This window comes from Micropterus salmoides, unplaced genomic scaffold (genome assembly GCF_014851395.1).
Source record: "Micropterus salmoides isolate LMB-PRFRI ecotype aquatic unplaced genomic scaffold, ASM1485139v1 Ms_hic_scaffold_3, whole genome shotgun sequence".
Classification (NCBI taxonomy): domain Eukaryota; kingdom Metazoa; phylum Chordata; class Actinopteri; order Centrarchiformes; family Centrarchidae; genus Micropterus; species Micropterus salmoides.
In genome coordinates this window covers 23,184,999-23,239,673 of record NW_024042261.1, presented here as the reverse complement: position 1 = coordinate 23,239,673, position 54,675 = coordinate 23,184,999, and the positions used below count along the sequence as shown (strand labels likewise).

The 54,675-nt window shown below is 38.5% G+C and overlaps 1 protein-coding gene across 1 annotated transcript; it reads right to left on the bottom strand.

Moving 5' to 3' along the window:
• Positions 1–1,826: 1,826 nt before the first annotated feature.
• On the bottom strand, positions 1,827–47,950 carry drd2a (dopamine receptor D2a). The gene is made up of 8 exons (XM_038692297.1): positions 47,552–47,950; positions 22,934–23,244; positions 12,323–12,432; positions 7,533–7,669; positions 5,541–5,749; positions 3,612–3,698; positions 2,939–3,326; positions 1,827–2,385 (listed from the first exon to the last, which is right to left on the bottom strand). The coding sequence occupies exons 2-8, from the start codon at positions 23,210–23,212 to the stop codon at positions 2,189–2,191; spliced, it is 1,407 nt and encodes a 468-aa protein (XP_038548225.1). The 5' UTR covers positions 23,213–23,244; positions 47,552–47,950; the 3' UTR covers positions 1,827–2,188.
• Between the last annotated feature and the right edge of the window lie 6,725 nt (positions 47,951–54,675).

Genomic DNA, 54,675 nt, shown 5'->3' with positions numbered 1-54,675 from the left:
TTAAGAAAACACTATGTACAGCTAATAATAATAATGCATGATTTTTCAATTTATAAAATTGCAAATATGTGGACATTGGCATAGCCACATTATACAGCAAGTAAATCATCTCTTTTCTTTAATACACATTCCAATCAGTGATAGGTTTTAAGATTAAGAGCTCACGTATCAGTTTTAACACTGCAATGAACACTGACTTGATATCAACAATTTATATAATTATATAAAGTACACAATAAATAGCAGTTTGCAACTTGAATGTGTGTGGTATACATACAGTGAGGAAAATAAGTATTTGAACACCCTGCTATTTTGCAAGTTCTCCCACTTAGAAATCATGGAGGGGTCTGAAATTGTCATAGGTGCATGTCCACTGTGAGAGACATAATCTAAAAAAATCCAGAAATCACAATGTATGATTTTTTAACTATTTATTTGTATGATACAGTTGCAAATAAGTATTTGAACACCTGAGAAAAATCAATGTTAATATTTGGTACAGTAGCCTTTGTTTGCAATTACAGAGGTCAAACGTTTCTTGTAGTTTTTCACCAGGTTTGCACACACTGCAGGAGGGATTTTGGCCCACTCCTCCACACAGATCTTCTCTAGATCAGTCAGGTTTCTGGGCTGTCGCTGAGAAACACGGAGTTTGAGCTCCCTCCAAAGATTCTCTATTGGGTTTAGGTCTGGAGACTGGCTAGGCCACGCCAGAACCTTGATATGCTTCTTACAGAGCCACTCCTTGGTTATCCTGGATGTGTGCTTCGGGTCATTGTCATGTTGGAAGACCCGGCCTCGACCCATCTTCAATGCTCTAACTGAGGGAAGGAGGTTGTTCCCCAAAATCTCGCAATACATGGCCCCGGTCATCCTCTCCTTAATACAGTACAGTCGCCCTGTCCCATGTGCAGAAAAACACCCCCAAAGCATGATGCTACCCTCCCATGCTTCACAGTAGGGATGGTGTTCTTGGGATGGTACTCATCATCCTTCTTCCTCCAAACACGGTTAGTGGAATTATGACCAAAAAGTTCTATTTTGGTCTCATCTGACCACATGACTTTCTACCATGACTCCTCTGGATCATCCAAATGGTCATTGGCAAACTTAAGACGGGCCTTGACATGTGCTGGTTTAAGCAGGGGAACCTTCCGTGCCATGCGTGATTTCAAACCATGACGTCTTAGTGTATTACCAACAGTAATCTTGGAAACGGTGGTCCCAGCTCTTTTCAGGTCATTGACCAGCTCCTCCCGTGTAGTTCTGGGCTGATTTCTCACCTTTCTTATGATCATTGAGACCCCACGAGGTGAGATCTTGCATGGAGCCCCAGTCCGAGGGAGACTGACAGTCATGTTTAGCTTCTTCCATTTTCTAATGATTGCTCCAACAGTGGACCTTTTTTCACCAAGCTGCTTGGCAATTTCCCCATAGCCCTTTCCAGCCTTGTGGAGGTGTACAATTTTGTCTCTAGTGTCTTTGGACAGCTCTTTGGTCTTGACCATGTTAGTAGTTGGATTCTTACTGATTGTATGGGGTGGACAGGTGTCTTTATGCAGCTAACGACCTCAAACAGGTGCATCTAATTTAGGATAATAAATGGAGTGGAGGTGGACATTTTGAAGGCAGACTAACAGGTCTAGCTGATATACAGGTGTTCAAATACTTATTTGCAGCTGTATCATACAAATAAATAGTTAAAAAATCATACATTGTGATTTCTGGATTTTTTTTTTAGATTATGTCTCTCACAGTGGACATGCACCTACGATGACAATTTCAGACCCCTCCATGATTTCTAAGTGGGAGAACTTGCAAAATAGCAGGGTGTTCAAATACTTATTTTCCTCACTGTAGATGGCTTGTTACGTGACAAGCACAATGATTTTAGAGAACAATGGTACATCTTTTCTTTTTTCATGAAACAGGTCGTTGTTACAGACATTTCTTGCTTTACATTCAGTGATCTGGGGAACGGGACTCCACAAACAATTCACATATAGAACCAATATGCCTTTCAATAAGACACTGTCAGTTTTCTAGTCACTCTGCTCCATAACTTTAAAGAGCAGATCGCAGTTTCCCCCCGTGGTTTGTTTCCCTTAACAGGATGAGGTATATGCCAGAAGAGATGCTTTCATTCATTACTCCTCCCTCAGTCTGGTCAGGTGAGTGATGCTGCAGTTTAGCAGTGCAAGATCTTAATGAATGCCTTTCTGAACTCGACATTAAAGGTGGTGTATATGATGGGATTTACGGCGCTATTCACGTAGCCCAGCCAAGTGAAAGCATTATACATCTCAGCAGGAACCTTGCATTTTGTGCAGTGGGTGTTCAAGATATGCGTGATGAAAAACGGCAGCCAGCATATGATGAATACACCTGAGGAGATGTGAGAAAAAATGGTAAAAAGAGACAGTCAGAAAAATGACGAAGGAAGAGGTTTATATTAGAAGCCTAAATGTGGGTGACGTACCGCATGGAAGAGTTGGACTCCAAAATACAGACATAAGTATCAGAACTGTTTCCATTTGTTGCATCACTGCCTGTCTTGTTTTCAAGCTCTGTTTTAGGTCTTACCAAAAAATTTGAGATGGAAATAAAAAACATGCAGAGGCAGCCGAAGAACTAAGATGGCTGGCAGCTTGTGAAAAGAAAAACTGTTTTCTAAATGGTACAGTGCAGGATTGGCTTGTGATAAATAAGAACAGAAACAAATATTTAGTCCTGATGAGTTTGAACAGTGTCCCCTGCTGGTTTGTTGTTGTGATCACCACATGTTGTTTTGCACATGCCAAGTTGATAATAGAAACATCCTTTGGTTGCAGAAATGCTTAATTTCACACAGTGTCAGCTCCACTTTAATAATAACTTTAATGTCACTGATGGTAAATTATTTATACAAAATGGGGAAATTTAAAGTGAACCAACTTACCAAGGACAATGGCTAACATCTGAGTAGCCTTCTTCTCCTTCTGCTGGGAGATCTTCCTCTTGCTCATGGTTTTCACAGAGGTCTGAGTCTTGCCATTAGGTAAGGCCTGTGTCTGGAAGGCTTTTAACACAACCGGTGCTGGATTCCCCAGGGCCTCATTGGTCGGATCTCCGTTCTTTTCTGCTTTCTGGCCCGCCTCAGGTGGTGTGGGGGGTGAGGAGGTGGGGCTAGTGTTGGCCTTGTTGGGCATCAATAGCTGGTGGCTGGTGGCCGGAGTATCTCCAAGAGCACACTGCGGCTGCTGCTTCTGTTTCTGGCTGCTGCCACTGTTGTTCAGTTCGTCCAGCTCCAGATCTTCCCCCTCATTGACTGCATCTTTGATGAATATCTGAGGATGAGCAGAAAAACATAGATTTAGATGGTAATTTTTCATTAGGTTATTATACAGTGGGTGACATTTAAAATTATAGGTAATAAACTGAGAACAAATTATTTCACTTTCAGTTAATTTAGGAACGCTGTGCTCACAGAAGCAGGAAGGAGCCTTTTCAAGTTATATTTTATAAGAGAAATGGAGGAAAACTTCAAGGTGACGCTTTGCTAAATCTTTTATGGGCAAAACAAAAATATTTCTAAAAAGCCATAAACAATAGAACAAATAAAGAACACACACCACTTTCTTCTTGTTGACAGGAAAACTCCCATTAGATTTAACAATCATGGTGCACAACCTCACATCCTCTGGATGAGTGCACTTATCCTGAAATGAAAACAGCTGTGTCAGGCAAGGAGAGGGTACAATGTCAAAGCACAACTGACAAAAGGGCTGTCTAAGCACAGGTCCCACTGCCTACCGGGTCAAATGAGGCTAGATCGAGCTCTGGCACAGAGAGGCTGTTTAGTAAGAATCTGATCTGCAGCATCAACAGCAGCTGCAAGTCCATTAACCTGACAGTGTAAGAAATTGTCAGCTGAGATTATTTCACCAAGATGACACTAACTCATCCAACAATTAACAGCATGAGTGAAGCTTTATTTAAATTATGTTGTTTTTTTTTACTCATAAAGATTATGTACGTAATCTGTCAATATGCTGCAATACAATAACTTCACAGGCTATTAAATAGTAATGTGTAGTCTATACTAACTGTGAACTCCCATGTCCGCTAAAACTGAATGTTTTCCCTGACCTCATTCTATAACACACACACACACACACACACACACACACACACACACACACACACACACACACACACACACACACAGAAAACACTTGGTGTGCAAATGCCTTTACTCGGCTTCCTGTGCAGAGTTTCACCATCACCATTACCGTCAGTAAAATTAATAACCAGAAAAGCTAAAGGTAATTTGAGGGCCGTAATAGTTAAAGTTGTGTGACGGCTTGTGATGTGAAACGCGCCAATGTAGTGTACAGTGCTTGTGCATTTGACTCATAACAGTTTAAAACAGCACTGTAGCAGCAGGGCAGAGGGTCAGTGACCTCCTAAGGGGAGAGCAGTGATTGGTGGTTATGTAGGGACTGAACCCTTCTATAGAATTTGACCTCTAACCCCTTGTTTTGTGCCCTCAGAATAGTACTGTACCCTTCTATGGGTTGGAGCTTTATTTTGCAGACTCAAACCCTTCTATGGTTCCTAACAGATACCTACACATATCCTATATAAGCTATGTTTGATGTACAGAAAGACAGAGTGGTCATCGGGCTGGGTCACTCTCCAAGCTGCTGCAGAGCTTGTAATTGATGCTGAACTCCTTGATGTAATAAACTTTTATGATCAAGAACAGTGTCAAGCGGATTTCTTCTCAACACATCATCGCAGCATTATTGTTCGGACACCACACCAGTAAACATAATAATTATATTAAAAATGTTCTCCTGGAGGGAACCACTTATAGAGTATATGATATACATATGGGGATTGTCCATCGTTCTTTTCAGAGGAAACCAAATCTATTCTTGTCTGGGTTTTCCCCTTTATGGTATGTTGTAACATAATCAAGTATAATCAGTTTGAGAAAATGTTTGCAGTTTCATAAAGAAATAAATGATCTCAAAGGGCAAAATGTGTTTTTTTTCACACTGCTTGAACAAGTAATAATTTTACAATGCATCGACAGCATGCAACACTATTCTGTCCATTTTTAAATTATAATTGAGCCTGTTCTTCTTCCCGCAATGAGGAAAACATGCACACACAGCCCTTCTGATCTCTTAGATAACATGTGCATACACCCTAACGTTAAGTTTAGTCTCATTCACTTTTATACAGATCTTTCATTAAAGGTACCCCGTGAAGTTAGTTATTAGTAGCGCTGTGGAGCAATGTTTTCAAGGCTGGTTCCTCATTTTCTTTGTATCATGCATGCGTACACACACACACACACACACACACACACACACACACACACACACACACACACACACACACACACATACAAGCAATCATTTTAAAATGTTCAGAAAGTACAGAAAGATAAAGTGCTCAGGTATAATAAAGGTTTAAAACAATCTCAGTGTTGTATTAAAGCCATAAAAGTGTTAGTTGTAAACAGCAGCCATATTGTTATAGCAGCTCACCTTCAGAGAAGTGGCCCCATCAGGGTCGTCAGCCTGACAGACACGGTGCTTTGGCTTTGTGTTTACACGTTTTCTGCGCTTCCTCAGGACCACATAAATTTGCACATAAACCAGCAGAGTGATGATGAAGGGAACATAGAAGGACACGATGGAAGAGTATACCACAAACGCCGGATTGGCGATCACACAGAGAGACTCGTCACGAGTGGCTGTGGAGATAAGCACAGGGTGAATGAAAGCTTCAGACTTCATGTCATGTTTATTCCAAAATAGTTTTTTGTGTGTAGTTTTGTTATATTTTTGTCTCTTTCAACACATGAAAAACATTCTACAATGAAATGGGGAACTTAGTTTGGCTTGAACCTGCAGCTACAAACCAGGGGTGCTCTTTGATTTCAGTCTCTTGGAAATTTAACCACTCCTACTACTCCTCATGGGTCAGTTACACAATTTTCTTTTCCCCTCTTTGCTCAGGCCATTGCAATCCTTTTTATTCCAACCTCCATCACTCAGAACTGCCTTATAGCTGATCCAGGATGCTGCCACAGGGCTTCAATCTGGTGCCAAATGTAGAGATCATATCATCCCAATTTTAGATTCCCTGCACTGGTTGCTTGTTAATTTTAGATTTCACTGATTTACTTTTAAAAGCAGCCAAATCTATCTAGACCCCATCACTGACTTTTTTAACTTCCTTCACACCAGAACACACACTGAGGTGACACTCTTTATACTATAGGCCAAGTAAAATTATGTAACAATTGTTACATAACAACAGGCACAGATTCAACAACAACTGAGTCGTCATGGATTGTGCAGATGTCACAGTAATTGTGAAGTGAATGAGAGGCGCACTGTAAAGCGATTTGAGTAAAAGCACTATATGCAATGCAGTCCATAATCTGTGTTTGAAATAATCAATGGACACCTCTGGAAAACCTGTTCTCCCTCCGCATTTAGACAAGCTTTCAATCCATTGCTAAAAAATAATAGAAATGTTTTACACTAAATAATAATATGCCTTTCAATAAGACACTGATATCTTGAGTGCTTCAGTTTCAGTGGTCCATTTCATTGAGGCCCTTGCTTTCATGTTTCTTGCAGCTTACGGTGGCTAGATCTGCAGCTACTGCTCACTTGAAAGCAGTTGTGGGGCTCGCAAATCTAAACTTCTGAGGCAGAATCGACATTACACCTAGGCACTCAAAGGGATGAGTGGAGCTTCAAAGTGACAGGATACAAGCCACAGGAGCTGGTCACCAACAAGCCAAATACTGTACAGTATTGTAGCTGTTAATGGGCGCTAATAGTATCCATTTCCATCTAATTGTCATGCTAATTGTAATTTTTAAGAGGACTTAATATGGGCATTTCCATCACTTGGTTCGGAGCGAATAAACTAGTAGTTGACGTTACACATGGCTGTAATAAACAAGATGAATGGCTTCCTAACCACAGACAAAATGAGTCGCATGGACCTGATGGCCATTGATGGAGAGAGGTCCTCAGGAATGTGTTTCAAGAATATCCAGCAAGACACCGACAGCGGCAACAGCTGATCAGACGTGAGTTGCAAGTTTGCTATGTCAGAACTTATTCGGCCAAAGTGTGTCCTTCTCCCATTTGGCGCATTTACTCTTTTCGACACAGGCAAAAACCACCTCAAGTGAGCGTAAAAACTTTTTTTTCCCATCAATCTTTTCTAATGCGATGCTTCAAAATGTACATTAAAAAACGTTGATGGAAAAACGGCTAGTTACATTCTGTTTTAGTGCAATATTAATGCAAATATGGGCAAGCATTTAAAAGTTTCATCAGCCAACTATTCACAGTGTTTATGTGTCTACAATGAACATAGTGTACTGTGCAGTGGATATATCTATGAATAATACAGTACCACCATTATTGCCCTAGCAGTTTTGTCACACACCACTGAAACACATTTCTGTTTCAAAGACTGTGGAGCAGATTGTATATCATACTCTTTCTTACCTGTGTTATTCAGGCCAAACAACAGGGGGCATGATATGGCGAAAGACAGCACCCACACCACAGAGATCATTACTGTGACCCGTCTCCTGGAACTGTAGCGAGTGTTGTACAGCATTGGCATTGCAACTGCTGTGTAACTGTAAGGGGGTAAGAAAAAACTAGAATCTTTAGTTTGAATGCATGAAAACATGACACCTTTCTACATGACAACAGGGAAAGCAAAGACCAAAGTTTAACAAAAATGTTTGTCTTAAACTTTGTATGGTATTAAATCATTCATCTTGGATTCAATGACCTTGGGCTAAATTAAATATCTTACTGTTACTAGCTCTCCTTCATCAACGGGAATTTTAGCTCAAAGGAGGACAGAGAACATACAAGTGGTAAAACCAAGAAAAGTTGCCTGTCATCTTTGACAAGATCCTTTTTGATGGTGGACTGGCCCTTTGGAAAACAGCTACATGCTGTGGGCTACAGTTTCCATGAAGAAGAGGAACTGTGAGGTCGGTGTGTTTTCACCAGTGTCACATAGGAAAGACCTTGCTACATTGACCTTATTAGTGAGCTTGTTGAAATCACCAGGACATGTACAGTGCTTTACAGTGTCTCATGCATTGATTTTTGTGTCATTTGGTGCAATAGACATAAAGCCAAGTGGGTAAGGCTTTTAAAAGACTATTTTGATTGGGTTTCTTTATGAAAACACATAAGGGAAATCAGGATAAAGGTAATATTAGGTATATAAGGTATATATAAGGTGTTAATCACCTATGTTGCCATGGATTGTGCAACACATTGTATCAACGTCTTGGGTAAAACAAGCCTTCGGTATGGAAAAACATCTTCAATCGGCCTAAAAGTGATAATGCACAGTGCTGGTGCAATGCCAAAAGATATGCGTATTTCTAGAATCTGAGTTTTTTTATTGTAAGTAAGAAACTTTTTTTGTCCACCTGCTCCTGTATCATAATTTTAGGGCTGGATATACTCTTGGCTGCACCAAGATGGTGCAGCTAAGGCACAGAAAAAATACAATATTTTACATTTTGAAATGAAATTCATACGCATCTGCCTGCAAAGCGAAAACCATAAAAGTTTTCTGTTACTGTCATGGCTTTAGTTGGTAAGGAAGCACACACAGTCCTCTCAAATGTCACATAGACCCCATTGGTGAACGTTGATAAAATAATATTATTAATAATAATGCATTACATTTATATAGCACTTTATCTGAGATACTCAATGGGTACTCATTTTAGTTCTTTTCATGTTTTTAACTACTGGCTTCCTATTTTGTTTGTATCACGCATATACGCAAGGATACATTCTTGTGAGCACACACGATCCAGCCGCTGGTTTTAGAGAATTCAGCTGATTGATAGTTAGTGGTGGTCATTCCCAAAGAATTGTAGCAATGTGCCAACAAAGGCAGTGAAGACGAAAGCTGCAGGTTAGAAGGATATAAACAATAAAATGTCTAAGCTTTGTGAATGTTTGTATGATGATGGACATGCATGCAACAAATTTTTTTAGGCCTCAAGGAAAACACATTGTTTTTTAAGAGAAAACTTCACAGGGTATCTACACACAGTACACATAGCTAGCACGTGTTTTCAGCTGTACATGTCACAATGTCTGAGAGTTTTCTCCTTTTAGGACTTAAGATACTTCAAAATATAATTTTAACGTGATTATAGGAAGAATCTGCACTGTGTTAGATTATTTATTGATTTGAATCAATAGTGTAAAAATGTGTATATGTCTCAGATAGTTAAATCTTGCATACCACATTGTGTTTTGGTACCTTAAAGGCAAAATTAATTTGTATTATCATAAAAATGACATATTGGGTTTGTTGTTAAATCTTGTGACATGCTAATGAGCTTTAGTAAAATAAATCCACATACACGTCTATACTTTTCTGCACACACAAATGTGAAGGATAATTTTTCTTAAACCAAAACTCCAAAATCTTTTTTTTTCATTATTATTTTAATGACACATTAATGGGATTATTTTGAAGAGTTATGAGACATTGTAATTTTGTAAATAGTTTAAACAGTTATCCTCACAGCACACAACACACAAAAATTACACAAAATATTTTGCCAACGTGTCATTAAAGTTGAAGGTTAACAGCTCTGACATCATTGTCTAATATTTTAGTGCACATTATGACTCACTGAGAGCATTATGATAGGGAAGTGTCTTGTGATTCAACTTAAAACAGTTCCTTTTGGCAGCATAATTGGAGTCCTGTTAAATCACATTTGGCATGCTTATATTCATATCAACTCCTACACAAAAGTAGTTTTGTCTTAGGCCTATTAGTCCGCATACACACATAGATTCACAAAAATAGAGCCCATAATGTGATCACCTCCCAATTTGCTCCACAGTGGTAAATAAGAACAGCGTTAGTAGAGAAAGAAAGAATCTTTTGATGTATAAATTACGAAGCTGCCTAGGGCAGCTGAATTGATAAAAGGAAACACATTAGTCTGTGACTCTTATCTGAACTTTTACAAATCAGCATCACACCGGTGGACCCTGAAATGTACTCAGACTCATCATTTCACAAGTCATATAAATAATCTAAATGTTCATTTTGATGCTATTTTACTGTGCTTGCAACATTCATTTCAAATACACACAAACAATGATCCACCAAGGGATTATTTAAACTAATAATCCTTTTCTCCACATATGCAAAACATTTGCATTCTAATTAAATAATGTCAATAAGAGTTAAAATTCTGTCTGTGTGTAACCATAGAAAGTATTTATTTTGTGCATGGATTTAAGATGAAAATGTAAAACTAAATTTGACAGAATTCCTCGCTATTCTTCAGACTAGTCCATAAGCGCTTAATTTAGAGTAAATGAGCTCTCACGTTTTCAATCAAAAAACGTGATTACTTCCTGTAGTTCTTTATTGAAAGCTTGAGCTTAATAACAGCTTTCCAGATTAACTCTGCTTCCTACAGCAGTGTGTAAGACTTTAATAGAGGCAGTGCCATAAATCACAGTCATCAAGCCAATTAAGCAACTAAATAAGAGAATTTATTTTTAGACATTATGAATCCAGGACGAGGTGGTTTTGTGACAAAACAGGTGCTATCATGAACTGGTGTTTTAAATAGAACTTCATTTGTTTCTGTATTTATTTATAGCAGCTGTAATCAACATTTTTATATTAACAATCAAGTGTAGATGCAAGAGGTCGCTTGTAGTAACAAACTCACAGAGAATGATTACTCAACTTTGCAGTTTAGTGCATCTTTCAGCATGCAACATTATTGTTTAGATTCACTTTTACAGCATCGTCTTCTTCAGAACAGCAGGCAGACAAATTAGCAACTAGCTGGTAAACATAATCGAGCGTTTGGCAGCTGAAGAGCCAGATACGTTCTTTGGAATGTATATTTGTCAGGTAGAATACTAACATATCTCCATATCTGCTCAATGTTGAAATTAGCTGCTATTTGCTAATATATTTGAAATATCATCTTAAAAGATGATAATTTGTCAGAGTATGCATTTACAACTTGTTTCCGTAGCCTCCAAATTACCCCCCAAAAATCAGTAAATGTAGGTTTACATAAAAATATTGTTTCAAAGGATGTGGGTGTTAATTAACTCGTTAAATATGTTTCTGTCACTGTGAACTTTTACCACACTCGTGTTGTTTCTACAGATGTGGTGCTGTTTCTATTTTCAAATGTAACTCAAAAAAATAATTGTATTTACTTAAAATTTATTTATTTACAAAAATGTAATGAAATTGTAATGAAACTTTTGTAAAGAATGTTTTTCTCTTTTTATCAATTTTTTTAAATTTTATAAGTATATGCTCTTATTACTGCATTGTTTGTACCCCACACTGTGTAACCATGGAGTTGATTAATTTTAAATCTGAGGAAAAGAACCACTTTGGATTTTGCTAGTCTTCATCTTCTGTTAGCCCAATGTAATATTTGATATTAGGCTATTTATTCATTTTGTTAATATTTTCCGCAGTGGTACTTAACGGATTAGTTTTACATCTCTTTCCAGATCACCTTTGACATTTTGATATTCTTTAACCCTTTTATTAGAGCTTTATATATTATTGTATATTTTCTTGAAAATAGTAGAAGACCCAAACTGAATACAATCATCTCTTCCCACCTTTAAGTTTGTTTGTTGATAAATATTTTTTGTAGCTATTTCCTGTTGCCTTTCCCTGATGTTTCCTCATCAGTGTTGAATGGTCTTTTTAAGTATGAATTTTTGATTAATGTATGCATTTAAATTTATTACTGAACGTGTAATACTTTTAGGTGTTCCTGTGATTTGTCCACTTTTTTTATTATTTAAAGTCTGTAGCTAAAGATACTGCTTTATTGCATTGTTTGTGTTATACCTGACAGTGGTCGATGCTTGCAACATAGCTGCTTCATTAATAATGTTTGCCCTGCCAGTCCACAAGTCCATTAGATTTTATTCTCCTACAAGTATGCACCTGTCTTACAGGTGTTCATGAGATTACACCTATTAGTTCTGAAATTGAAATATTTACATTTATGACCCTGGAACAACTGGTGGCCAGTGATTAGGATGGGTGTACACATATAAATATACATAAAATAAAGACGTGTATGTTGTTAAATCCATGTCTGGAATAGACATTTAGTCTTTAATTAGGCTTTTATGGTCATCCACTTGAAAGTTCTTCTTTATTATCCAGAAAGCAAAGGTTTCCATTGAAAATCAGCTTGACTTAACAATTTGTGCAGCGGCAAACTCACCGATCAATGCTTATGGCACAGAGATTGAGGATGCTGGCTGTACACATCATCACATCCAGAGTGACAAAGATGTCACAGTGGATCTTGCTAAAGCGCCACTCTCCCACTACCTAGAAGAGAAAAACATCAACAAATGGCAGTTTACAGCAACAGTCAAAAGAACAAAGACACTGCGCTTGCCCAGCAAAAGCAACACCTAAGCAGAAAAATGCGTTTTCCTTCTGCAACAAAAAGCAACCCTGACAGTCAAGCCTCCTTGTATATTTTTTCATATTGTTTCCACACCGGTAACAGAAAGAGAAAGGGTATGAAATGCAGAAGTGAACCGTGCGAGGAAAGAATGAATGAGATTATGAATAGGCATAAAAGAAAATCTCAGAGTACAATAAGAGTGCTCTATGTTGTGAGTGATAGATAGATAGAAAACAGATTGATCCAGTGTGACTCATCTGAAGTGATAAATTGCAGGTGAAAACCCCACATTTTACTGTATACACAAAATCCACATAGTCTATTATAATATATATATATATGTCAATTTCTACCTGGCATGGTAGAAATTGACAGACGACCTGATTAGATTGTTCACTGTCTTCATGACTCTTTACATCTTTTCACTGAGAAAAGTAGGAATTAAACACTATAGATTTTTGTAAAATTATAGACACCCTCAGTGTTAGTGAGATAATTATCCTTTAACATGCATGTTGGTCTGCAGCCCCAGGTGGCAATCACGACATGACATGACATGACATGACATGACATGATCAAAACCTATTTGTATTCATACCTCTTTTTCTCTCTATAATATGGCCGAAATCCATGCTGAAACTAACATCATCACTGATGCTTTGACAGGTCTGAGTGATCCAATGCCACCCAAATTGCCTGACACTACATCCTACATGCTTCCTCCCACGACTCTGAAAAAGGTACGAGAGATGCATGTAAGGGGAGGAAACGCCTACCTCTCTGTGGCTGATTAAACTTTGTCCCCAGGACGTGTCTTCATAAAATTTAGCACCAGCTTAAAGAGCCGTATGTTGTTGCTGGTGCCTACAACACTAGCACTGATTGCAGAATGATCTGACAGCCTAATGAGTGCCCTTCTCCCTGTTGCAACCTCTCCTCTTTTTTTGCATTTTCCAACCTTTTGTTCCTGACATTTGTCTTCTCAGTACACTGTCCTCTTGTTCTCTGCATTCAGTTTGTCTGTTTCTCTCCTTTGCTACCATCACTCAGTTACACCACCAACACAACCATACTTCTTTTTACATCCTCATCAGTGCTGCAGCCCATGACAAATTAAAGAGCCTCACAAGAGCTGATGGTTAAGCCAGTACAGGGCTTCATGGCTGCAACACAGATCTATGTGGGGAAACAGATTCAGTGGATACTGAACAGCTTATTACCGCATCATGTCTCAGGGAATGGAATCAGGCATAGATAAGGTGTTGGAAATCACAGTTCAGGTGGACAACTCACATGAAATGTTTATCACAGCAGAGCATGGTTACAGTTTGGAGTCTAGGCTCCGACCTCTTTACTCCCTGCAGATATGTCCCCCTGCCCCCCTTCCCCCCACCCTGCATGCAGGTGGATGCTGGGGTGATGGTGGGGCCGAAAGAACAGCAGCAATAGTGAAGCAGTGGTATGACAAAGCAGAGGGAGAGATGGGAAATATTTGCAGCTTAAATAGACTGCCAAATTGAGAGGGTGTGATTGTTGGATGATGGGGAATGTGCGGCATGTTATGTGTGTTGTCAGTGCAGCTCCACCTGAACCAGCTCACAAGCGTTAATGGTGCGCATTAATGGGGGCTGGGGAACTGAGAAAGTACAATTTGAGACGTCACTTAAAATCAGGGTAAACACACTTTGCTCTGTCATCTTAAAGTCAGCGGTCTTTTAGCATTCATAATAGCAATAATAAAGCATACACAAAAAAATTACGTAAATATAACAAGATAAAGTATACAACTCAAACAGCTGTTAAAAAGTACATAGCATACAATATTTGCACATATTACTCATAATGGTAAATGACAGATACTAGTCATCATTTATCTCTGTATCACAATGTTGGATGGACTGTCTTACTGACAAGAAGGACTAATCATATCAAGACATTCTTCTACAGACCTAACATTACCCATATGGGTATGCACTAATCTTGGCCGAAATGGTTTCATGTATTATGCACCTTTTAATTACAAGGAACTGTAAACTGCACTTAAGATAATTTTTTTGTTTTACTATATGACATATTAATGACTCTTGTAATTGCTTTTATTAATCTTGTTTTGTGTCCTGATTGTTGGTTGTCTTATATGTTGTTCTTGCATGCAGGTTTTGTGGTTGCTTCTTCTTGATCTAAATGAGACTACCTAAATTATTTATAATTCCTGTATGGGCATAATGCATTTATAAATACAATATCTTAAAATAGTTCTTCATGTTATTTGGACTGCATCTTTGTTAGTCTTGGAAAGCCAGTTCTGAAGCCTGTCCCAAGATGAATGACCACCATTCCCTCTCTTCTACTGGATTGTAAACAAACTCTGGACTGCAAGTGATGCATAATATTCTCTCCATATGCTCTAAATCAGTCACGTTGGGCAGAAAGCGAAAACTGTGGTAATTAATGTTAATTCAGCATTTAATAATAAAGGGCAAGTTGAATGCCCTGCCCACACTCTGTGACTAAGCTCTCGCTGTAGTTCATGCTGATGCATTATCATCATGAGAAACTCAGTTACGGTCACCGTCTGTGACACTAAAATAAAAAAAACAAAATGTCTGCACATAGATAAAGATAGAATAAGAATCCATGTATGGTCTGTTCTTTCATTATTCTGTTTCAAAATCAAATTGGAAATACACAACATTGACATGACGAACAAGACATGAGAAAGGGGGACAAAAAAATAAAACAAAGTACATGACATCAATAACAACAGCAGCTAAAACAATTACTTAATCTTATGTGTGTGTGTGTGCTCATGTATGTGCGTGTATGTACATGCGTCCCATATCATCAGGGAAGGGAATGTGTTTATATATATATATATATATATACACAAACACATAACACGCACATACATGCACAGGGTCACATATATCTAAGTAGTTACACATATTTAATACTAACAATAATATTATTACTCTCATTACCATCCACAACATCATCCTTACTAACAACACCAACCATAATAATAATAATAATAATACAGGTATAAATAACAATAACATCACATCGTAATTTTGTCTAGATAATAATGTCTGAGATAACAGAAATAGTAGTCATAACATTATTCATAAAATCAGGTTTGATGTAATGATATTGATAGTAGCAGCAATAGCAAGAAAATGGAGTCTAAACAAATAACATAAATAAATGAGCATAATCTGAGTCAAAGAAAAGCAGTTCGATACAGCAATAAAGAAACTTCTTCCCCACTTATTTTTCCTTTTCCTCCCTTCTTCCTACGGTTTCCCCTTTCCCTGATTATATAGGCCTCTAGAAGATATTGTTAAAACCCATACTTCATGTCTATTATAGTTGGTTGATCAGGCAAAAACAATGGAATCAGGACTGAATGAATTTAATGACGGGGTCAGGTAAGTTTTCCATAGATACGTACTCTATCATTAAGTTTTTCCAATGTGTTATATGTATGGCGGTCCTTGATTTCCAGTTCATGAGGATGGTTGTTTTCCTTGTTTTCCATATTGATTGTTGATATGTCTCCTAGTAAGCAGAGGGAAGGTGATTTGGCAACCCAAGAAAACGGATAATGATGTACTGATGTCTTTCAAAAATTATTTAATTGGTGTGCAGTTCCAGGTGGCGTGAATATAATTATCAGGGTAATTTTGTAAGCAACGTGAACAAGTTTCCGATGTGAATCCCATTTTAAACAATTTTTGCCCAGTGTAATAAATTCTGTGGAGTATCTTATATTGTATGAGTTCTAGGTTAGCAATCTTTGTCATAAAATAGGTGTTTTTGCAAATTTGGCTTATAAGTTAGCCTCAGGAGTGATAGATAAGTCTATCTTCCATTTTGTTGACAGTATGGATATGGATATTGTCTTGTTTGATTGTGATATTATTTTGTAAATTCTGGAGAGGGTTTTTTTTGAAGAGGAGATGTTAATTATCTCTGAAGTTAAATAAGAAAGATCTAAGTTAGTAGATATAATGTTAAGTTTTGTTTGGATGGATGATTTCAGCTGTAAATATTCCAAAAAGTATTTACTCCCAATGCCGTACTTCTGTACTGTGGGAATATGAGACAAGGGTGTTATTATGGAAGATATGTTGAAGGTGTGTGATGCCTTTTTCAAACCATGAGCGGAAGTTACATGGTTTCTTGTTAATTGTAAAATCATTGTTATTCCATATGGGAGTATATTTGGAGGGTGCAAAAGTGGTGTTTGTGATGGTTTGGGTGAATCCATTTTGGTATATACTGAAGTTGATTAGCCAGATAATAATTGTGAAAATGAGGCCTCCTTGTGTCTTTAATTTTTGCAGAGAAGTCAATTTAATTCTTGATGTTTTGTTCTCCCAATTAAATTTTGAGATGATGGAATCTAATTGTTTAAACCAGATGAGAGTGGGTTGTGTCGGGAATAGATGAGAATAGATTTTAGGGAGTATTGTCATTTTGATGATAGATATTCTACCAATAATGGATATTGGTAGGTTCATCCAGCGTTGAAGGTCATCATTTATTGTTTTAAGTAATGATGTAAAGTTGAGACTGGACAGCTCTGACAGCTTGGGGGAAACTCTAATGCCTAAATACGTGATGTGACTTGTGCATAATGGGATAGGTGGTGAATGGGCTGCCACATCCCAGCTACTACTTTGAAGTGGAAGAATAGATGATTTTTCCAAGTTGATAGAGTATTCTGAAATTTTGGAGAATGTTTCAATTAGTTTTATTGTTTCTTATAATGATGGGAGTGGGTCTTGTAGGAATAGTAATATATCATCTTCATAAAGACTAATCTTCTGATATACATTTGGCGTTTGAATTAAGTTCTGACGGATGGCTGCCGCTAATGGTTCGATGAAAATGGTCAATAGTAAATGGTAATAGTGCCTAGTACCCCTGTGTAGTGTGAAGCTTTTTGATGTTAGTCCATTGGTAATGATGGTGGCTGATGATGTAGGGTATAGGATATTTTAATCCAATTAATAAATGATTCCCCAAAGCCAAATCGCTCTACAGAAATTTCCAATTTACCCTATCAAAACCTTTTCAGCATCTAGTGTGGTTATAATGGTTCTTGCTTCTTGGAATGACGAGTAATGCATTAAGTTAAACAAGCTCTGTGTGTTGCTGTGTCGGTCTGTAATGAAAACAGTTTGATCTGGATGGATTATGGATGCGTTGAGTTTTTCTACTCTGTGGGCTAGTGCTTTGCTGATGATTTTTATGTCTACATTGGCTGTGTTCATATTAGCTGGTAATTTAGAATAGTTTTTTGTTTCAGTTATCATTCGGTTAAATAGTGGAGCTATAATGGGCCAGAAGTATTTATAGAACTCAGCAGGGAAGTCATCTGGTCCAGGTGCTTTATTATTAGACATAAGATTTAGAGCAGTAATAAATTTGTTCTGAGTAAATGATGAATCAAGTAATTTGGTTTGATCTTCATTAAGTTGTGGGAAATCAATACTGTTAAGAAATTAATTGATGTCCTGTTGACTTGGGTCGATTTCTGATGAGTACAAATTGCTGTAAAATTTTTGATTTCCCAAAGATTTCATTGGGTGAAGTGGTAGGCTTCCCTGCTTAGTCCTTAATGACAGAGATTGTTGATTTTTCTTTGTTTCGTTTGATTTGATTTGCCAGGTACTTACCACATTTATTATTGTGGTGGAAATGTTCCTGTCTGAGCCTTTGTATCATAACTTCAGTTTGCTTATTCATAATTTCATTTAGCAGAGATTTATTTTTTCTTAATTCATTCTGGTTATCCTCTGTCGGGTTTGTTATATTAATGTTTTCAACTTGTTGACTGAGAATAATATTATTTTTCTTAGAACAGCCTTTCTTGTTTCCCACAGAAGAGTTGGGGATGACCCAGGGGAATCATTTATTCCTTGGAAGGATGTCAACTCTCTTTTGATCTAGCTGTCAAATTCGGGATCTTTAAGAAGAGATGTATTAAAGCGCCATCTGGTGATGGGTTTGGACAGATTAGTTCTATTCCATTTAACTGTTAAGGTCGCTAATAAGGATGGGGTAGATCTTTGATTCTGAAATATTACTTATAATTGAATTACTGCTGAGGAAGAAATCAATACGAGAATATGATTGATGAGTTGAAGAGAAGGATGAGAATTCTTTATCTGTTGGGTGCTGTGGTCACCAACTATCGCCAAGACCAAAATCACTCATGAACTGTTTTATCAATTCTGTGGAACACCAAGTGCGTTTATTACTAAAATTATTAAATCTATCTATTGATGGCAGGATGATTGTGTTGAAGTTGCCTCCTATTATGACTGGACAATTGGAAATGTTTGAAATACAGGAAATGTGATGGGTCATCTGTGTTTGGATCATAAACATTACCAATTTTTACTAGATTATTACTGATTGATAAATTTATGATAAAAAATGTCCTTCAGGGTCTGTAATGGTGGTGTTGTGGTGCTTGATTTTTGCAATGATCGGCCGTGGTCTGTTGCTATCATGCTTAGTGCCCATACGGTGTACTCGGTGGAAGGTGATGTTGTTGACAGTTTCTCTGGGTAGTTTGAGCTGGGTGGACATGAACTCCTTAATAGATTTTTCAGGGTCGTCTGGTGTTTGTTTGGGAATGCCGGTGAAAACCAAGTTATCCCTCATGGTCCAGAATATTCTCTTTCATGATTTTGTTTTCTGCGCTGACAGAGGGTGTGTTGGCGGATTGTTATAGTGAGTTGTTTTCTCTGATGAGTGTTTTGATTTGATCCTGAATTCCAGGCTGTGGCGCAGTGCCTGGAATTCCCGGTGTAGTACTTCTATTAGTGCAATTCTGGTGTCCAGTCCGGTAAGTTTCCTTTGAATAGAAATCAGAATTTCGCTCACCTCTGCACAGCATGGAGGTTTTGGGGATGTGGATGGAGTTGTACCTGTAATGGAGAGGGAATCAGGATGGATTCTTTTGGGGTTTGGAGTAGATGTAGGTTTGGCTTTCTTGCTGTCGTCTGTTTTGTCCTTTTTCATGTTGCAAAGTCGGTTGAAATGCTTGTTGATGAATTCTTCCAGGTTGCTTGATGTTATAGTCCGGTTTTGAGATGAGAAAAAAACAAAAAGAAAAGAAAAAAAATAGAAGACGGATGTGTTATTTCAGCTCCGTAATCTAGCAGCTGAGGGCCGCCATCTTGAATCTCGTACCTTCCCGTGAGAGTAGCGTTCACAGATCCCTCCATTTTTCTGTTTTAAAACCAAAACGGAAAAATGGTAAACAAAAAAACAGACATCAGTTTTGTTTTTCTGTTTTAAACCCAAAACGGAAAAACAAAGCAGCTGCGTTTTGTTCTATCTTAGACTGGTGTATCCACAACCCATTCTTACCCCCCCTTCTTCACAAAGAAAATACCCGAATATGTTTATCAAGGGTTTTTTCTCGAGGCTATGGCCAGGGTGAATAAAGGGGGAGCCAGCTGGGAGCTGGGCTCCTCTTAATAAGATATAAGCTCTCCTGAATACGTGATATTGTGAGGGGTCTCTAAAATATTGACAATATGCTATTTTTGCCTTCATTTCTGTTTTTCTGTACATGGATCATGCCTAAATAACTAGCGTTGGGCTTCATCCAGCCACAGGAATCACCGACCGCACTGCAGCGCACCAGGTCGCTCTCCGGTAGACCTAATATGAGTTGGGTTTCCCATGGAACAGGCACACTGGACGGTCAGTGGTTGTTCCCTCTGGCTGGATGGAAGTCCAATGCTACTGATTTTACACATAATCCATGTGCTACTGCTGTGCAGGCTCTCCAGCTCAATTTTCTAAATTTTTCATCTCACGAAGAAAATAAAGGTCAGATCGAAACAGTGCAGCCTAGAGAGGCTGAACAAAAATTACCCGAACATTTTAATACGTGTATGATTCGTTAATACAGCTCGCCCAATTAACTAATAACAGTTCAAGTTTGCTTCGTACCATTGGATGTACTGATAACTATCTCTGAATTAATTTGATACTGAAGAAATCTTAAAAACCGGAGGATTCTCAGGCAACAAGTTCTGAGGCGTTCCTCTTCTTTTCCCAGTTACAAACTGAACATTCAGCCTCCACTTATGTTGATGTTCAAGCTCATTTTAATTACATTTAATCATTGCACCGCCCTCCCAAATATAGGCTATCTGCTGTAGCAGGTTTATCAAGTGTAACACACAAAGCTACACAAATCAGACACATTAAATAGCCTATCAATATCAATATTTTTTCCTTTGCTGATTTGGTTTTGAAACGAAATAATCAAAGAACAAACCATACACGGATTAATAAGCAGTGTGTATGCGGTGGGATTAGAGGTTGGTATGTGTATTAAAGAAGAGACAAGACAACATTGTTACCCAACACTGAAAAATTCTGTTAAAAAGTTTTGTTGCCATTAACTGAAGATGTACATCATTTTATTTTGTTTCTCTGATGGTAAAAGCGTGTTCTGAAAAACATGAAATGAATAAATACCATTCCAGTTGTCGTTTTCCACCTAATTCCACCAATTTTCAATCCCAATCATAATTACTGCTCTCCTTAACAAGCTGGTCGTAACATCCTACTACTACTGTCTCAATTTATCTTCATTAGCAGGATCCACCCCCTCCCCCACCCTTAATTATGGTCAGTATTAGTCTGATCTAGATTTGAATTTCTGTGGCTCATAGAAATGATTAAATATGTGGCATAATTTCTATATATAACGGACAATGGGTTATCCATTAAAACACATTACAAACCCTGCAGCGCTCAAAGTTTTTTGCATATGATATGCATAAGGAATTTCAATACTGAATACCTGGAGAAACCCCTTTAACCCTTAAGTAGCCCTAAACTACTTTTGATGCTTGATCCTGTCCTGTGGCAACAGTAGCTTTCTTCAAAGATAAACACAAAGAAGCAGAGGTGTTTGTTTGTCTTCACCAATACAAAGTTACAGGAAACACGACTTTCAAATTTGTGTCCAAAAACATGTTGTGACACATATTTGATGAAAGCTTGGTGTGTTTCCAGCGCTCACCACTCTCCAAATGTGTTCTTGGTAAACAAAACCAACTCACACCTGGGTAATTAAAACACTTTACACCATCAGAGACTCATTTTTCTGCTATGATATCAAATTAATATTTAATTGAAAAAGTTTTATGCTACAGTTTGGAGCTTTGATAACGTGGCTGATTACAATTCAACTCCTACATTTCTAAAACGCTTTGATGTAGGCTCCCCCTGTGTGCACCCTGCTGTCCACATCAACAGAGAAAGCAAGTAAATAATTCTGATAAAAACAAACACAGTATGCAGGTTGCATACTTTATGGAAACCAAGAATAACTGGTGCCAATGATTAAGTTGTTTTTTTTACTGGTAACAGTAACAGCATTTTTATTACACTCACCACTGGTAAAAGGTTTCATTTTGCTGTAAGACAACCGTTACAATGTGAGTGACACATTTTCTATCACCACTGTGCTGTATGTGCAAACAAACATGCATGGAGACAGGCAGAGACAATTACAGCCTATGGAATTATACACAGTAATCTGATCAGAGTGATAATCAACATGACTCACTGAGAGACACAAGAGGATTATAGTCCTTGTAGTCTTAGATTGCCTTTCTCTCCATCAGACAGCATGACCTAAAGCCTGATGGTCAGAAAACAATCCAAGACCAGGAAGATAGACAAGAAATGAGCAACAGTCGAGAGATAGCGAGATATTTTTCTAAAAGACGGCCCACATCCCGCAAGCTCTGTTTAAGGTTGAACTGATTAGTGAGCATCAGTGTGTCATAACTGCTTTAAAAACACTGGTCTCCATTATCCCACACAGCAGTGCACACACAGGCGCAAAAAGATGTGTCCCAGAATTAGGAAGAATTAATCATAAACATCTGACCTCTGACTGAATAGACTAGTCTGACATTTGATATTGTCACACGGTGTTGCTACGTTATAGGCCTTTAACCATTGTAGGACTGGTATTTAAAATACTGATGTGAACATATTAGCCATTGCACTTGTTTCACCTTGAGCCTTTGACCTGCTTATAACTGCTTGCAGCTTGCTTGGCTCTTTTCGCTGGTATTTTACTGGAACCACATTTCATAAATGCCTGTCATATGCATAATGTCATTTGCTATAGTTTAAGCTCTTAATGCTGAACTGAATTCTGCATGTAGAGCTGAACATTTTCTTTGGAAAAGTTATTTGTTTATTGCTGATGTTTTCTAGCACCATTGAAATGATACAAGATAAACAGAGAGAAAAAGAGGTATGGGTATAGCGATAGGGAGAGTCTTCTGCATTGGGCATGCCAGGTTAGTTACTTGAGCGTACATGTGTGTCAATGGTGTGTGTACATCTCTGCTATCCTACCTCTAAGTAGACAACCCAGGGCATAACTAATGTTGCCACCAGAAGGTCAGCGACAGCTAGGCTGACGATCAGGTAGTTGGTGGTGGTTTGCAGAGCCTTCTCTCTGGACACAGCCATGCACACCAGCACGTTGCCGAAGACAATGACAAAGATGAGCAGAGTAAGCAGCATGGCGTAGTAGTTGTAAGGGTGCTTCTGCTCTTGATCTGTTCCGTTGAAGCCCCATGTTCCATTATCGTAGAAACTGTCATTGTAGGCATACTGGGTAAAGACATCCATTAGCTGTTAGTGACGAAGGCCAAGAACGGGCCCTGCAAAACATGCAGATACAGGGTTAACAGCATTTGAAGGCAGTTGTGTTCATGTTTGCAAACGTTAATGAAGAAAACAAACGTGTAACTTTTTGGTATAATCTGGATTCCTGCAGTAATTGCTTTGCAGAAGCAACTTGTTTATTATTCTCTTAAATGCTGATAAACCCAGTAACGGGATTGTCAGTTTTATTTTAAATTATGCTGGAGTTGTATATTAAATGATGTAGAAGTCATCTGCCATATTTTCATCTAATCAAATTATAGCCCTGGTCTCTTGAATGAAAATGGGGTTTTCAACTACATATACGTGAGTGGCCTTATGTATAAAATTACTCAAAAGTCTGCATTCGCCACAACATATTGTGGTGTAATAAAGATGTGCGGTGGTGGGTATAGTACTGTAAATCTTTACTTACAGTTTTTTTCAATTGCTTACATGCATTGGTCAAAACTTAAGTAACAGTCCGTGAGTGTATGTGGACCAAACTGTGAATCATTTTTCATTGCTTTCACACTACTCCACCACCTGCACTGTTGCAGCAACGCTAACACACTGTGTCCAAAACTGTTAAAAACACATTCAAAATATTGGCTAATGTCCTGCATTTCTGCAGTAACCAGACAATACATATGGAAAATCTTTATGTAAATTTTATGTTTACATAGTTTATGTCTATGTGTGTGGAGCACTGTGTAGTGTTTTGAACAAAGTGTGGTTTAGAACTGCAATCTGAGTGTAAATCAAAACTGTGCTTGTATTTTAGCAGAATTGGTTTAGGGGGTTGGTACATGAATTACAGGTTGTAGGCATTGTGTCAAAGTACCGGTGTTACTGTGGAAACAAGTTAGACTGCACTGTATTGAATTTAAATTTGAATTTATTAAAGGATAGCCTCTTGAGATACATCATCTCATTTTCACGAGAGGCTCCTGCAGTACTAAAATTTCAGGAATTAGTTTTTTGTTTCAACTTTTTATATTTCAAGTCAATTACTATATGCAATGTTATAGAAAAATACTGTAAAAATGTTTAGGCAAATTTCTGCATTTCTGATTTATTCTTGTTACATATATTTTAGTACAGTCAAAGAAGTGGAAATATCTTTTTCCTATTCTATAATGAAATACAGATTAATGTGAAAAATTATTCAAACTTCAAAGATAAAAAATCATAATTTATGTAATGCTCCCTGTTGTTAGTGTTTTTTAGGTCCCTGTGTTCAGACTGTATGAAGAGTTTTGAAAAAATATAGCTTCAGTTTTGATAATTGCATTTAAGCAAATGGAAAAAACTGTAAAGTATAAAAGTACTCCATCAATAAACTACTCAAAGTACAGGTTACTTTGTGTTTAATGTTGTGATCCATCCATCCATCCATCATAAACCGCTTATCGTGCATACAGGCTGGGATTGACTGGAGCCAATCGGCTGGAGCCAATCCCAGCGTACATCGGGCTAAAGACGGGGTACACCCTGGACAGGTCGCCAGTCCATCGCTGGGCCACACATAGACAAACAACCACACACACTCACAAGATTTGAAAAGTTACCGTTCCTTATAAAAAAAACCTACTTCTTCTCTTATTTGCATTATCTGTAACAAGTTACTAGCCACCTCTTTTACAACTACTCAAGAAATTGTAACACAACGAACACACACACACACACAACCATTTCAGAATATATATATATGGTGGTAATTGTGCTTTTTGGAACAAAAAAGGGGTGGGGGAGTTTTCTTGGGTTTGCATTTAAATTTGGTGTTTGCATAAAAAAAACAACTACGGTGTGGTGTGACTTGTATCCACTTCACATTTGCCTTACCGCCCTCTGCAGTTGAAAGTTATTTAAATCGAATCACCCATGTGCTTGTGAGTGTATACATACATCTTAATGTGTGTAGCGCATGAGATAAAATCAAAATGGGGAAATGCTCATCAAATATTGCTCCATAATGGTATTTGTGGTCAAAAACTCTTCATGGGGTCTGTTCAGGTCTGTGGTGAAGTATCAGGTTTGCATTTAACAACAATTAGTGCTTTCAAATCTAAGTGCCAGATCTTTTAAAAGAAAACCAACAAAAAAGCAATGTCAGGTGTCAAGACAGATCAAAACAGACCTGGCGACCTGTCCCGGGTGTAGCCCGCCTCTTGACCAGTTTCAGCTGGGATTGGCTCCAATTTAGGGCCAAGCAGGATACAAACAATATATCATGGTATAATATCATGGTACATAAACTACAACTTGGCAACTATACAATATGTGGCTACATAACAGAAGGATGTAGACAACTAGATGTATTTAACTTGTTATGTTATGTGTTGTGTGTGCATAAAGTACTTCCATGTGACACTATAGCACTAAAGATGGAGCATCTGGCATTTTTGAGCCCAGTAGACAGCAAAATTAATAAGAAAAGTTACCATTGGAGGGCAGAGGAAAGCCTCAGTGCACGTAGGATTTAGAGAGAAGCCGTGAGAGAAGAAAGAGATTGAGTAAGGGAGTGAGTGAGGGAAGAGTGCCCCTGTTAGGATGTGTAAGCATTGCTCAGGGGCACCAGTCTGTGTGTGTACACTGCAGATGCCCTGTGCTGTCTAATCCTATTTATTTGCCTGCTCTACTTCCTTACTTACAGTTCTTGAGACTGTTCTCACTGCTGGCCTGATAGCTGGTGCTTGCTTATAAACTAAACCTCTGTTTCTCATATTCTTTTCTCTTTTGTATTCTCATATTCTTATGTCTTCTGTGACCTGTACCTGATGATGATAAATATAATAATAACCGTGTCTTCCCCCATCGCTAAGTCAGAGGTCAGGGTCAATGACCCAAACAGAGTTGATACCTACAGAATGCTAAAAAATGAACCAGTGTCCCTTTTTTTAAATGCAGTGTCACCAAGGCAATCTTGTAGTGCCTGCAGTATTTGTACTGTCCATGTAGTGGCTGTCTGCTACATTAATGATCCTCTTCAATGACATTATTGGTTGATCTAGCTATTTTTCTAAATTCTGGCTATAGTTGGACTTGACTAACAAGCAACTATACCTTTGAGCAATTTTATAATTTTTGTGATGTGTGTTGTATTGTTGACACCTACCATCCAGTAGGAACTGTTAATACTAATGCCTCGTAGGCTTCCCACCCACAAACACTGTTAGTTGTAATAGTTGAGGGCACTTGGCCAAACCTAAGGCTCTGCTCCGAAGGATTGAACACAGATCTCTGTGGGTAAGCATTTTTTCCCTTGTGGCCTGGGCACCCCATGAGTAATTTGTTTTTCTTTCGTTATTTTGATATTTGAAGCAAGCAGACCACCCGCTGCCCTGTGTTATTTACAGTGCTTTTGCAAATTTACATAAATGATTTGGTCTGACCCAATTGATTGCCAAGCCAGCCTGTGTTTGTGACAAATCCCACAGAACTGTTGATTTTATTCTTGTGACTGATACAGGAAATGTGTCACGTGTTGAGGTGATTAAGCACGGAATCAGCAATCACATTATCTCCCATTGCAACAGAAAGATTTACAAGGAGGTTATTTCAGGTTTAACAATTGTGTTAAGCCCCTTCTCCCTAGGAGAAGATAGAGCAACTAGGTCAAACATCCGTGAAATAGCAACAAAGACAAATCATCAAGGATGCAACAAAGGGGCATACAAAATCTTCTTTATGATTTTCAGTTTTGTAAAATCTTGTCCAACTTATCTATATACTATCTTTAGAATGGAAAGTATGCATGGTTTAGTTCTACTTGACTTACAAATTTCCTAAACTTTACTTAAAGTAAATATACTATGTCAGGAGGAAGGGACTGGATTGAGGGTGGTGGGCTTTTGTCAGAGGCTATGCCTGTCAGTCGTGGGGTTCCTCAAGGTAGTATACAGGGTGCTGTTTTTTTGTACATATGACATGAAATTCACTTGCACTAATTATTTGTGTTTGTATGATTGTTCTTACAGGATTAAATAATTTTAGTGTCACACAAGCTCAAAGATATGACACAGGAAACATGTTGATGGTCAAGGTAGAGTAAATACTTGATTATCAGACAACAGGGTTCTGCTAGCCTGGTCGTAGATCTCTGAATAAATGCCAACATCTAAATTTTGATTCAATGATCTAATGTTGCTCTCACAAATTGCTGTTGTCCTAGTTGGAGAAAAAAACAAACCTATCATCTTATTTCCCTTAACTGGGACCAAGGGTGAGATTATCAAGTTTCCCGGAGCCAGAATCCAAACAAACATAGAGACAATCTACATAGCTACTCTATCGAGGCTACAGCTCAGCTCCCATACCAGAACACTGAAACAGAATGGACAGAGTACATTTCTTCAAAAGGATAATGTTTCTGCTGTTGTCCCTATAGGTCCTGAAAAAAACTTTAATTATTTGTCAAGTGGACCCAGTGGTACCTGAGGAAATAGTTTTAGAGAATTGAGTGCTTATAGTTGGTTCTCCTTTGATCAAAATGATGGAGAAATTAGAAAACAAAGCAGAACGGCTTAGCTTTGAGTGCACAGTGAGAATAAAATTGTAAATAGCTGAATGGATATTTATCTATTTACACATTACAAATATACATAAATGCCACGATTCTCTCTGTCTGCTCTGTATTGTTATGTTCTTGATATTTGTTTTGGGAGGTTAGTAAGATTTCTCTGCCAATCATCATTTTGTTGTTTATTTGATTATGATCTGTCTGCTCTGTCTGTCCTGTGTTCTTGGTCCTTGTTATAAGTCCATTTGGTTTTGGTGGGTATATCGGTTTATTTGTGTCCATGTGCCAGTTTAGTTAGCTTTGGTCTGTTTTAGTTCTGGTCCTGTCTGTTCCCTGTTTTGTTTTGAAGTTGTCTGCATTTGCTGTCCAATCCCCCTGTTTTGTATCCCATCAGACACCCTTCATTTCTGTATGCCTGTTCTGTCCTGATTGCCATGATTTGTGCTCCTGCCCCGCTCATTTGCCTGTGTTTAGATTGTTGTCAGTTCTGTTCAGTCTTTGTCCGGTCGTCATCATATGTTAAGGGTTCTGCCTGTCACAGTGCTGTTGTATGAATCTGCTTTGTTTGGATTTTGTTACATTTTATGAACTATAACGTTCATTTGGACATTCCAGCCTTGTATCCATGTAAGCCTGATCACTCTGCTTTTGGTGTTGTGAGTTTGGGCTCAACCCTGTTTGTTCACTCGACAAACGTGAAAATAATACCTTAATCCACACAACAAGACCAACTGCTTTTTGCTACTACTACCAAAGCTTATGTACAGATGATATGGAGAAGATTCAAGTCAAGTAGGTTTTATTTATACAGCCCAATATCACAAATCACAGATTTGCCTTAATGGACCCTGCAATCTGTACAGCATATGACACTCTATATCCTTGAAACCTTGATTCAGATGAGGACAAACTTCCCCAAAAAGCTTTAAACAGGGAAAAATGGAAGAAACCATTAAATCCATGCAATAGATGTACAGAATAGACAAAAATAGTAAAATTACAATTTGGACAATCAGCATGACAAAATTATAGATAGATTTAAAATATATTAGAATATAGATCCGGGTGGATGTAGAGCTACTTCCAGGAAGAAACTGAGCTACACAACCTCTACCATAGGGACCTGGAAGAGGACAGACTGCACAAACACAAGAGGCAAAGCTCCGGGCTGAATCTCCTGGAGGACGTGTACCCAGATCTAAAACATCTGGAATGAGGCACTGACAGTAAGGGGAGCAAGAGAGGTCCAGTATTTACATTTATTCATTTAGCTGACGCTTTTATCCAAAGCGACTTACAATTGCTATATATGTCAGAGGTTCTCTCACACCAAAGGCACATGTCTTATCCACTGCTCCATCAACATCTACAGAGAAGCCAATGTGAAAAGAGGACAAGGAGGAGAAAATAGAGAGAAAGAAAGAGATAGGCAAATAGCTTATGGGCTTGTGGGTCAGAAACAGACAGAGGGTTAGAGAGATGCAGTGATTTTCAGAAAGTTTACAGCATTCTCATCGGCAGGACAAACTTGGACTATAAGTACTATGCTTATAAGATTCATTGAGACTGAGACCACCCTGCTAGAAGGATAACAGAGGCATGGTAACAGAGACATGGTCTGAATTATTCAAAGAATAAGCAACTGTAGCAACTAGCATAACTGAAAAGATATGACTGAGCTAAAAACACAATGCAAACAACCCAGAAAGCAAAGCAGCCCTGAGCTTTGTTGCTGAAGTGGAGAAAGTCCTCGAGGCTCTTAAATGTGGAAAGACAGAAGGATATGACAACATCTCTCCAAACTTCATGAAACATCTAGGCCCCTGAGCTCTAACCTGGCTGACCCAATTCTACTACAGGATAATACACACAAACTCAATCTCAAAGAAGTGGGGAACGGCAAAAAAGTCATTTCTGTAATCTGTATTCCCACTAAAATCTCATGCTACAACATATATATTCAAGAGTAGAGAAGATACCCTGTCAGGCTGGTTTCCACAAGGACCACAGCACAGAAGAATGAGTACTGGCCCCAACCCTCTACATTGAGAATGGCTTTGAGAGCAAGCTAAAGGCAGGAGCAGCGTTCCTGGACCTCATGGCAGCCTATGACACTGTCTGGCACCAAGGTCTCCTACTGAAACTCACAAAAGAACCCCTGCCTGGGTAACAGCAACAATCAAAACTCTGCTAACCAACTGGAGGTGCAGATTTCACTCTAGACAGAATAAAAGTACATGGAGAACACAGAAAAACTGGCTCCCAGAAGGGTCAGTTCTCGCTCCAAGCCTCTTTAACGTCTATACAAATGACTTAACCAACATTAAATCCAGCAAATGCATCTACCCCAACGACATCTGCCTGGCAACCCAAGCACAAACATGAGATTTTACAGGTGCTCACTGAGGACCTTGCAAAACTGGACCAATACTGTAAAACCTGGTACATAAAACCAAACACTCCACTGAAGGGACTTAGCTAAAGCATGCACCCAACCCAGCCTATCTGGGAGTAACCATTGACCCTGACATTTATAAAACATTTGAAAGAAGGTTAAGTCCAGAAACAACTGGTTTTGGAATTTTGCCCACACTACATACATCAGCACTGGCCCTTGCATACTCTGCAGCAGAATATTGTGCCTCTCTCTGGTACAGGTCATCCCACAGACACCATGTGGACACCAAGCTTAACACAATAATGCAAATCATAACCGGAATTATTCAACACCACTCCCCTGACTCCCTGTCCTATCAACATAATGACCCACATATAGTCGCATATAGTCCAGGTTTGCTCCCAAAGTTGTCTAGGTAGGAAAAGGCCGTGACTTATTTTTGACTCCATGGAGAGACAGGAGATCTGTATACTGACAGCGGAGTGCATGGCATGGAATATAAGGTTTAAGTAGATTGGATTGAAGCTCTGATGTAATGCCAACGAAGGGACGCTAAAATTGGTGTAAAATGTTCAAATCTTTTAGTTTTAGTAAAAATTGCTGCAGCATTCTGAACCATTTGAAGACGGTTAGTAGCAAACGTCAGGCCTGACAATGAAACTTTACAATAATCAAGTCAAGAGGAAACAAAGTCATGGATTAACATCTCTGCATCAGCAATGGAGAGAAATCATAACATTTTTAGCTATGTTGCACAAGTGAAAAAAAAGGCAGTCTTGGTCATTTCTTTGTGCTAAGAGAGTGTACGATCAAATGTACTCTCGGTTGTCAAACTGAGAAATCACACAGTGATCGAGAGTTACTTTTACTTGATCAAACTGGTGTTTGTAGAACAGGGCCAGTGACCGAGCATCTTCAGTTTTTTAGTATTTAGGAGCAGGAAATTATGTCATATCCAGTTTTTCACAGCTGACAAGAATGCCTCTAATTTTATAATTTGGGTATGATCATCTGCCTTTACAGGCACATAAAGCTGAGTATCATCAGCATAGAATCAGAAGTTGAAATTAAGTCCATGACTATGTATAATTTGGCCAAGAGGAAAAATTAAGAGAGAAAAGCAGAGGACCAAGAACAGAGCACTATACTCCATATTTCACATCGGAATAATTTGATGTGAAATGCATAACTATAGGATACATTACGCACAGTGATCTAGGTGAATTTTGAAATCACTGATAATTAAAATCTCATAAGAATGAGTAACAAGGTCTGAGACAAATTCTTCCAAAAACTGTGACTACAGGCCACATGCATAAGGTGGAATGATCTTAGTCTGAGTTCCTACAACACTTAGAAGAACCATTCCAATCTTGATCAAAGACCAGGCTAAGTAAACGACATTAACATTGGAAGGAAATTAGTTCAGTTTAGTTTATCTGTATCCAATGACAAATATTTCATGTTTATTTTTGAAGATTTTGAGCAAGCACAATTCATAGACAGCTGGCCTTCTACCCAGTCTAGTGTCATATTGTATGTGTGATGAGCTCATTGCACTGGGCCAACAATAACAGCATGAAATAGCCTGTCAATCGGTTGGTGGTTCAATCCCCGGCTGTTCCGCCAGTGTATGAATGTGTGTGAATGTTAGTTTCTGTTTGAGCACTTAGGCTCAGTGTATAAATGTGAGTGAATGGTGAATGCAGATGTAGTGCTTTGAGTGGTCAAAAAGACTAGAAAGGCGCTATACAAATACAGAGCATTATATTTAGTGGAGCAAACCAGAACGTTTATAGACCAGGATGAGTCATCTTCTTTACGTATGCCAGTGCAATAAATCAGATAAACTGCCTCGTGTAATTACAGAGGTGCCAAATATGATATTTAAGGCTGAGGCTGCTCAATAACTTTTCCAAATAAAGCAATATATATCTTACTTTACAGAATTTCTTGTACTTTTCAATTTAATTTATTGCACTTAAAAATTTTTTTTCTAATGTGCACTGGAGTCAACAGATTTCATCCTGCCCACTTTTGCAGAAGGGGTAGATAATCAATGGTATGTCCTGGTGTTTGTTGTCATATGATACACATATTAGAAAATGACCACTAACCATGATAAATGTAGTCATTTTACTTAAATGATTATGTCAACAGTGCAATAAATAAAAGGTTTACTCTCTTAAATTGGACTCTCCATATCTGCAAAGGTTAAACAGTGTTGCTAATCAATGTTATTGTTCTCATTGCTTTTGTGAAAATGTAACTCTTAAGTTTCTGTCTGTGTTTTTAGTCATGGCTATTTGAGGCCACAGTAAGCAGTGCCAGACACCTGTCAGTGGTGTTGCAATCCTCTATTATCCTCTCAGCTCAGATGCTTCTGTGTGTCATGTGGAGTGTAAATAAGAACAGCAGTCAATAAGCTGCTGGTTCAGAAAACTCTCACACACAAACTCAAATACATAAAATGACCAGGATGCAATTGGGAGCTTTAACTTCAAAGTGGAGTTTACAATCACATAACCTGAAGTAGCCCAGTGGGTGTTCTTCGTGTCCTATTAAACAAACCTGGAAGCCCAGCAAAATAAACAATGTCTGAAAGAAATGCTAAAATTTATGAAGTGGACTAATATAGCTGAAATTATGTGAAAACTGTTGCACCAGTTGCATCATTCATTTTATGTGTAATTCAAGTGTGAGTGTGTATTTTGGCTTCAACTGTTGGACCTTTTTCAGGCATTGTGTGTTTTTGTGTATGAGATCAATTCTGCCAGTAAACTGAAGGACTGTAAAGTCGTAAAATGTGAAATACAATCTGACATAGTACAGTAGAAGGCACGTTTCATCTTAAGTATTGGTTTAACTTTATGCTCACCAACATACATGTGTGATCGTACAGGCAAATACAATTCCACGCATATGCAATGACATGATGCAATAAAAACATGGTACAATTCATGTTTGTTTGTGGATGTGGTCTCTCAGGAGAAGCAAGACTGCAGGCCAGGCTTTTTCTTTTATACAGTATAGCACAGGCTATGTCATAAAATATTCCTACTGTAATGACACAGCTTGAGATTATTTAGAATGATAGAAATCTGCGGTCATAATAAAGGCAGTGTGGGCTACAAGCATCCTTAACACTTCCTGCAGATAAACTGTCTGAAGCAACTAAAGGAAATAACAGTAATGCTCTTTTATAGACTCTATTTTTCAAGCAGTCAATACTCATGAGTTATTCATGGTAATTTTGAAAGTACACTCTGGGTAGATAATGAAAAATAATGACTTTGTTAGGCATAAAATACCAAATGTTCCAATTGCTTGTAGGCTGTGAGGAATGCATGGATGTTTTTAGAAATTAATATGTTTGCTGCCTTACTCAGTGTTAGATAAAAATATCAATTTTATTAGTGTACATTGAGTTAGCCTACCTTACCTCAGAGACTGGAACCTGGGTAAATGGTTAAAGTCAACACGTTATATGTTATATACACTTAGGGATCAACTTAACAAAATCCATCTGACAATCAAAACTGTGTGATATGGTCAAAAGCTCCAGAACAAGCAACTTAGTGGACCTAGAGTTGAGATTGGGGTGGTGATGGCGCATAGATAAGATGCTTGCCTATGATCTGGGAGACCAAGGTTCAATTCCCCCTGTAAGCCATCCACCAATGTGTCCCTGAGCAAGACCCTTAACCCCTAGTTGCTCCAGAGGCATGTGTCCTCTAAATGAGATTGGCTACATTCAGACTGCATGCCAAAGTCACCCAAATCTGTTGTTTTGCTCATGTGTGACGCAGATCTGATCTTTTTATGTGAGTGTGAACAGGCCAAGTCACAAGGAATCTGATCTTTTCCAGTTTAGATTTGGGCCATTTTTATATGTGGTCCAAATCCGATACAGATTGGATCTTTTTAAAGGTGTCCTGAGTCTGGACACTCAGGTTGGAATTGACCCTTCGCCAAGTTAGTTACTGTTGCTAAGTCCGACAAACTGCTGGGACCTGTCGGACTTTTATCACGGTGCTGCCACAGTCTATTACTGCACTCCCTGGAGAAATATTGTCTAATTTTTGGAAAAAGTGATCTCAGAAAGAAGCAGACAATTTTGCAGTTGCATTGTGCATTTGTGGACTGTGGATCAGCTGGTAAACCCAACCCCTCCTTGTGCCTCTGCTGGAAGTAATGATGACTGTGAATTGTTTTTATCTTATTTTACCAATAAAGTGGTGTCAATCAGAGCCTCTATTACCCCCATGGCCTCTTACTCAGAGGTTCCTCACCAGCAACAAGAGAGTTTTAACCAGTTTTATCCCATCGACTTGTCTGAGCTTTTAAAAACAGTATCACAAATGAGAGTGTCCTCCGGCCCACTTGATGTAATACCTACAAAGTTTTTACTGAAAGTAATAGATTCTGTTGGGCCCCATTTGATCTCTGTTTTCAACAGCTCCCTATCTACTGGTTGTGTCCCTGATTATTTTAAAACGGCTTGTGTGAACCCACTTTTAAAGAAACCTGGTTTAGATCCCTCCCTCCCACATAATTTTAGACCAATGTCAAAACTGCCTTTTATTGCAAAGATTCTAGAAAGAATTGTGTCCAAACAGCTGCTCACTGTACTGGAAAATAACAAAATATTTGAAAAGTTTCAATCTGGTTTCAGGAAGTACCACAGCACTGAGACTGCCCTGCTTAAAGTCACCAATGACCTTTTAATGTCTGCTGATGAAGGCATGTGCTCAGTCCTGGTACTCCTGGACCTTGCTTGACCTGCTTTTGACACCATTGATCACAACATCATGTTAGACAGACTGAGGCACTGGGTGGGAATCTCTGGTACTGCCCTAGAATGGTTTTCATCCTACCTGTCAAATAGGAAGTTTTGTGTGTCTGTAAACAACTATGTCTCTTCGTTCTGTCCAGTTAAATATGGTGTGCCTCAGGGGTCTTAGGACCCATTTTGTTTTCCTTGTATCTGCTTCCCCTTGGACATATTATCCATAAACATGGCATTTCTTTTCATATTTATGCTGATGACACACAAATATACTTGCCTGTCAGACAGACCCTGGAATGCTGAGTTCACTTAACAACTGCCTTTGTGAAGTTAAAAAATGGATATCAAATAATTTCCTCCAACTGAACTCAGACAAAACAGAAATCCTGGTCATTGTGTCCCAGCAGATGGCAAATCAAATGATGCCATCGGCTGGTTCCCTAGTAAATCACATTAAGCCTGTGGCAAAGAACCTTGGTGTTTGGTTTGATAGTAATTTAAATTTCAAGCAGCACACCACAAAGCTTGTTCAATCATGTTTTTATCAACTTAGAAATATAGCAAAAATTCGATCTATGTTAACTTTTAAGGACACCGAGACCATTTTACACGCCTTCATCTCATCACGCCTGGATTATTGCAACAGCCTTTTCACCTGTTTAACCCAAAAATCTATTGATCATCTCCAGACTGTCCAGAACTCAGCTGCCAGGCTTTTAACCAGAACAAAGAAATATGACCACATTACTCCTATTTTAGCTTCACTACACTGGCTCCCAGTATGTTTTAGAATTGACTTTAAAATTCTGTTGATTACTTTTAAATCTCTTCATGGCCTCTCGCCTTGTTATATTTCTGACCTTTTAGTCCCATACACACCAGCACGTACCTTGAGATCCTCGGGCAGAGGTCTGCTATCTGTTCCAGAGTCTCGACTGAAAACTAAAGGGGACAGAGCGTTTGCTGTCAGGGCCCCGAGGCTCTGGAACAGCCTTCCCGAGGAAATCAGGTCAGCTGAGTCAGTGAACTCTTTTAAGTCCCTTCTTAAAACATACTTTTATAGGAGAGCCTTTCCCGATCTTATTTGACTTTATTTTATCCCTTTTATTTTAATGTATTTTAATAATTTTATATTTATCTTAAACATGTATTTTAGTCTTTTCAATGTTTTCATGCTTTTATCTTGTATTATTTTTGTATTATTGTTTTTGGGGTATTATTGTCTTTACACTTGTTAAAGCACTTTGTAACTTGTTTTTGAAAAGTGCTCTACAAATAAAGATTATTATATTATTATTTGAAGGTTGAATTCAGGCTGTCAAACTGACATGAAAAAAAATAAAGACAGAAGCTAAAGCCTACCGATCAGAGTAAAAGTGAACCACTGTATTATTACTGACTATTGAGAAAGAGGACACCGATATTAAGGATCAACACTGCTTCTGTACAGCTGGGTAGGTCTCTATTCACTATTACAATTATTAAAAAGCAGAACAGTAGAGCTTTACAACGTTATATTCAGTATTAAGTTAGATAGCGTTAGCTAACTAACATTACATTAGAAACAATAGACAGCCTACATTTTCCTGTTTTTTTTTAGGTTTTGGAAAGGGAATAAATCGTTCTTCTCCTTTCAACATCTCTGGGTAGTGACTGTAACTATTAAAAGTGCCCCAGGAACAGTGTTTCACTATATCTTCAAAAAAATACAGCAAAAAAAGCTAAAAAATTACTCCTTTTACATACAAGTCAATGGAGCACTGCCATGAAAGTGTCAGACCTCAGTTAGAGCAAGTCCTATACTGCGCTGTGTTTGTTCCGTATCCGGGGAAAACTTTGACCTCACTCTAGAGCAGCTGTTGTCACAGTTCTGCTGTAGACAGAGTCGCAGGTTCGAACCTTGGTCGTCCCGGCCTTTCTGTGTGGAGTTTGCATGTTCTCCTCGCGTCTGCATGCATTCTCTTGGGTGCTCTGGCTTCCTCCCACCGTCCAAAGACATGCGGACTAGGTTGATTTGTGACCCTAAGTTGTCCTTAGGTATGAGCGTGACTGGTTGTTTGTCTATGTGTGGCCCAGCGATGCACTGGCGACCTGTCCAGGGTGTACCCTGCCTTTTACCCGATGGCAGCTGGGATTGGCTCCAGCCCCCCGCACCCCTATTCGCAGGATGAGTGGTTGACGATGGATGGATGGACTTTCTGACAACATCATCACTATTGTATTTACATATTGTACTGAAGCTAGCTACCAATTGAATAGAGAGAAAAGCACAAGCGAAAAAGTATAAGGAGTAGATTCAACTGTGTGTTTATCTGCTTTAACATAAGCTGCAAACAATAGTAATGTCCAGTTAACAATCTTCCTACCTCCAGTAATGACTGGGACTGCCCATTATTCCGAAACCCCAACAGTTAAAAAAATGTCCATTGGAACAAAAGTGCATTTGTCCGACAGTCTGTTATCCCAAAAACAAATGCTCATTGCTGCACAGGACCATTGCTCCGAAAATGCATACTCTTCCAGCAGAGTTGTTAGTTCAGTGACTGCTGGCCTTGTCGATGGTGCTGAATTGGCACAATTGCTATTGTTATTATTATTTTTGAGCATCCACCATCTCTCTCTGACACTGAAAAAAAAGCTGGACTCAGAAAATGACCAAGATATTAGAAAATAAAGATTAAATTAAAAGGCCTTTAAGGATTTATGTGCTATGATTAGGAATTGACTGGGTCATGATACAGGTCCACAGGCATGGGAACAATGTGCACATGTATAATCTATAGGCGGATTAAATATTTCCATCAGACAAAAACTCTGCCACTCTCCATATGGCTTGCAAGCTTTCTGAATCTTGTTTCAAGGTATGATTGGTGTGAGTTTATTCAGTTTTTGTGCTCTGGTAGCCGAGACTAGACACACAGATGTTTACAAGCACACTCTAATGCAACAAGTATAAGGTAGCCTTTTCTACATTCTGCTCATATTCATATGAAGGTTTTCATATTATTAAACAGGTGGGGATCGCAGAGACAGTTTGGATTGTGTGTGTATGTGTGTGTTGGTGTTGATGTTGATATTGACCAACTGTTCTTGTTTTTATGTTGGTCTAGTCAATTATTTATACATTTATAGTAAATTTTTACTATAAATGGGCTTAATCTGTATGTACTATTTTAATCATTTTATCTTTTTAGGTGTGGCATACACTATATGTACATGGACAGCAGATGTAAAATAGCTTTTTGACTAATTCTGGCACATTATACATTTATTTATGTATTATTAGTGTGCATTGCCCCTGTTAAATAAACCTGAAATAAGAAACTAAGAAATATGAGAAACAGCTACTGTGTATCCAGCTCTCATCACTAAACAGGTTAAATAGTGTGGTGGTCAACCAGAGGACCTCTATTGTGAGCAGCTGACCTGTCCTGGATATAATCTTTAAATAACCTGACCTCACTTTCTACCCACAATCCTTCCGTCTTACATCTAACTGCATCCTCTTATTCCCAGGTGACCCTAGCACTGATCTATGAAGGCAGAAGGCATTATCTGGCCATCCTGGATTTCCACAGTAGTGACAAGGCTTTTCTCTGCAGACTGGCGAGCTCCCTGGCCTCAACTACCCAACAAAAACAGATAAGAAGCACAAGTGAGGGTGTTTGTCTTGTATCCAGTAACTAGTAATGTCTTTCATTTAGGGTTTGGCTGCTTTCTTTCTTTGATCAGACAAAGTGTGTTTCATTCCAAGAGGAAACAGCCAACGTTTGCAATATCTGACACAAGCATTTACAAAAGCATTAGCAGGTTATAACAGAGATTGAATCTGTTTTGATTGAATTTGTAAACATGTGCAGTATAACAATTTGAGTGTAGTTTTTAGTAGTTTATTAGCTTCCATGTTATTGTTTGAGTTTGCAGTCAGCAAATTATGGTGTAATTATTTTTTAATGATGGGGTACTTGTGAAATAATTATGAGGTGCAATCATTTACTTTACCAAGTAATTCTAAGCACCTCCTAATTAAAAATTGTTTAACCATAACTATTTTTTAATTCCCTCCATAAATACAGAAATGGTTCTTGTTTTGCTTTCCCCGTGACTAGATTTTTGTGCCCAAATTATTTTAATAAAAAAAAACTTAAGAGGAGCATTCTTTTTGGGCTGTGATCTTGCTGCCACTATACAATTGTGATGGTATTCTAATATTAGCTTCTTTTTTTTATTCACAGCAACTGTTTTGCAACTGAATCTCCCATAACATTTTAAATGGCTTGTGAACTGGCATAAAGCAGAGAAAAACAGATAATAAGGCCTTTTCTATGTGGCAGTTCAGTAGTAATCTCATCCTATCATGCAGCAGCGATGCAGTCATCAATTTATTAAACCTTGCAATAAACCACACTGTTAATCTTACACTACACCATATTTAATTAACAGTTTGGTTGTTTATAATCACTGATATTCTAGAGCCTTGGAATGTGGTTGTTACACTCCTTCACACACACGGAAATACACACTCATGCATAGACACAGTTCCATATGGCACACACAAACAACAGATACTGTTTGTGCATGCAACAGAACATTAACACAAGAAACACACCATTTACTACAGCACCTTCATTACCGCTCTACACAACACATCCTGTTGGCATTGTTTTGCTCTATTTTTTCCATTACGTTGTTTGACATCGTTTGAAAAGCTCTAATACCAATGTGAAATGGGTTTTAACTGTGAAAATGTCCCACTAAAACCAGCTGAAAGTGTCTACTAATAATGAATTCATAAATCAAATTTGTGTAGAAAATATATCAGGGTAATTGTCTTTTCTAAATTGATTATGCCAATTATTCACACTTGATTTCTCTCATAAAATTGTTTGTGTAATAAGTCATACGTATATGCAATTCTAATGATACAGATTCGGTATTTAGTTTTGCTACCTGTCTCCAGCTCTTGCAGCATTAAATCTGTTCCTAATTCCCAGGATCAGCCTATGCAGAGGGGAAGCAAAACCTCAAGCTGATACCAACTGTCAATATCGTCAAAGTATCTGATTCTACCCTGTGATAGCCTTTATCATAATTAGTTTTCTATCTGCTACGGCCCTCTTAGATTCCAGGTCAAAATTATTGATGATGGCAAAGTCAATGACTATCTTGTGAATTCCCTTTCTCTGAAAATAGCCCCCTTTTTGTTGCTATATGAGTGAATAAGAAAGTCAAGTCAAGCTAGTTTTTACAGGCTGGCTGTGTAGGTGGGAGCTGCTATGACTTTTACTGTGCTCAAAATAAACCTGCACATTCAGAGTAGCAATTACTGTGTCATTATCTTGGCCTTGCAATTATGCCCCCTTTCTCTCTGCACTTATCATTACAAAATAGTTTCTGGCAGCGTCCTTCATATATAAAGGCGCATTCTGTTTAGTTTGGCACCCTTCTGAGATATGGCAATAAATATTTAACTTTGTCAACAATGGTAAATGATTAATAGGAAATATAGTGTAGATGGATTTTTCCTTTTTTTTATCTAAAACATAAAAAGCCACTTTAGCAGCCACAATCTGTTGTGTTCTCAGTTGTAAATTAACATCTTCATACAACGGCTACAGAAGAGTTTATAACTAGTATAAATCAAATCCCTCCTTTCAGGCAGCCAGCATCTGATTAATTGTGTTATATTTAAAAAGAAAAAGAAGCAGCAGAAGAGAAAGAAAAAGAAGAAATAGTTTGTTGTTTCAGGGTGCTAAATTAAATGACTTGACTTTTTAAAAAGTACAACCGGGACCACTTACTCATTTATTTGATTGACATATGCAATAAACTGTAGCACTGGAAATGGCATTAAGAGTACAAATTTTAACACTGACAAGGGACTTTTCACTTTGGAGCTGCAGTCAGAAAGAGGTGAAAATAAATGAAACATTCAAGGCCATCCAGGAAGCCTTAAGACAACTGACACAGGAAGACAGTAAAAGGCAGTGATGCATCAATCCACAAAAGAGACAAAAGCCCACCGAGAATAAATTCCACCTATGCATCAATGTTACTGATACAGTAAAACATAAAAGTTTTTGTAGTGGTGATTTCACCTATTACCTACTCAAATCAAGCCATGAGGGTAAAAAATGGCAAAGCATCCACCCACTGGAAAGAGAGGACAGAGGAGGTTGGTAACAACCCTCCATTGACCTCATTAGGTCGTAGGGAAGCTCCAACCTAACAACAGGTCTTGTCTCTTGTGGGGCCGCGTACTGCACATGCAACCCTGGCTGCTTTTCCATTACAACCCATGAAACAGTCGCACACATATGAACGGAGGCAAGGGTGTGCACACAAACATCATTACCCAGCATCTCTGCTCCTGATTTTTCCTCACACACCTTGCCTGCTCAGCAGAGGCTTGTAAGTAGTGCTAGGCCCCACTGTACCTGTAAGCAACACCTGCATTGTTTAATTTAAAAGAAAGAGAAAAAAAGAGGTAAATAAACATGGGTTTTCTGATGTCTGATCAATGTCTGAGTTTACTGCACAGTCATCTCAGGCAGTTTATAACCCTGCCTATCCCCACACTAACCTGGATGGCGCTGTTGGCCATGGTGGGACCAGAGATGCAGTGAGGCAGGCAGATACTTTGCACTAGTGATTAGAGGATTCATAGCATTGGTATTGACATTAGCCACATATAAACAGTGCATTCTCCCTTCTATTAATCATATGAATTGTGACCACACCACAGTAGTATCATCACCCACTAAGAAAAGTCACATGACCAGACTTCCCAGTCCTCAGTCCCCACAATTAGGTGAACATGTTGCTTTACTTGTCCTTTAATGAAATGGTCCCCGGCTGAAATAATTGCTTTAATTAATTGTGGACATACTGGGCTACATTCAAAGAGCGAGGAAGAGGAGTATAACCCAGTATAACAAATTTCAGTGACCAATGAGTTAACTTTAGTGGCAGCCTCTAATGTCAGCTGTCGCCTAAATTAAACTGCTGATTTACTTCATATTGTATCAAAATCGTCTCCCCTTTAAAAAGTACAAACGTTACCATCAATGAAACGTTTCAGTGTTTGTGTCGGTATCACTACTTTGCTGACGCAAATGCAGGGAACTGTCATAGCATGCTACAAGCTAATCAGACCTCTGAAACTATGTCAGTCCTTTTTTAAGTACAAATGAGATTTTGGAGGATAATGTTTGTAAGTGTGAAATTTCCTGACCACTGTGTTACGAAACATGTCAAAATATGATTTTGAGTAGCTGCTTTCACCAGTTAGGCAACCACACAACCAACAGACTACAGTAGGACTTGAGATGCAACAAGTAAGTGTGCAAAAAGGTCACATGGCCAGATGGATCGGTAGTGACAACAGAAACTGCATTGTTGTCTTGTGGTTGTCACTTCTGCCAGCCATGTAAAAGAGATGTGTTTTGTTTTTTTATTTGCTTTCAAGCAGCTCTGTGATAAGGGAGAGGAGTGCAAGGGAATAACCACAATTTCTAAGGCAAGAAAGATTAAATTGGTGATTTTTGATGGGTTTGATAGAATATAACAAGATATAATCAATCACTGGTCCCAGTAAATAGCCAGGTACTTTTCAAAAGTAGTGATTAGCAGGGTCTATTATGTAGGAGCTTTCTCCCAAATGCTTAAATGGCTGAGGTGATGATGAATAAACTAAATTAAATAACATTAAATTGGTGATCAGAATTGGCCTAAAAACCCAAATGAGAGGATCCTTAACACTGCCACAACACTTCTCTCTGGAAAAAACAAGATATGGTATACCTCTGTTTTATCTGTCCATGGCAAACAATTGCCTATTGCAGACACAACGGATATCCCACTGGAGTTGATCACTTAGCTAATCTGAGTTTGTCTGCAGGAAATGACTTCTTATGGTTTTATGTAGGGGGTTGGTGAGAACCATTGGTATACAAACACACAGTCTATTCCAGAAAACCAAAACAATGAGTTGAAAGTGGCCACAAGCTTAATAGAACTGCAGGGTTGGTTGTTAATTCTCAGTGCACTATGAGCAACCATTTACATAACCAGGATTGATTTGATTCCATGTTGGTGTGAAAATACCAGCTAAAGATGCTTTAAATGTCTTAATTTAGAGTTTCAAAGTCCAGAGTTTTCCTCTGACCTCTAGAGGGTGTATGTGCACTCCTTGGCACCCTTGGGAAAATCACCAATAGTTTTGTACTGTACTTCATAATCCCCGCGACCCAGTACGCAGGATAAGCGGTTGACAATGGATGGATGGATGGATGTGCTTATTATGTACTATAATATTCATTGTCAGCACAGCATTATAGTAACAGTTAAGGATGGAAATTAACCCCTTCAACAGAAGTGACTAATCACCCTGTTTAGTATTACTCACCTACTAAAACATTAAATCTATCGAAGACCTTGGTGCAGATTATTTCAAAGCTATGGTTTTTGTAGGCTTTGCTATTTTCAGATATTTGCAGATGCTATGAGTATTTGATTGGAAAATAATTTATCAAAGCCAAGAGTAAAAGGTCTTGCAGACAGCAGCATCTATACTTGCTTTGTTCACAAAACAAAAGACTCCCAACCCCTTGAGGAAAATGTTAAAGCTTGCCATTGAAGGGCCCAGCTTATACTTAGCACTTGACACAAGAGGTTGAAAAATAATTGTTCAAAGTGACACATGAGTCACCATCCCACTTCATCTCACTTTCATCTTAAAAGTTTTGGCCTTTAAAAGGCTGAGATTCAGGGCTAAAAAAAAAAAGCTTTTGAGTGAGCGGTGTAAATGATTTTACTTTCTGCGTGTGTCAAGCACCATCTGGCGGAGTCAAAATCTAGATCTAGAGAGATACCTTGATGGACCTTACATTCCCGTTTCAGGGTATTTAGCCCAAAGACACTGCAGAAAGGTAATTGGGAAGCAATTTAATTTTGCCTGTTCTTTTCTTTCTTTTTGCTTTATCTATTAATCCTCAATCTTCCCCCTCTCTTCTAATAGTTATCGTGTTGATTGCTGCACGTTGTCAGTTAACCGATTGGTCCAGACTGTTCACTGGAACAATCAAAGAATTTCTAGAAAATCTAGAAGTAGTTTTTAAGACATTTACCTCTGATATTTTATTAGGCTCTACAAGAGACACAGTCAATTAGGACATCCCCTGTCTAATGTGCATGTGTGTCTGTATGCAGCACATATGCTTTCATGCACACACATGTGGCTGTACAAAAGGGTGTCTTATATCTTCTGACAGTGTAGACTAACTGTAGCTAAAGCACTTTCACACCTCTCAGGAGAATAATGTGTGTGTGTGTGTGTGTGTGTGTGTGTGTGTGTGTGTGTGTGTTTGCGTGTGTGTGTGCATGTCTAGCTCCACAGCCGATCAGTGAGATACAGAGCTTCACTGTTCTTTCTACACACCCTGAGTTTTGACTGCCTGTTGCTCAAGCTTCCAAAGATAAAGACCAATGGGCTGTTTTTCAAATTAAAAATATGTAATGATGAATTTCTATCCAGCAGAGCATTAGTTGTGTGGAAGTTATTTTGGTTTGCTTTTAACAACAAGGCGGTCACTTCAGCAACTTTGTGTATTTGCATGTGCATGCATTCTAAATATAAAGATGCATTTGTGAAGATGTTAGTGGTATTCGAATGGTGTAATCATAAATGGAAAAAATACTCCAGCAAAAGGAATACAGAACTGTGTGTGTGTGTGTGTGTGTGTGTGTGTGTGTATGCACCTCACCATGTAACTACTGTAGGCATACATTTTATGTGATAGCAAATATAATTAGTGTTCATTAAAAAAATTAATATTCAATGAAACAACAGCAAACACAGCCTACTCATGTTGACCAAATATGTGCCCACATACTCATTTACACTTATTACTCAATACATAATGCACCATACTGTTTATATACACCATGTGGATCAATATGTGATGTGGACACAATATTAATGTACAGACAGACCAACGAGCTGACTTAACCTCCTCAGCATATAACTGTACCTGGAGCATAACCATTTCATAATGGATCTCCTATTAGTTTCTGGACCTAATTGGTTCCTCCTCCCTTTCAGTGATGGTCCTGGTCCCTAGAGTGTTGACATATATAACATGCTAGGGAATGGGTTTCAGGATACATTTACGAAGATCCAATACAATTAAATAATTTACTTGTCAAAACAAAATGGGGCTGCTGAGCCATGTGACCACCATACACACACTGTAAGATATACAGGAGGAACTGTACTGGTGTTTTGGAGCTGGTGGACAGCCACGTGTACCTTATGTAATATTTCTGAGATACTGTATATGATAACTCCCTGGCTAGTTAGAGGAGTCTCAGTGTCTGTGATTTGGAGGCCATTTTGAACTTCTAGTTAATGTGCATTAGGTTCTGGTAAAAAGGTAAACTATGTATACTTCATCTTAGCTCAGTTGGCAGAACCACACGCAAAGGTCACTAAAGCTCCCCTGTCCATTCCTTTGCCTTGTTTGTTTATTCTGGCTCCCTCCAAGCTTTTTCTTAATTCTGCTTACATTGACACAACTGTAGGAAACATCAGCTGCTTTTTAACATTCTGGGTCTGCAGTGAGAGGTGTGTTATCCATGTTATCTGTGGACATTCAAAATGTATGGTTTAACTTTTCTGAAAGCATCACAAATAATAAAAAGTATGCGAGACAAGAATATCTAATCATTAAGGCATGTAGGACTTCATTATTAAACTTTTACATCCCTTTTTTCTCAAATATGTAATTCCCTGCTGCTACCTCTACAGTGAACAGAATTAAAGACATAAAAATACTGTTCAGTTTCCTTTTTGTACAATGTGTATTTTTTCAAAGCATCTTGTAAATCAGTAATGCTTCTATATTAAAAAATATGGTACTTTATTCCTATGGTTCTTTTGGCACCACCTCATTCCAACTCATGGGATTTCTCTGGGGAATGGCTTTTGCATGTGTCTGTTTGATAAATGAGGTTGTGATTGATTGGATCAAATTTGGGTGCCAGAACCCTGTAAACAAACAACATTTGTTTGGGTTTCTAATTGGACTTAATAAGCACAGGCTGCGACACGATGTTGTTTTTGCTGAATCCATGTCATCTCGCTTGGGAGCAGTGTGTTGAATTCAAATGTCACTATTGACTGACCTGCTGCATCTCTTGATTTGAAGCAGTCTGTGTCACACAGCTGGACCTGACAAGCGCTGCATCAGGCAGCTCTGGTGAAGCCGTTTTCCTCACAATAAGGTGTGACTGATAAGAGACAGGAAGGTTTAGAATCCATATGGATGAACAGTGTGTCTGTCACAGCAAATGGACACAACATCCAGCCTCCGCAGATATCTCGGTATTTAATTAAAGATGCTTTCACTTGGGGTTAGCTATTCACTCTTCTCTGATATGATTGCATTTATGTTGTTAATTATTCCCAAGTGGAGTTGAAATAACTAATTTTCCTATTTACTATCAAACTAATGCGCCTATCAGTTGTTATGATTGACAAGGGTTGAGCTACCCAGAGATCCATACATGCTGACTTACAGAACAGCTTCTAAACAAATGTAAAGTATTTATATTTTTAACTGAGGCATTAGTAATTTTTCAGTTAATATTTTGCAGTGGCCTGGCACAAAAATAACCATTTTTCCCTTTCCTTTATGTCTTCAATTATTATTGATAGTTGAATAATGATCCCAAAGAAAAAAGATACTGCAAACCTGCAGTAAAGTTTGGAGGGGCTGAATACACACATCTCAGCAAATTAACACGCCGTAAATCATAGAAAGGAAGGGTCACTATAAGTTCTCTGATACAGTTACCTACCACAGATATGCTGTTAGCCTTCACAGGTTTATTAGGAGAGCTGCAGATAAACCCTCCCGTTTTTCCCACCTCCTTTATAGTGCTTGTTGTCGTTAACTTGTTAAAGCTGCTCAGCGAGTGTTGATAGGATACAGGACGGCTTGTACAGCCAGAACAGCCGTCACCTGCTCTGCACGATGTACTGTGGCAAGGACGCACATGCAGCCTCTAGACAACCCAGCACTAATTACAAACTGGAAGGCACACACGTATCTGAAATCAGCGCTTAGTGGGTTGGGAAAGACAGTTGTATACAGGCACACTGCCACATCTCTAGAATTCAAATGCAGCTCATTTAGAGCACTTTTCTTGGGTTGAATTACGGCGGAGGGCAAATGTTGGCTTTCAGTTAATTTTCACCAAAGGGCATCCAAAGATCAGGTATACAATTAAATCGTCCTTAGCTGTGTATATGACACTTGCACTCTCACGTATTTATACAGAAACGGACTCAAAGCATTTGGAAATTAATAAAATGCGCGTTAGGGTAAAGTGAAAAACAGTCTTCCAACCGCAACGGCCAATTCACCTTGAAAGTTAATATCTCAGGAATCAAACCCAATAAATCACTTTTTATCACCCCGAATCTCTCAGGCTGAGCTGGAATACTGGTCTCTGCTGGATATAAATGTTTTACATATATAGTTTAAGGGCAATATTTAGGGTTATAGACTAGCCTAATCGAAGCTGTTTTTTGCCAAGAAATAATTGTCTTACCTTCACGCCATAAGTTTGACTGAATCTTTGTTTTTACAGTCACCGACTGTTAAATCCAAGAGCATCCACAGTTAGCTCCAAGAGTATCCTTCAGATGCTTTACACATTGTTTACTCTTCATAAATGAGCCGAGTCGGTGCAGCGGCTCGGGTGCGAGCCATTACAGTAGTACAGGCTGTTAGGAAGAAACTGCACTGGTGAAAGCCCAAAATACATACATACATACAAAAAAATTGCTTTGAATCAGTATCTGTCCCCTGCGTGTTTAGCCAAACCCTCGAGGAATGCTTTTCTTGAGTTTCGATGTTCAGATAAATAAAGCAGAGGTTGAAGCTGTGCGTTTCCGTCTGGTGTCCAGGAGCGTTACGCACGGAGTTACCTTCGGTACTGACGGAGGCAGGAGACGAGGCGACTGTAAAGAACTGTGGAAAATTGAGGCGGGGTTACATCTCTTTAAACCCTGGCAGGGACGTAGGCTATGTTTCCGTTACTGTCACCAGTTTGGGTGAAACCTTACCGTGTGTTTGCCTCACATTTTCCGGAGTTTTTGGTAATTAGTAGCTGAGTAATGGAAATAAAAAGGTACAAATGTGGACGTAAAGTATTTTATCCTGTGATAGCAATCTGCAGGGGATTTGAAAGAGAAATTGTTTGGTTATAACTGAGCACACGTTCATGTTACAGCCTTTAATAGACTTGCATTGGCGTGCAAGTCGTGGAAAATTAAATAAATTGGTGGACTGCGGTTGACCCATTGACTTACAATAACAAATCTCTCTCATTTTCTTTCTGTCTTAGAAAATCAACAATTATAATGATTATTTGAATACATTTTTATCAATGTATAAACCCTGTCATTATTTAATAACTTACATCTCATTCTTCAGAACTCTGCTGGCTTTCATTCTTTCCATGTAATCAGGCACCATTTACACATGGGGGGGCTTTGAGAATGCAATTAACTAGGGGGAAGGATAGAAAACCAGTAGTATTCTGTGCCCTGGGGACAATCACTGAAAAAAAATGTACCATGGATTTCGATGATACATCAAGTATTCATTATTTATTTTGGCCAGCAGAATTGAGTTACATGAGTGTGAGCATCCAACACAAATTATACATTTACATTTACAATTGGCAGACGCTTTTATCCAAAGTGACTTACATTTGAGAAACAACATAGAAGCATCAACAAAGCATCAAATAACGCACAAGATCTAAAACTGACAATACATACTAGTAAGAGCAATAAATACTAGTAAGAGCTAATAGCACATATCGCATCAATAGGGTAAATACCTAGGGAAAGAAGTGAGAGTTAACAAAAAAGTGCAATCAATACAAGATAATTGTAAGGGGATAGAAGAAGAAGCGCACAGGAAGTGCATGAGGAAAGGAGTTAGAGGTGTTATAGACTGTGCAGATAAAGACAAGTTCAAACCAGGAGAAGGGCAGTTTGATAACTAAGTAATAGTTTTGCATCAGGACCCACTTCTCCTTGTTTCCTTGCTCTTGACTTCATCCCAGGTGTGAAAGATCACAAAAAATCGTTGGGTTATTTTTTGTAAGAAATAGTACAAGAGCATTTTCAAGTGCCGCACACATTTTTCACATGTTGTAGCATTGGGTTTGTGTCTGTTTTGCATCCTCCTGGAAAGCAGCAGAGTTACAGTAATGTTACTTATTGTAAATCTCGTTTTTTTAGAGCTAAAGTTATGTGTGTTAACTGTAGACTTTCAGTAATTATTTTCAAGGAACTCATGGGTGGTTTTATGCTATAAATTCCTGCTAAACAAGCTATTCAAAGTGTGACAACATTTGTAAAAATGTCCTATTTTACATCATATTGCTCTACTTCTTCACACAGGTGAGACTTAAATAAGTGTTGTTGTTAAAGCACAACCTAGCTAATATATGGTAACACAATACTGTATAATCAACAGAGTGCCTTGTTCTCATTAGAAGATAAAAAGAGGGCAAGTGCTGAACAGTTCTGTACTATCAGGGTCTCTTAGTAAGATTAGCTGACCAGCTTTTTATCTTTGAACTACAGTATATAAAAAAGTAATCAAAGAATGTTGGCAAAGAAACATAATAACTTGAAGGAACAATGGAATCAATTGTTAAAAGAAAAAATATATATTAATGTATCTGAGATTGCTGGCAGAAATGTAAAATAAGTATATTTACTATAAGTACTTTGTTTAAGGAGGAACTTTATTTGAATATGTCATATTGGGTATTTCCATGTTGAACTATACTGTAGTTCTTATTCACAGGGAGAATGCAATTTTTACTCCAATACATTTATGTGACGTCTGTCATTACTGATTACCTTGTAGATAAACATTTAACATTCAACATGAGATAATCTCATGAATTTCGAAATAACAGCATGTCATATTATATTTAGTGTCTCCTAGATTACCAACCCATTAAAAACACTGTTTACAAAAATATTTCACAGTAAGTACTTTTACATGAGAAGACTTTACCTCTGCCTTATGTAGGAACCTATATATCTCTGCATCCCCCCTATAATGCCACACAACTGCCAGATTTATTGTGTTCTGAGTATTTGTATTTCCCTACACTCCCAAACACTCCTGAGCTACTAATATTACCTGATGTTATTGCTGTATTTGCTGCCAGCTGGATGCAACAAATTTGGAGATGTTCCTCAGGGGCTGCTAAAAGGAATTCTGGGATTTGTAGGAAACAAGTGATTGAGAGTAAGCAATACAGACTGAGGAAACACAGAGAAAGCAAAAATCTAAATTACAGCACCCAATCCTCACAATGGATGTAATATCAAAGATTAGTGATATAACCTGAGTGAGGAATTTTCCTCTGTGGGAAGCAGCCCACGCAGGGAATGGCTTCTCCCAATTTTGTGCTCTTGTAGGGAAATATGTACTAGAGCAGAGATCCAAATCACAGTTTTGACAGTCTCACTCATTCACACATAAGCACAGTCCCAATCAGATGCATACACCTATACAGTACACACACACACACACACACACACACACACACACACACACACACACAACCATGCGCAATCCCCAGGCTTGTTGTAGGAGGCACAAGCACATCTAACTAACTGCCATAAGGCAACATTGCAGCCTGGCACTGCCTGATATGGCCTCTATTAACTTGAGCTGATGAGTGGATCTTGGCAGAATGCTAAATAAATCAGAGCCACTTTGATGATGGTGTTCAGTTTATGCTATGTTACACACCGGCTTCACCCTCGTGTCATGCTAATGAAATGTTCCAAAATCCACCAAGGATTTCTGTCAGCAGAGAGATCCACAATATTGCTTATACTCTTAATGTCAGAAGTTAGGTGGTAATTGGCATTAATTTTTAGCCTCATGTTGAACGGGACTTGGAGAGACACACTTGCTCCTCTTTGAGCCTGGCCAAGGCACAGCCACCACCAGTGAGTGGATGCCAACTTGAGGTGAGTCGGGGGAAGGCACAGACCTGGCAAGGAGGACACTGCTGTGACACACAAGGCTCTCACTCCTTCTTTCACTCACATGAACACATACAGTGCGCACATCTTTGCATAGAAAACATATGAAGAGCTTATAAAATATGATTCTTTGTTAAATATTAAACTACAGTTCATACAAGTACAGCTAAAGCAATTAGTCGATTAATTAATTAACGGATTGACAATACATTTTGAATGCAAAGATGCCAAACATTTAATAGTTCATGCTTCTCAAATGTGAGGAGTTGCTGCTTTTCCTTTTAATAATTTTCCTTTTTTTCTCCAAATAATTTTGAGGTTTTGACTGTTGGTTGGGCAAAACAAGCATTGTGAAGGCGTCACAATAGACTTTGGGTAACTGTGATGGACATTTCTCACTATTTAAAAATTTTTACCAACCAAAAAATCAATCTGTTAAATTAATATTAAAAAATATCTGCAGATTAATCCAAATGAGCTACACATCAAACAAATACAACTGTAAAATAATGTTGTTTTTTTATTTTTGTTAATGTATGAGTAATAAAATCCAATATATAATATTAGACACCGGGGGTATTTTTCTGCATTGAGATTACTTTTATTTTTAATACTTTAAGTACTTTTACTTAGGTAGCATTTTCAAAGCAGGACTTCATTCATCACTGTCATCAGTGAGGTCCTGAAAGTGAATCATATCTTTTGCACCGGCAGTCATCACTTTAAAGTTCACTTCAACCTATAAAAGATGTATGAAATTACCACTGGTTCGCACCAAATTAGCATGTGTAACAGCCTGTGCTTGACACTAAGGCTCGCTCCCTGGTTGGCACTTGCGTTATAACCTGACATACTGTGTTGAATGAGACAGACACAAAGTTTTGTCATGACTGCCAGTTTGGTAGATTGTGGTGACAGCAGGGGCACCACAGAGAGGAGTTAAGGAGAGAGAAGGAAGAAAGAGAGAGATGAAGACTAGGAAGAGAGATCCGGATATAAGAGATGTACTAGCAGCTCTCTTTCCTCCAGGGAGAGTGGGGTATTTTAAGGATCAGGCTGGCAATATCCTACACTTTTCTTGTTGTAAACACATCCCCAAAAGCCAATACCAAGTGATCCTGCTAACAAGTACTGTCTGTGAGGCCATAACCTGGGATTGCTTATTCCTCAAAGCCATAGAGCTCCATTGTTGTCCAAAAACTATTAAAAACACATCAGTGAGCCACATCGCTGCACTGGGTGACATATTGCTTCATTGCATGAACACCTAAACTATAGTTTATTTTGAGTCTGTCCCACTGACTAGTGCACCAAATGTGTACTAATCTGCAGTTTAAAGTAGTCCCCAATAAAGGTACAGGAAAAACTAGTGCCCAGCTGTTTTAGAATATGATATTGCTTTTTTAGCCATGCTGGTGGCATGGCTCTGGGGATGGCAATGTCAGATCGTGAGTTACAGTAGTTGGTCCACAACTTGGTACAGACTGAATATCCATTGTCAACTGCTTATCCTGCGTACAGGGTCGCGGGGGGCTGGAGCCAATCCCAGTTGACATCGGGCGAAAGGCGGGGTACACCCTGGACAGGTGACCAATCCATCGCAGGACAGACTGAATTTATTGGGTGGATTATCATGAAATTTTGTTCAGACATTAGTTTGTCCCATTGGATGATTCCTAATGGCTTTCGTGATCCCCTGACTCCCCACAAGGTAAAGCTTTTTGCTTGCCCAGTGTATCTTGGCTTAGATTCAGGCAACATGCATTCAGTTCCCAGATAATGACTTTTCTTCCATTGTAGCAGCAGGTTAACATCTTTGGTTCACTACAGACTTGTAATGGCTACACTGACTTTGGTTTGATTTGGTACAGACAGTCATGATCCAAAGGATTCATTGTAATAACTTGTGTGATCCCCTGATGTTTCATCTAGTGCAATCGCACTAGATGAAAGATGGACAGGATGCATTTACCAACATACATACCCTAAAATGGCTGTAAGTACACGACTGCCTTTGCTCACTTATTCGTTTTTGCTTAGTGCTATTCTACCACTCGGCACTGTACTATCTTCTTCCATTGGTAGAAGTTGCTTGGCCTGGAAAAAAATCAAACACAGATATACTGTAGGTCTATGTGGTTTAAACAGAGAATTACAAAGAAGGAGGGAAGAGAGAATGGTGGAAAATAAAATTAAACTAAACTATAAAATGGTGAATGTATGAGTGAGAAAAGCACCACAAACCACAGAAAGTGCAAATATGCTTAACAGCATAAAACCCAGATATATATCTTGTACGTTCAGGCAGAGTAATAATGCATTTTAGAGTAAATTATGGAGGGAAGATGTAGCCAATGACAACACAAGGAAGAAGCTATATGCAGGCAGGATTCATGTTTATTTCATAAGCCTTTTTATATGTACAATTTCCTCTGCAATGTATGGTTTAACTCATTAAAGTGGAGTGGAGCTTTACAGTGTTATTGGCAAATTTCTTTTTTCATTTTTATTTCAGATGCTATGGCAGGGCAGGTAGAGGAAAGTAGGAGGAAGCAAGAGAAAGAGATGCCCTGAATGAAAGTGTGGAGGAGGAGGATCTGTAATGTAAATCATTGATGCTGGAAATTTTTTAATTCTATCGGCCCCAGTTTCAGACACTGAATCTTTGGGCTTTTTCACTTTACAAGAGAATCCGATGCAAATTGTGGCTCTGTCAGAACAGGGAGACAGAGGAGAGTAAAGGCGGAGAGAACAGAAAACAGTCTGGTAATTGTGAAGCTCAAGGTCACTCGTTGCCGAAGCTGCCAAGCTGGGCAGCATGTGGACAGTATGATGGGGCACTGCGGAGTTGCCTTTGCATTCACAAACAAGCTTGTTAGCCTCATGGCAGTAGGAGTATGAGTACAAAGAAGGTTTGCCTGCAATGAATTTGTTAAGATGCTTTCATGTATCCTTTTCTCTTTGCTTGGAACTGATTGCAGGATGATTTAAAACTGAAAAAGATTTCCCCTCGGTGAGTTTGGAGTGATTGCGCACAATCCAGAGGCCAAATTGATAAGAACATGTACAGTTTGATTGAATCCAAAATCAATTATTAATATTTTTGCCTTTGTTTGCACTTGCATTTAATTTTGGTCATATATTTCTATGCCCCCTTTTTTGTTTCCCACATTGTTAGTTTTCTTTTGAAATGATGGGAAATAGATGGATCTCTCAGATAGATAGATAGATAGATAGATAGATAGATAGATAGAAAACTATACATAACTACAAGGCAGCCTCTTGGCTAATACAAGGGAAGGTTTAAAGAGGTGGTATTATGCTCATTTTCAGATTTAAAATCTTAATTAGGGGTTGTACCAGAACAGGTTTACATGGTTTAATTTTCAAAAAACACCATATTTTTCTCATACTGCACATTGCTGCAGCACCTCTTTTCACCCTATGTGTTTTACGCTCCACTCTTGAGCTACAGAGTGATGCTTTCTTGTACAAAATCTTTGTTGGGAGTTGCACATGCGCAGTTCCCAGGTAAGGACTACTAGCCAATCACAAGCAGAGAAGGGCGGGTCGTAAGAAACAACGTAGTGTGATCCAAATCAAAGCCGACTGCGACCGTAACCTAGCAGATGGTATAAGTTAC

Excerpts from the sequence above, each read along its gene's own strand:
- drd2a (XM_038692297.1), bottom strand. The coding sequence starts at position 23,212 with ATGGATGTCTTTACCCAGTATGCCTACAATGACAGTTTCTACGATAAT. Across the intron at positions 12,433-22,933 it reads CCTGGGTTGTCTACTTAGAG|GTAGTGGGAGAGTGGCGCTT; the intron begins GTAGGATAGCAG and ends TTTCTCTTCTAG. Across the intron at positions 3,699-5,540 it reads ATGGGGCCACTTCTCTGAAG|GATAAGTGCACTCATCCAGA; the intron begins GTGAGCTGCTAT and ends TTTTCATTTCAG.